This window comes from Mustela lutreola, chromosome 10 (genome assembly GCF_030435805.1).
Source record: "Mustela lutreola isolate mMusLut2 chromosome 10, mMusLut2.pri, whole genome shotgun sequence".
Lineage (NCBI taxonomy): Eukaryota > Metazoa > Chordata > Mammalia > Carnivora > Mustelidae > Mustela > Mustela lutreola.
This window is the reverse complement of record NC_081299.1, coordinates 8,498,676-8,567,856: the sequence shown is the minus strand read 5'-3', so window position 1 is coordinate 8,567,856 and position 69,181 is coordinate 8,498,676. Positions and strand designations below refer to the sequence as shown.

Below are 69,181 nucleotides of genomic sequence, written 5' to 3'. Positions count from 1 at the left end.
GAGCACAAGCAGGGAGAGGGACAGGCAGAAGGAGAGAGGAAGAAGCAGACTCCCCGCTGAGTACAGAGTCCAATGAGGGTCTCGATCCCAGGACCCCGGGACCATGACCCGAGCTGAAGGCAGTTACTCAGCTCAACTGGCCGAGCCACCCAGGCGCCTCAATGATGTTCTTTTTAAAGGGAAAAGATTAGCGTTAATTTCTTGTTCATGCCAGGTATAATACCTGGCATGAGACCATTGGAATGCCATCTCTTTGGGTAACAAACATTCATTAAGCCAGGAGTAGAAGCGTGTATGTGTTGCCCCAAGTACAATGTCACCACATCCTTGTGGCACAACATGCGTGTCATATGCTAATAAGCTTTGACCCCCTAATAGTCTTAACCATGAGAGTTTACATTGCCCTAGATTGTCACAACTCCAGGTCTAGAGGTGTCTAATCTAAAAGAGATTCCCTCCAGTCAGAAGAATACATTGTCCCCGTCGCAATGATGTTTCCAACATCATTCCAAGCTCTCTGGAGGCACTGATCCATTCTAGGGCAACTATTTTATGCAGATATCTCTGAGACAAAGTACATTTTGTGGGAAGGTCTGGCCCTTACGGTTGGTGTTCTAGTTAAAATTCCATTGGTAGGCATGGTAACCAGGCGCAGCTGAGACAGGGAATACAGGTTTCTGAATGTGAGGAGATCTTGGGACCTAAACTGACAACTGCATGAAGCAGGGGGTTCATGTGTTTAGTGTTTTGTTGTTTTTTTTTTAAGATTTTATTTATTTATTTATTTGACAGTCAGAGATCACAAGTAGGCAGAGAGGCAGGCAGAGAGAGAGGAGGAAGCAGGCTCCCTGCTGAGCAGAGATTCTGATGCGGGGCTTGATCCCAGGACCCTGAGATCATGACCTGAGCAGAAGGCAGAGGCTTAACCCACTGAGCCACCCAGGTGCCCCATCATGTGGTATATACATGCACATAATTCCTGCTTCATAGTCTGGACCTCTGCTCCCTGAATTCCAGAGGAAATTAGGTTAGCAATGATGCCTAATCCTACCAGGATTATAGGCTTTCCAAACCTAATCCTATCCATGGGGAGGGGGATGGTCAGCTGGGCCATTTGTAGGTAGTTGTTCCTAGCTCTGTGCCCTAAATGTTACATTCAGGTTGTATATAGCACAAATTGAGTTGTTCTTTCTGGAAGATTATTTCTACGCTCTGTGGCATGGGTTTGTATACAATCCCCAGAGGGTTAGGTAAAATAGGTTCAAACATATTTGGCCTGAGGAGTTGGTAAAAGCAGGTGTCCCTTGGGGCTCCAGTTCTCATACAGCATGTAGCCTTCCAGCATCTTCTCTTGATAATACGATAATATGGGGGCCTGGACTCCTGGGTAACACAGCACATTCATCAAAGCTGGCTCGGTTGGCTATGTAAATTGGTATGGGCGGATGGGTTCTGGGTATATTCTCAACAGGATGCTGTGCTGACCAGTGTGTTCCCGCCCACTGCACACCCAGTGGTTGCGTCAATAAGAAGAAATATTATTTCCATCTGCATCAGTCTGTGTCGCTAAATTTGCATTAAAACTAATTCCCAATATTTCCCACCATGCTGGTGATTTTCTTTGTATCATTGAGGCTTTATTAACCCAAGGATAGATCTTATTTTTTTTTTAAGATTTTATTTATTTATGACAGAGAGATGGAGAGCACAAGTATGCAGAGCCACAGGCAGAGGGAGAAGCAGGCTCCCCACCGAGCAGGGACCCCGATGTGGGGCTCAATCCCAGGATCCCTGGATCACGACCTGAGCCAAAGGCAGATGCCCCACTGACTGAGACACCCGGGCTCCCCTCAGCGATCCTGTTAAGGGGCAGTTGCCTACTTATGGTATTATTTAAGAGCTTCAATTCGGGTTGCAGATGTCAATGGCTGAATATGAGCTTATCTCTCCTGCTCTAGAGCAACTTACTGGTCCATCAGAGTAATGTCCACATCCTGTAATCCAGCGTTTTAAAGTCTGCATTGTTCCAGACGGATAATTTAGGCATGGGTTTCTCGAATATTCAGTGTAAAAATATCCTTTGCGTGTGCTGCTGTAAGGCTTCGTTGGAAGTGTATGAGAATTCGTTTTAAAAGCATTGGCCTGGGTGGCTCACTGGGTTACAGCCTTTGGCTCAGGTCATGGTCTCAGGGTCCTGGGATCGAGGCCCACATCAGGCTCTCTGCTCAGCAGGGAGCCTGCTTCCTCCTCTCTCTCTGCCTGCCTCTCTGGCTACTTGTGATCTCTGCCTGTCAAATAAATAAATAAAATCTTAAAAAAAAAAAAAAAAAGAATGTGAGTGGCATATTGGTATGAGATGTTATTACTGTCTTCACTGAATGCGGGATCCGAGCATTACTTCCTACAGGAGCGAGTGGAGAGCAGGGGAAGTAAAATGCTACCTGTTACTCATAAAACTCATAAAACTAAATCAGAAAACAATGTCAAGGAAGAAAAAACAGGAAGAAGGTGTAAGAAAAAATAAAGACAAATGAACCATCAAGTGAGGAAAGTGATCTAGAAACAGACAGTGAAGGTGTGATTGAACCAGATACTGATGCCCCTCAAGAAAGGGGAGACGACAATGTAGAGATGACCAAGGGAATGATGGATCAGACGAACGATAAAAACATGGCTGTCATGGACGCCCTAAAGGGTGGTGAGTTACCGAAAACCGCCGACTTGTTCCCACATGGCAACCAGCAGATTCCTCACTTGGCTCTTGTGTATGGCAAGAGAGCCTGTGTCTTCATCAAATTATGGAAGCCAAATGCTGTCACCCGAGACAGGGACAGAGCTACTGAAATGCATCCTGATGCAGCTCAGCCTTACAAGTTGTGGCTGAGTCGTGAAGCATCTGCCTTTGGCTCAGGTCATGATCCCAGGGTTCTGGGATCGAGCCCCACATTGGGCTCCCTGCTCAGCCGGAAGCCTGATTCTCCCTCTCCCTCTGCTGCTCCCCCCAACTTGTGCTGTCTCTCTCTCTTTCTCAAATAAATAAGTAATTAAAAAAAAATCAGGACAATATTGGCAATTATAAGGAACATTTCACCCAGTGGTGGTGTTGGCAGGAAACAAGATCGACACTGCATTTTTGTATCCCATTTGGTGATGTGTGTGTGTATGTGACTTGTCCTACAATGACAAGCGCAAGGTGAGTAGAGGGACGAGAATATATAGCCATTTTCTGATCTGTAATATGGGGCCTCCCCGGTATATCATTTTCCTCCAGTTATTCTTAAAGTATATCCACAGGAGAAAGATCCTGGATTCTCTTAAGCTGCAGCCATCCTTGGGCCACTGTGGTCCAGTAAGAATGTCTGTGCCTGTGAATGACAATATCCCATGATGAAACAGAATGGTCCTAAAGTCACTCCTTTATACGGAAGTCTAGGTCTGCCTACTGTTGCCTGCCTTTTTCCTCTCTCTGGGGAGGGAGGGTTTAACATCTTCTGGGGCCTGTCATTCTGTAATCTGTCTCTGATTTAGCAGAAGGCAAGCTATATCCAGGGCCTGTTGGAAACTCCCTTGTTTTTCTACCATCGTAATTCTGTTTTTAATAATCCATTAAATCTCTCTATTCATCCCAGTGCTGTAGGGTTGTCTCTAGATGGTCATTCCAATGGAAGTCCCATTGATCACGGAGCTTTTTAATTGAGACATCTGTGAAATGAGGTCCCTGATCACTTTCAACTGTTACTGGTGCTCAGGCTCCCCACTGAGCGGAGAGCCCAACATGGGGCTTGATCCCAGGACCCCAGGGTCATGACCTCAGCCAAAGGCAGACGCTTAACTGACTGACCCATGCAGGTGCCTCTAGGTCTGCTTTGATCATCTTCCCCACCAGAGGTGACCATAGTCTCCTGGGTCCTCAGGATGGGGGTCTGGGGTCCCGAGGGTGTTTTGCCCTTTATTTTAAAAAAAAAATTTTAAAGATTTCTTTCTTTCTTTCTTTCTTTGACAGACAGAGATCACAAGAAGGTAGAGAGGCAGGCAGAGAGAGAGAGGAGGAAGCAAGCTTTTCCAAGGAGCAGAGAGTCTGATGTGGGGCTCGATCCCAGGACCCTGATCATGACCTGAGCCCAAGGCAGAGGCTTTAACCCACTGAGCCACCCAGGCACTCTAACCCTAACCCTCTAAACTTAAATTATTCATTGACCCGTCCTTCCTTATCACTCTGCTAGCTAGCTCTTTGCCCCTCTGCCTGTTCTGGTCTAACTGCGAGATGGTTTTTATTGGTAAGATGGGAACCTCCAAAATTAGCACCTGGGACACTAAAGACTTTGCATTTTTAGAAGCCTTCAGATCCATGATTACATCTCCTGGGGTCCTGGCTGTGAGCTTCTTGCTGACTTCTAACTCTGTGGGTTAACACGGGTCTCCTACACAAAGTATGGTGTCAGGCCTCTTGTTCCTCTTTAGCACCCTTTGTTCGCATTTAGCTAGTGGCCACATCTTCCTTCTTCGTAACCTAGCAGCTTGTATACATAATTTCTTAACCATGCAGAGTTCTACTTGCTATGTACATCTCGGAAATTCAGATTTTTCCACGATTTTTGTTCATGTCTTTCTGCCAAGTCATAGATTAATTTGGCCAGTAGAGGCTTGTATCTTTGCAATGTTCCCAAATGGTTTAATTTTTCTTTTTTTAAAGATTTTATGTATTCATTTGACAGAGAGAAATCACAAGTAGATGGAGAGGCAGGCAGAGAGAGAGCGAGGGAAGCAGGCTCCCTGCTGAGCAGAGAGCCCGATGCGGGACTCGATCCCAGGACCCTGAGATCACGACCTGAGCCGAAGGCAGTGCCCAACCCACTGAGCCACCCAGGCGCCCCTGGTTTAATTTTTCTTAGCCTTCCAAGTGCCTTGGAAGCGTCCCATGGTCTCGACTTTGGCTAGTTCCACATCATGCCTGGCATGCCAAGGGGTGAGCCCCGATGGGCCTCCGCTGCTGACCACTCCCCGCACAGAGCCCATCATCTCGGCTGCCCCTGTCCACCCCTGAGGATTTCATCCTCAGTGGGATGCCTGCAAAGTCTGTTTATTCCTCTGTTTATTTATTTTATTCCTCTGTTTACTGCTTTCAGTTCTGCTACGGTCAAGTCAAGCAAGATTCTAGCATTCTTTTCAGATTCTTCTCGATTTTCCAACACACGATGAGTCAACGACATTCTTCTCGATTTTCCAACACACGATGAGTCAACGACATGGAATCCTGCTGGCCACGCCAGCCGTCCTGAGCACGCGGAGAAGGCGTGCACGCGAGTGGTATCTTTCCACAATGCCGGCTTTATTCCATAGTAAAGCAGGTCCAGGATTCCAAACTCAATGACATTTTACCTGCTGATTAGCTTGGCTTCTTACAGGGCACAAGAGCAGAACACGAGACAAGCCACACAACAAACAGGAGGACAGAGGGCTCAGGAAGGTGATGGACTAGCCGTGAAGTCCGTCTGCGGGCGTCCGGTTGAGATGAGACCTCGGTCCAGCCCGGGGCACGGCTCAGCACTCACTGCTTCTTATGTTCAACTGAGAAGCATCTCAGTTCTGTTTGGAGATCCGTCGGCAGGAGCCTCGGGGACAGCTGCGTTTTTGAAGCGATCAGACAGAGAGGGGTCGTGTCTGCAAAGTCTGACCGTTTGCTACGAACATCCTCCCCTTTTTAAAGGCGCTTAATTGATCTCAGGCCCCTGCAGACCTGGTCTCCTTCTGCTGGTCAGTTCTGGGGCGTCCTCAGCTAGTACGGGTCTCGCGAGATCTCGGAGCTGCAGACCCCTTCACTGCCCGCGTCATTGCTTGACACGGACCCCCCTTGGCATGAGGGACTCCATCTTGCTCCGTCCAGGCCACCTAAGCAGATCATGACAGGGTGGACATGGTGGTCAGAGAGGGCTTCCCTGAGGAGGTGACAGACAGGCTCAGAACTGTGGGGAGAAAGCACAGGAACCCACAGAGAGCGGGGCTGCTGGGAAGACCTCGGCGAGGGCAGTTAGGGGGAACTTCCAGTGGCCCCATGGGGCCCACGTGTTGCTGAGGGCGAGGAGAGCCAGCTCCAGATGAGGACAGAGGTGGGCAGGACCCTGGGCTGCTTAGTCAGCACCCAGAAAGAAGGAGGCTTGGCCCTCCAGCAGCCCAATCAGACCGAGAAATGTAGATAGGTAATAAATAACCACCGCTGAGTCATCTCAGGCCCTGATTTGTGAGCCTGCTTTGCAGCTCTCCTCAGCCTGCATCCTTCCCAGGAGGGGCCCCAGATTTCAAAATGACCAGGTCAGGCAGAACTCAGCACCCCCTGGGGCCCCTGTGTGGGAGCTCAGCCCTGCAAGGGCCCAGGAGCCAAGGTTGCTGCTTCTTGCAGCAGCTGCGTCCCTATCCCCTTCTCCGGACTCAGCAAAATGAAGAGCATATAGAAAACCTCTTTCACGTGACCCGTGCTGCAAATTTAAAACAAAAACTATAACAAAACAACAACACCACCACCAAAAACAATAAAATGCAATGTTGGAGGTAGCCAGGTGTTGCTGAAAAAAAAGAAGAGTTGTTTGGGAAAGCCAAACAAAGCTGGTTTCAAACCGCTCCGCTGTCCCTGCCACCACCGAGCCAGCTGGAGGGAGCTGGTTAACCTCCCCCGACTGGCTTCCCCACTTCAGAGGGCCCTGCAAAGATGAAAAGGAACTGATGAGTCTTCCATAGCGCTGGACCCACAGGAAGCTCTAGAATATTCATTGGCCAGCTACTACGAAGATGGGGATCTATTCTAAACATGCAAATGTGTGACCTTCCAGGACAGAGAAGGCCCCGGTCTCCCTGCAGGCTCCCAGTCTCCAGGGTTCCAGGAGGAAGCCGTTACCCAGAGAGCCAGTTACCCAGAGAGCCAAAGGACCCCCACGGAAGCACGATTCCCGGAGGGCAGGGAGTTTTGCCCCATTGGTTCAATGCTTCCCCTCCCCCCCACCCCCCACTGCCAGGACTTGGCCCTGTAAGTATTTGTTGGTTTAATGAAGACAGCCCCCCTGGGTGAGTAATAATGTCGTACAGTCCGGATTGGCAGCCTTCCACTGAGTCCGCTGCTAAAGACAAGGAGCCCAGAGTGCTTTTAGAAATTTCTTAGTCCTCTCCGCGGGGCGGGCAGCCAGGGCCACGTGTCTGAACAGATGCCCTTGCTGAGCATTCAGTAGTCGCCTCACAGTTTAGGAGACCGCCCCCACCCCCGCCATCTCCTAAGACTCAGCCTTTGTCCTACAGTAACATTATTTTTATGATTTCCCAGCAGTGGAAGCCGCATTGAGGCTGAGGGTAAACGAACGTGTTCCCTGACCCACAGGGAGGCAGGCTCGGTCCCACAGCTGGAGGTGGTGCAAATAGACGGTGCAGGACAACAGCTGACCTTGGATGTGCGCGGAAGGCAGGAAGAGTGACCTCCCCACCAGACCCACTCCCATGCATAGAGCGGGGACTGTGCGCCTGCCAGCCACCACGGGAGCCCCACTATTAGCTCGCTGCTGCTGTTGTAAGAGACCACCATGGACCGGGGGTGCTTCAGACCACACACCTGTTTCTCCCAGTCCTGGAGGCTGGAAGCCCAAGGCCCCTGTGTCAGCAAGGTTGGCTTCTCCCAAGGTTGCAGACCCCTCTCCTCTCTCCTCGGCTTGCAGACAGCTGCCTCCTCAGGGTGGCCGCACGACTGCGTTCGTGCACGAGGGGTGCACACCCTCATGTCCGCTTCCTCTTCGGCCCACTACTGGATCGGGGCTCTAAGGACCCGATTTAACCTTACTTCCCTAGAGGCTCTGTCTTCGCATTCGGTCATCTTGGGGGTTAGGGCCTCAAGTCTGGGCTTTGGGGGAACACAGGTCCGTCTGTAACTGTCCTCACCCATGTGGGCTCGTTCATTCTTCCCCATGTCCCCGGGGGTGGGTAGCATTACAACAGCCAACGTATGGCTATGAGATCGAGTTGAGAGGCGAACTGTGCAAGAAGGGAAAAAAGAAAGCACTTTTCTGCTATTCCAGAGATGAACAACCCTCCTCTGCGGCCCCTGCCCGCCGGGTCCACCTAATCTGGAAAGGAAGACGGGAGTCCGAGGATTTGGGGTCGGAAGAGTCTCAAAGCAGGAAGGGGCTGTTTTCTCCCACGGATCATTCTAAGACTTTCCACCTAGCACCTCTGAGTTAAGGAGGGCACAGAGTGCCTGCCCCCGAGCCACTGCTGGCAATGGCAGGAGTGCACTTGAGTCCTGCCTGAAGGAAGGGGGTGGAGAACCCCAAGCCCGGTGCCTGGGGGAGGGGCGGCACAGCTGGGGCAAACAGGTGTGGCACCCCCTGGGGGAAAGCTGTGCGATCAGCTGGTGACCCCAAGGCCCTGAAGGGGCCCTAGCTACCACACTGGGATCCCCTGTGCCCCAACACTTCTCAAACTGCTCACAGGAACCCCCAGCTGAGGACGTTGCATGACACCCTTAGGGTCTGTCGACAAGCTGGGGCCCCGCGGTGAGCTCACTTCTCGCCCTCACACGTCCTTCCCCTACCCCCCCACCCCCCCCACCTTCCACTTTGCAAACAGGCTGGACACCTCAGAGAAGCAAAAGCTAAGCCTGGAGGTGTGGGGCCAGAGCTACAGTCTGTGGCGCAGTCAAAACCACAAGAGAGAGACACTGAGAAAAAATCCTTCCCAGTCAGAATGAAAAGTGAGACCGAGAGAAATTGAGTGAGAAGCTTGGCTTCCATGAAAGCAACGCAACCTAGTGGGTTGTTAAATGACTAAGTGTTGGGGCCACAGTGACAATGACAGGGCCTTCTGCAGCACGTGTGTGTGTGTGTGTGTGTGTGTGTACACGCGTGTGCACACACGCACGCAGGCACGCACATGGGAGGATGCTGAGTGTGTGGGGGGAGTGGGAGGGCATGTGTGCCCCGGGGTGGGGGTGGCAGTCAGCCAGGGCTGCCCTCACCAAGCATCACACACCACGTGGCTTACACAGCAGAAGTGTGTTGTCTCAGAGTCCCGGAGGCTGGAAGTCCCAGATGGAGGAGGGGGTGGCTCCCTCCGTGGTCCTGTCCTTGGCATGGAGGTGGCCATCTTGCCGTGTCCTCACACGGCCTGGCCTCCGAGTGGGTGCCTCTCGGAGTCCAAATTTCCCTTTTTTAGAAGTACACCAGTCATGCCAGATGGTAAAGAACTTCATCACCTTTTCAGAGACCTTATCTCGTGATTCAGTTACCTTCTGAGGTGCTGGGATCCCAGCCCCAACATACGAATGGTGGGGGGGTGGGGGAGCGCCACACTCGGCCCATAACACTGAGGATTTTGCTTTCCCACGAAAATCAATTCCTGAAGCTAAGAACCGAACTGTGGACGGGAGCTTGCCTGTGAGCAGCTGTCACATGGGCTCGCCCAGTGCGGGGCCGGCCTCACTCACCCCGGACTTCTCGTGAATTGTGTTAATCTTCCGGGGCAGCCATGGTCACCACAGACGGGGTGACCTGAAGCAACTGAGATGGGTTCTCTCATGGTTCTGGAGGCCAGAAGTCCAAAATCGAGGTGTCGGGAGGGTTGGTTCCTTCCAGAGGCTCTGAAGGAGACTGTTCCAGGCCCCTGTCCCAGCTCCTAGGAGCCACCAGCATTCCTGGGGTCCTCAGCTTGTAGACGGGTTACTCCAGTCTCCCCCTCCGTCGTCACATCCCCCCGCCATGTGTCTGTGTGCCTTCTTGTCTCTCACAAGGACGCCTGCTCCTGGAGTTAAGGCCCTCCCTCATCCAGGATGATCTCATCTCGAGAGCCTTACCTCCATTCCATCTGCCAAGGCCATATTCTGAGGTTCTGGGAAGATAAATGTCTTTGGGGCCACCATCAAACCCACTCTGTGGACCCAGGGGTGCTTCTGGCTCTTCCTAATGCTGGTGGCCACCATGTCCTCCAAGGGTATTGACAAGCCCAGGCCGACAGGGATAAGCAGCTGCCAAGGACCACTGACCAGAAAGCCCCAGCCAAGCAAGGCGAGAAGATCCGATGAGCCCACCTAGCCCTGGTCAAGAGACATGCGGAGATGAAGGCCAACAAGGTGGCCCGGGCAGGGGCGGCTTCCAGAGCTTGGGGGGCGGGGGGGCAGGGAGGGCGTGGGTCCAGGCAGGGAGATGGGGGAAAGGTCTGGACAACAGTTCTCGAAGGAGAGAGGCTATGGCTGAAGGAGATGGACGGAGGTCACTGCACGCCTTTGGCCACTCTCTTCTTATGCTGTGTCACCCAGTCCCACACTCTAAATTCTGACCCAGGGATTCCTGGAAGGGTCTGAATGGTTTCCAGGGCTTGGGTCAGCCCAGCCTTGTTGTTCTCAGCCGCCTGGCCGGCTCTCCCAGGCACGCCGGCCGATGGGGACCCGCTCGGTAGGGCTAGGGGGCCAGGCAGGGCCCTTTTTATCAACCATTTACTAAGAAATTACCCAGGATTTCCCCCTCCCCTCCCTCATTCCTGTGTTTGGGGCCTGGGGGGAGGGGGCCGACTCCCCAGAGACAGGCCCCCCGACCCTGCAGGACACGTACTGGCCCTGCTTTCAGTCCCAGTGTCTGACATGGAGTCCGCTCTAAGCTCGGGCTGCCACACTGCTCATCTCATAAACTTAGCATCTCATTCAGTCCTCAAAAAACGCCTTCCTTGGGCAGGCAGCATTAGAACACCCACCCTACAGATGAGGAAGCTGGGGCTCCGGGGCCCACGGACTTGCTCTGAACCCCAGGCCCATGGCTCCAGGCCCAGTGCTCTGTCCACTTGGCTAGCATGGACCCCACCAATCTGGGATGGTGTCCCCTCGAGCTGCTGCTCCCTCTCCCAGCAGACTCTGGCTAGGGGGACTGGGAAGGCTGCTGGAATTTGTTGGGAGTGGGAAGGATGGCTCTCCGTCTGGGCTGGGGTTTTCACATTCGCACAGCCCTGAGGCCATATCCCCTGCATACCACATCTGAGATCTGGGAAATTCTCAGAGCCTCTCCCCTGGCCTTCTTACCCAGCTGAGATCCCATGGGCCCCCTGGCTGGCTTGGAGCTGGGGCCTACAGCACCAGATCCCCCAGCAGGTGCCCTGCCAGAAGCCAGAGAGGGCTGCTGGGGGCTTCTGGGGATGGAGACAGAGGCCCACTTCCAGCCAGACAAAGAGGGCCCGAAAACAAGTACCCTGTGGTCAGGGCTGAGCCCAGTGCCACGACAGGGGATATCCCCGAAGGCCACCTAAGCCACCATCGGGCACCTAGTCAGGAAGGCCCAACCTCACTGCACGGCCACAGCACCGTCCCGCGGAGGCTGGCTTCCCCTCATGACTTCCTGCGCAGCTTCACCAGCCGCCTCACATGCCCGAGACGCTGGCCGTGGGGAAGGCCCCGGTCACCCGCAGTCCTGTGGCCGACTCCACCGCCCGTCCTCCTCGCTGTGGGCAGGGCCCAACGACAGGACTGCTCTGCCCCCTGCTCTCGGCAACGGCCCCCCGGAGCAGCCGGGGGAGCAAGGCTTTAACCCCATTTACTCCGTACTCCATTGCTCCATTGAAGGGGGCAAGGAAGCGGGAATTCAGAGAGGGCACCACACCCCATTCCAGACGGCGCTGATCTTATGACGGGAGGGGGCGGGGGGCTTGAACAGCCGGTGACAACTGTCGCGTCTTACCAGTTAGGCCCCTGTCAGGTCAGCCTCCCCACCCCACCGCTGGCCCTGTCACCCTTGACAGAGGGTAGGCCGAGCTGGAGTTATGTGACATGCCCAACGTCATGGTCAGAAAGCCGCCAAACAGCACGGGGTGGGGGAGGTGGTCTGAACCCCGATCTCTGACTTGGGATGCCCAGTAGAAATTTTCATTGTACCAAAATGTTGTCAATTCCCAGAACATCAGAATGTTGAGTTCAAACAGCACATGGGGAGCTAATTCTGGAAAATCCAGCTTTTTGCTATCTTCTGGGCCACACGCGGTCCACCTCCATGAGGACAGAGGGGTAGGAGTAGGGCGGCTGCTCAGGCCCTCCAGGGAGTCACCCTCCGGGATGGCAACTGGGAAAGGCTTCTGTTCTTTGGGAAGTTGGAGGGGTCCCCTGGGAGGCCAGCTAGCATTCATTCCTCCATGTGTTCCCCATCTGCACACCAGGGACTGGGGCCCACAGCTGCTGACAGGTGCAGAAAGTTTCTGGGAGGGAAGGGTCACTCCCCACATGTCCTCCCAGGAGGCCAGAACCCCCCTGGTTTGCCAGAGACGCATGACAACACGACCCACTGAAAACCAGTGACAGTTCTCATTCAAACCGGCAGAGCCAACGTCCTGGGACGCGCTCTCTTTGGGTCCCAGTGGCCTCTGCCTCCCCAAGACCTAGGGGCTCATCCATTCAGTCACTCCCCCGCCATCTGACATATGCCTCGTGCTGCTCTCGGCTACAGCTGAGCACGAGTCCGGGCCCAGCTCCTGCCCCCAAGCGTCTCACTGTTGAGAGTGAGGGGGCTCTGGTGGGTAAGCAGAGGGGGCCTCAAGACACTAGCGGTCGTACCCTGTTCTGTGGGACAGGGAAGGCCTCTGAGCTCCGGATGTGGAAGCTGAGGCTTGGGTGGGAAGAGTGTGGGGCAGAGGGAGCGGCGTGGATCAAGCCTGGAGGCCAAGGTTGGCCAGTGGCTTGAAGACTCAGAAAAAAACCTGGGCTGAAAGATTGCTCTGGGGGTGGGAGGCAAGGGGTGGGGTGGGGGGCAGTGGTCGGCACTCACCACCCCGACACGTTACAGTGTCAGCTTCTCCTGCATGGGGACTCTGGGGGGGGGGGGGCAGGACCCTGCTGTCACTGTCGCCTGGTTCACTGCTCACTCTGCGGAGCCCCAAACAGTGCCCGGCACACAGCAGGACCTCAACGTGGCGACCGAGTGAGTGTGTGTGTGAATGAACGGCCCCCGTGGGTCTGTGTATCTACGCAGTGATACAGGCAACAGAGGTCAGACTCCCCATTTTGTTGTTTCTAGGTTTATTTAAATAATCTCGATCCCCAACATGGGGCTCGAACTCACCACCCCCCAGATGAAGAGTCATGCACTCCACCAACTGAGCCCCCCTTTCTTAAGTGACTGACGCACATTAGTTTGGGAAGAAGTCGGCAATCTTGCTTTTTTCCTTTGGAATTTATGCCACATACTTGGACGGGGAACAAAGAAAAAGAAAGTTATTCATCTGCAGGAGAGGGGAGAAACATGCACGGCCCATCAGTGTGTGCACCCAAACACGAGGCTCCTTCGGCTCCGGGAAATTAAAGCCTCAACGCAGGTGGGAAACCAGGCAGGAGGAAAACACCAAACCCTGACTACGGGAGAGCCACTACTTTTGAGAAAATGAAACAAAACAACCCAACTAAGGAAAAAAGACCCTTCCACTCTCACAAAACTACATGCCAGCAGGAGAGAGAGACACAGAGCAAGGAAGCTCATGATCAGGGACTTAACCTGTAGGGCCGAGATGGACAAGAGTGGGGAAGAGAAGCGTGTGACGGGGGGGGCAAAGGGGCACCTGAGGGGCACAGCAGTTGAAATGTGGAAGGTTAAGGGACAGGAAGAGATCTGGGCGATCCTACGGAAGGGGCTGCAGGCTGAGTGGAGTGGGCCAGGAGACACGAAACACTGTCCAGGGGTGGCTCAGTCGGTTAAGCGTCTGCCTTCAGCTCAGGTGGTGATCTCAGGGTCCTGGGATCCAGTCCCCTGTCTGGCTCCCTCCTCAGCGGGGAGCCTGTTTCTCCCTCTACCTCTGGGCTCCCTCCCTGTCTCTCAAATAAGTAAATAAAATCTTTAAAAAAGAATAAAATGAAACAATTTTTTAATTTAAAAAATAGACATTGTTGTGTCTCATTCATTCTAAGTAGCAAATCCTTTCACATTTTAACATCTCTGAGAGTAGCACAATCTCACAGGCTGGGCGGCAGAGCTTAGACCCACTTTTCCCGGTGGCGGACAAAGTAAGGGCGAGTCTGACTGTCAATGGGGTCACGGTGTTGGGAGACCATGGGTGTGGTTTCTCGTACAGAGGAGTGACTGGAAGTAAACTGGTGAAACCTACATTTTCAAAAGAATTGTGTTTCCAGAGAAACCACCTACCCTGAGGCTTTCATGGACCCAACAGGCAGTCAGGACTTTGATGGGAAACATCTGTCTCGGTCCAACTGTGGCTTTTTGGGTCAGCTGAACTTCTAAGCTGATCTCAGCTGTAAATTTGTAACTTTTGTTTGGCTGAAGGTTTCCAGATTCTCTTTTCCCTCTGGCCAGAGAATTTCTAACAAAACCACTGACTCCCACAGGCCCTATGACTTAAAATGACATGTGAACAACATAAAAAAAAAAAACCAACAACAAACAAAAAAACCCCAAACAACCCGATTTAAAAATGAACAGAGCACTTGAATGTACGTTTCTCCAAAGAAGACATACAGATGGCCCATAAGCCCAGAAACAAAGTTCCCCATCACTCATCATCAGGGAAATACAAACCAAAACCACAATGAGATACCAATTCACACCCATTCGAATGGCTAGCATCAAAAAAGCAGAAAATAGGGGCGCCTGGGTGGTTCAGTGTTTGAAAGCCTCTGCTTTCGGCTCAGGTCATGATCCCAGGGTCCTGGGATCCAGCCCCGCATCGGGCTCTCTGCTCAGAGGGGAGCCTGCTTCCCTTCTTCTCTCTGCCTGCCTCTTTGGCTACTTGTGATCTCAGTCTGTCAAATAAATTTAAAAAAAAAAAAAAAAAAAAGCAGAAAATGAGCAGGGATGTGTACGCGGACAAACTGGAACCCACAGAAGGCCCTGAGAGTTGGCGGGTCCGTCAGTTCCTGCAGCAGAACCTCCCCCGCCCTGACTAGAACGTGAGCCACGCGCAGCAGGCAGACCACGCTTCCCGGGTGTCCCAGCTCCCGTGGAGGCCACAACCCTCGCGTTCCAGCCCTCTGAGCTGAGAAACCTCAAAAAAAAACCACGTGCCTCCTCTGGGCTCCGGCCTCCCACTTATGCCATTTTTATCCTACAAAAGCAGGAATTGCATCATGTTCTACCTATGAGGAGGAAAACAGATACTGGCTGGTAACCCAGAAGGAGATATCCGGACCCTCTGCCAACCCGGCCTCCAGCCTGGCTCTTGGCTTCCATGTCTGTGCCTGCGGTGGCTCTCATCACCCGTGGCTCCCAGGCTGGGCTAGAGAGGGCAGGGGAGGAGCCACTGGCCCAGGGCCTTCAAGAGAGGCTCTCAGCAATGGCCCCCAGCTTTAGGGACAAGGAAGAATGGGAGAACTCAGTCACTGGCAGCTGTCCACAGCTTGTCTTATCCAGGGGAGCAGCCTGAGACCCTGAGCCCCGGACCCCCACCTGGGGGGCCACCCACTCGGAGCTGGGAGCCGCACAAAGAGCCGCGGCCTGGGCCGTGGAACCACCCAGCGCGGTGCAGGTTGTCTCGCGGGTCTGTCCCAGGTGAAGGGGAGAGGCTGCTGCCAGGGCACTTCCTGGCCACAGAGGGCATCAGCAGGACAGACCCAGCGCACAAGGCCGTCTGGAGCTCCACAGACGACTGAGCTTTATTTATAGACATGCCGCAGAATCTTCTTCCCGTCACTTCCCGACCCTGGAGACCCCACCTCTGTCCCCAGGAAGGAGAAAGGCCTGGGCCCATCCACCTGCCCAACTAGGAGGGGGGGGGGACCCAAGTCCACCTCCAGCTGAGGCCAGGCAGGGCTCCCTTGTCGTGGGTGCTCCAGCAGAGGAGAGGGGTCCCAGGTGACAGTAGGGGCTCTGTCCTCCTCCTCCAAGTGGCCAGTCCTCAGGGCTTCAGCCAGGGGGCGCGCGGCTGGGCTTCTGACCAGATTGGGGTGAATGGCGGGACCCTGGCTGGCAGGGCCTGGATGGTAAATGGGGAGGTGTCAGAGGGAACCAGGTGAGAGATCCCCCTCGGTTCCCACCTCCTCCCCTTCCGGATCAGAGAGTCAGGTCACCTTCCTGCGTGGGGTGCGGGAGCTGGCAGGGAGCAGGACAGCCTAGAAGGGTGCCGTGGGCTGGGGTGACAGGCCCCTTCCAAGAGATGCTTCTGGGCTCTGCAGTCCCTGCCCCAAGCTGCCCCCCCAAGGCCTGCTCCAAGGCATCTGTCCCTCCTGAGGCACCCTGGACCGTACCAGGTGGGAAGTACTGGCAGCTGACAGCTTCTGGTGCTGGGCCTCGGAGAAGACACAGGACCAGAGGTCCAGGCTCTTGGGGGCTGAGCTCTTCTCAGACTTCGGAGGGACAATGTCCCAGCCCAGCAGGCAGTGCTGTGGAGAGCGAGGGGTTAAGGCGCCCGACCTGTGGCAGGGCTACCTTCTGATGAGGTGCACCCCAGGGAGGCGGCTGTGTCCCCCCCAAACAGTCATGACGTGCCCCAGAGACTGAGGCTCCCCCAGGGCAGGCCTGTGTCCACCCACTGGGTTATCCCAGGCCTTCCTTTCACTACGGACCCAGGCCCTGGGCCCCTGGCCTGAGCCAGAAGGAGGGAAGCCCCTGGATGCTGACAGAGCTCTTCCTGTGTGCCAGACTCTGCCCCACGCCCCTGACATGTACTGATTCACTGAGGTGCCCTACTCATCCCAATCTGAGGACCGTACGCTGTACCCATTTTACAGATGAGCAGACCGACTCTCCTCAGCATCCCTTCTCCTCCCTTAATCCCAGCTCCCCCAGCCTCAACTGAGAGTGGGGTCCCCACGGACGCCCCCCCCTACCCGGGTGACACAAAGAACGCTTCCATGGGAGGCACTAGGAAACACAAGGACCTGGGTTCAAATCCCCACTCTTCCACCTGCTGACCCAACACCTGTCACCTCCCTCGGCCTCAGTCTCCTCATCTGTACAGTGGGATGGCAACAGGGCCCGCAGTCTTGGGGACTGGGAGCGCTCCACGAGCTCATCCTCCTAACAATGCACACAGCACCCCAGAGCTCAATCCGTGAGGTTCGTGTGCGCAATGCGAGCAGCGGGCAGACGCTTCTGGAAGTGTTGGGGTGGCGGGGGCGAGGAAAAGGGAGCGAGCACAGTCACAGGTGACGGAAGGAGCCCAGCCTGAACTCTGGAGACCCACGTGCTCGCTCTCCTGGTGCCCAGCCTCACTCTCTGGGCCCCAGGATCCCCCTGGGGGCCTGGGCTCTGAGCCCAACTCCAACCCCGCCCCGCAGGGCAGCTTACCCGGGGCAGGGCCAGCGTGTCGGAGGCATCAAAGCTCTTCCGCCGGTGGATGCGGTACCGGTGCGGGGGGTCCAGGATGGACAGCGGGATGCTCACCCTGCAGGGGGGCAGCAAACTGGCTGCTAGGGGGTCCACTTTGCCCTCCCGCAGGCCGGGCAGGCCTCAGGCTCGGCTCTTCTCCACCTGCCCCGAGGTGTCCGACATGCTCGGGCCACTCACCTGACCTGCGCCGGCGCCGCCAGAGTGTCAGGACGCTTCTGGTCCCGAGGGGTCCGGCACAGGCGGCAGGGGGTGCCGGGATCAGAAGGCACCAGAAACAGCCGCCGGTTGACGCGATAGCAGTACACGCCTGCGGGGCCGTGAGAAGGAGCATCTCTTCTCAGCTGGGCCCCCAGATCCCTGCATGCCCCCGCCGCTGCCTCCAACACACAGGCCCGCCAACACCCCACCAAGGCCACATGCACAGGCACGCACAGGTGCACACATACAGAACACGAACACGCACGTGCACCCCAGCAGGACACACACTTGGATCCTGCACACGAGCGCAAACAGGAACCGTGGCTTCATACAGTCACAGTCACAGACACACGTGCTTATGCCTAAACGGGTCATCACACGTGGGACACACACACAGGTGTTCACGTGACCAGCCCTTGCCTGTGACGTACACACGCATGCGCACCACATGCTGCAGATGTGAACCCAAAGCAGAGACTCAGGTGCTCGTGTGATGCAGCCAGCGCCCCCACCCCCCAGAGCGCGGGCAGCAGAAGTGGGGGCGCACGGGAAAGCAGGTGGCTGGGGAGGGGTGATGGGGGGGCGGGGAGGGACACAGGGCCGGCCCTCATCCCCAAAAGGCCTGGCCTCTGCTCCCCCCACCCCACTCCCCAGCCCCCATCTAAGGCTTGCCCCATCCTGTCTGGACCTCAGGCCCCCCTCCGAGTCCCCTCCACCCCAGCTGCTCTCGCAGGCGCCAGAGACCTCACCGGCCAGGCTGCGGGGTGCCTGCCGGGAGCTTCGACTCACATTCATGGTCCTCCTCCACGCCGCTGCTCTCCCGCGGGCCGAGGAACTGGGGGCTGTGAGGGGAGAGGGGTGAGCAGGCTGGGCGATGGGGGTCCCCCAGCCGCCCTGCTCACCCCTCGGCACCCCTGCTCACTCGGGGTCACTGTTAATGCACAACTCCTTGTTGGCTTCCCGGAAATCCTGTAGCTTCGAGAAGAAGGCCTCGGGCTTGCTGGTGATGGGTGAAGTGTTGTCCAGAGACCCTGGAGCGGGCAAAGCACCGGGAGCTGCTGTGTGGCCACCGGCCGAGACTCAGGGGGCTCTTGGCACAGCCCTCTAGTCTGCACTATCCCTACTCTGTCTCGTAGAGACCTGGAGGGGACGCGCCACTCCCTGTGACTTCCGCTCCTGTCTCCGTGCGTGTCTACCCTCACGCACTATCATCCGTGCAAAAAATATTAAAACAAAAAATAATTACAGAGCCCCTCCTAGGGGACGCAGTTTTACGTGCCATGGGGAGAGGAGGGAACTAGACAAAGCCCTGCCCTCAGGAGCCTTACAAAAACAGTGGCAAGGGGGGTGCCTGGGGAGAGCTGTTGGTTGGGGGTCTGCCTTTGGTTCAGTCATGATCCTGGGGTCCTCGGATCGAGTCCCGCATCAGGCTCCCTGCTCAGTGGGGAGTCTGCTTCTCCCTCTCCCTCTGCCCATCTCCCCACTAATTATACTTTCTTTCTCAAATAAATAAAATCTTTAAATAAAATAAAGAGAGAAATATTTCATCGGGGTAGAAAATAACAGGTTGCAGCTTTACTGATGAGCAGATGTAAAACTTCGTGAAGCGGCTCAGGGCGGTGGTTCAGCCTTCTCATCTGTCCACGGGGACAGGGGACAACAGCTGCCCCGGCCTAATCAGATCATTGAGAAGAGCAGAGGAGTTAACAGGAGCAAAGCCGAGGGAAGCTCATGGAACACCACAGATAACAGGCCCGAAACAGGCGCCCCATAAAACCTATGCTCTTCACCCTTCCCAGAGCTCGCATGCTGGTGGGACCGACCAAGGAGGAAGCAAATCCTCTGGGAATCCAGAGGGGATGGGGCAGAGCACACAAATGCAGGGACAGGCCCGAGATGGGAGCGTTCATTCCCTCGGGAAGGAGAGTGAGCACAGGGACAGGGCAGGCAGGAGGCGGGTGGCTCCACTTTCCAGAAGCAGGAAGCAAGGCAGTGAGCTGATAGGCCAGGAAATCCTGGAGACAGGGCCTGCGTCCCCACCATCCCTGGGTCCCAGCAACCCCACGGAGTACCTGCCTCCAGAAGTAACTCAGCCTCTCTGTGCCTCAGTTCCCCCTTTGTGAAATGGGGAGCCAAACAGCAGAACCTCTTATGGCCATTCACTCACGCATTCGACAAGGGTTGCGTGAGGGCCTACTGTGCGCCACATGCCTCTAAGCCCGGGCTCAGGAGATTCAGCAAGAAGATGGCTGTGGCCCTGCTTGAGTGAAGCTTATGTTCTACTGGAAAACTCAGCTAAGAAATAAGGAAACAGGACGATTCCTGAGAACAAATGATATGAATATACAAATGACTGATGCCACAGGCAGGGATGTTGGGGGTGGGTTCGAATCCCCACTCTCAGGTTCAGAAGCCCCTGAGCTGGGCCCTCAATGATGAAAAGCAACCAGGGAAGTGCATTCAGGCAGTGGGAATGGCAAGTGCAGACTGCAAGTGCAAAGGCCCTGAGGCAGTCATGGACGGCACAGAGGCCTATGAGGCTGGAGCAAAGAGCCAAAGGCTGAGAGTCAGAGATCATGTCACATGGCTAACTGAAGCCAGGTCTTACCTCATAAGTCTAGAGAGTAAGTAAGTCTAGATAGATTTTGGATTTTATTAAAGTGCTAATTACTCGGATTCCCATGTTTAGAAATTCATTCTGGCTACCATATCAAAAATGGATAGTTAGGGGCGTGGACAAAGTCAGAGGGAGACCAGTCAGGCCACTGAGGCTGCTGGGGGCGGGGGTGTGGGGCGATAAGCAGTTCGATGGAAAAAGAGATGATATGCACACAGAGTTTTGCAGGGCCCTGGCATCAATACACACTAAATATCGTGGCAGCTCAGACTCCTTCATTCAGCACCGGCAGGGCTCGGGCAGGCACAGGGGGGTGGGCATACCTGCAATCCAGTCGTAGCCTAAGTACGGCCTGAGGCGCCAGCTCTTGTCAGGCAGTGCAGCCTCCTCACTGAAGGTCACTCTTGACTGAGCAGGGAGACAAAGAGGGGCAAGGGCTAGGCAGGCAGGCCCGGCCCAGGAGGAGGCCCCACCTTGTGGGAAGGAAAGGGGCCAGGTCTTAACTTACACCCTGACATGGGCCCCAGGGCTCAGCCAGGGGCCTGGGAGTTGGAAGATAAGAGTTTGGCCCCCAAGCCCCCCTCTACGGGTCACTCTGAACAAGCTTAGCCTCTGAGCCTTGGTCTTCCCATCTGTATAATGGGCTTATCACCTTCTTCCCAAAGTGCTGAGAAACAACAACCAACCACCACTTTTTAAGTGCTTCCGTGGAGCCAGCCATGACTCAAGGTATCTCCGGGAAGCCTCCCACCCTGAAGGGAGCCTGCCAATGAGTACTTTGTGAGACAGGGAGACTGAAGTTCAAGGAAATGCTGTTCTCCCATGTTACCTTGGACAGCCTGCTTTGCTGATCCAGGGTGGAGCTCTGGGCCTGGGACTCCTGAGGCCCGGGACTGTCCAGCTCTGCTGAAACCTCTGGGTCATCTGAGTTTGAGATGGCCAGCAAGGGTGCCGAGTAGGGCCTCAGAGAGCCCAGGGATGCCTGGTGTCCGTACTTGGCAGATGGCAGAGAGATCACTCCAGAGCTGGTCCTATCAGACCAGGACGTATCACAGGGATCACTCTCTTGGGTGTCCTGTAGGCTGGAGGGTCTGAAGGCCATTAAAGACGTCTCCTGGGACGATGGTGTCTGGGAGTCATAGCTGCTGGTGGAGTCCTGGGCTGACTGGAACAGGGAGGACCGGTCACCCAGGGAGCAGCCCAGCCACACACTCAGCTGACCTGCTCTAGGCACAAAGGCCTGGATCATCAATCTTCATCCCCACTCTGGCCTCTGCAGTGTCCCAGGCCAGTCCCTTCTTGGCTGGGCCTCAGTTTTCTCCAAACTGGATGCATTGCACAGGAGGCCTGGGACCTGCCTGGTTGGGCAGCCACTTCCACGCCTGCCTTGCGAGTTCTCAAGGTGGGTGCTCACCTTCGAGGCCGCCTTGGCCACTGACCGCCGCACGGCATCCTGCCCGGCCCACAGCTGCTTCAGGAGCGCCAAGTTGAGCTGCCGGAGCTGCACCAAGTCCTTGGTCTCCACCATCCCAGGTGTACGGCGTGGCGTCCCCCTGGGCTGCAGTGTACCCTCGGGCTGGGTTCCAAGCCCAGCTCTTCTACCTAAAGCGAAGACAGCACGACACGAGCCAAGGAGACTGGGTTCGAATCCCCACTCTCCTACTTCCGCAGCTGTGCAGCCTCAAGCAAGTTATTTAATCACTCTGTGCCTCAGTTTCCTCATCTGCCAGATGACAACAGACCTCCTGAGATTACGCAGGGATTAAACGAGGTAACGCATGTTAAGCCTTAGTTCGGTGCCTGGTACACAGTGAGCATTCGATAAATGTCTATTATTAAACAGGCCAGAGTGTGTTTACTTACATGCCCCAAAGGGAACGATCCCCCTTTAGCAACCTTAACTATGACATCAGTTTAATTTGTAGAAAACAGTGAGGGCACCTCTACAAATGTAAGTATTCTAATTTGGGAATCCGACACAGATCAGGCTTCTGAAGGGAAGCGTCCCTCGGTCCTGCCCGCCCTTCCATCTTCCCTTCTTTCTACAAATGAAGAAACCAAAGTTCAGAGGAATTAACCAACCTGCCCCACGTGACACCGCTAGTAAGTGACAAAGCCTGGATTTGAACCCGAATCTGGCTCCAGGACTCAGGGTCACTCCAGCCTCTCCCTTGAAGCAGAGAGGTACCTGGGTCGCCACCTCCTCCTCCTCCTCTCTCAGCCTTTTGCCCCCAGGGACCCAGGCTGGAAGCCACACCGATGCCTCTAGAAGGAATTTCTGCAGGCTGGGGGGAGGGGGCTTCCTAATCCCCTCGGGGGTCCAGGTCCAGGCTCCCCCCAGAAACTCAGTCTCCCTCACTGCGCACCAGGCCGGTTCTAACACCGGGTCCGGCCAGACCCTGCTCTCAGAGAGCCGGCCCGGCCCCCCGCCCGCCCCAGCCACGCCGGTCAGCTGTGGACCGCCCACACCGGGAGCAGAGGCCGAGCGAGGCCAGGCTCCGGGGACAGTGCTCCCTCCCCACTCCCCCGGGCACAGACGACCCTGGGAGGGCGGGGAGGGTGCGGACGAGGGAGGCAAACAGCCTGACCCGCACCACCGGGAGCCCCGGCCCCGCCCTCACCCGAGCGAAAGACCCGGGGTCACAGCCTCTTTCTCAAAAGAAAAACGGGGGCGACAAAACTGCCGGCGGGTTCAGCCTCCTCCTTCCTTCCCATCGCGGCCACCGGATCCTCCGCGGGGGGCGCTCGGGACGGGGGGGCTCCCCCCGAGTCCTTCCTCCCCCCGCCAGCCGCGCCGCTCCCGCACTCACCGCCCGGAACCCTGGAAGCCCGCCGCCCGCCGCAGCTTTTGCAGCCAGGAGTTCCGCCCGGCCCACCCCTCGCTTCGCCGGCTGGGGGCGGGGCCCGATGCGGCCTCCCTGATTGGTCAGATTGCGGGCGGAGCGGGACGCTTCAGCGAGCGTTACTCCGCGTTCAGAAGCTGCAGTTTCAATGTTGGGGCGGGACCAACAGCGGGACTCAACAACTGATTGGTCAACGTTCGAGACTGCGTCCTGGTCGTCGATTATAGAAATGGGGGGGGGCGTGCCCCAGAGAGCGAACTCCGATTGGTCAGGACGGGGCCGCCGGCCACGCCGGATTGGGCGGCGGCAGTTTCAGAGTCTGGACCTGAAGCCGCTCGCAAATGGCCGAGCCCGGCCGCGCGAGGCGGGGCGGGAGTGGGTGGTCGGTGGCTGGAGACCCGTTCTTCCCCACTTTCTTCCCAGGATTTGTCGTGCCTACTTTGTACCCAGAGGCACAGTGCCAGGCACAGGGAGGCAGAGAAGAAGGGCGAGGGAGGGAGAGGAGTGGGATAAGCACCTGGAATCCATGCCAGCCCCATTTTACGGAGAAAACCCCAAACGAGGTGGTACCAGATGAACTGACTTGACCAGAACGTTTTAAAACCAGTGCAATTCAGCAAATTAGCAGGTAGGGGAAAAAGGATAGTAGTGACGGAGGACGGAAGGAAGGGACTAAAGCAAAGTGGTGGGGGGACCAGGAGGGACGATTCTGGGCGCTGGACACGCTCTGAAGCGGGGTTGTGGTGCAGGCTGCACAACTTTGTAAACTCGCTAAAATGGTTTGCTTGTACACTTAAAATGAGTGAATTTAAGGGTGTGTAAATGACACCTCAATAAAGCTGTGCTGTTGTTGTTAAGTTCATACCCACTGCACGAGCCATTCTACTCCTAGTCATTTATCCAAGCGGGAGAAAATTGTCCCTACAAAGATTTGCATAGGAATGCTCACAGCAGCTGTTTCCAAACACAGGTCAACAGGTGTCTGCCGAATCAGGGCATATGCACACAACGGCTGCTATCCTGCCATGGCCATGAACGAACTATTGATACGCACAGTACAGATGCATCTCAAGATAATTATGTTGCCTGGGAAAGAAAGGGTACGCACCGTATCTTCCATCCGTATAGAACTTTAGAAAATGTGAACAGATGTATAGTGATAGATCAGTGGTTGCCAGGAGCAGGGATGGAAGGAGGAATGACAAGGGGGCATGACGGAGCCTTGGGGGTGATGGGTGTGTCCATTGTCTTGGTTGTGGTGATGGCCTCACGGTGCATACATATGTCTAAACTTAATGTACACTTTAAACATTCAGTTTATTGTGTATAAATTATATCTCAATAAGGGACGCCTGGCTGGCTCCGTCGGTAGAACATGCGACTCTTGATCTCGGGGTGGTGGGTTCAGGTCCTATGTTGGGCATAGAGCTTACTTTAAAACAAATAGATTAATTAATTAATTAAATCTCAATAAAGGTGTTAAAAGATGTGAAGCAGGACGCCTGTGTGGCTCAGTTGGTTAAACATTTGCCTTTGGCTCAGGTCGTGATCCCAGAGCTCTGGGATCAGTGGTGTATCAGGCCCCCCACAGAGCAGGAAGCCTGCTTCTTCCTCTCCCTCTGCCTGCTGCTCCCCCTGCTTGTGCTCATGCTCTCTCTCACTCCGTCAAATAAATATATAAATAAATAAATCTTAAAAAAAAAAAAAAGATGTGAAGCAAGTAAAAGAAACAAATAAGAAGTTGGTCTCGTTGGGCACAGTGTGTTTGCACTAGCTGGAACAGAGAGCTGTCACTCCTGTGTCACCACCAACCCCTCTTGGGAGTGGCCCTGAGGACAAAGATGAAGGCCAGTCCTCCCATTGGACACAGCTGTGCACTGCACACTTGGTCATTCATGCATAAAGAGGGATGAACGGCCGGAGGGAAAGGCACACACCACCACCCTGGGTGGTGGCTGGTGATCTGGTTGGTGCCCAGGAGTTTCAGGGAGAAAGTTTGGAAGATGGGGTCCCAGGAGAACTGGGGAGGCGGTAGGAAGATAAGCCAGTGAGCACCAATGGGAGGGGCACAACAGATGAAATCCATGTCTCGCGTTTCAAATCCACCCAACAGAGATGTCCAGGGCAGGGGAGACAGTCAACAAACAGGTGGAATGGGAGACGTGCTGGTAGACATCAGCCAGCCTCCCTGGTGTGGGTGCAGAGGGCCCAAGGACAGACACGGTGGCCATGATGACAGGAGTGAAGGGGCCTGGGCTCCTCTCCTGAAGGCCCCAGGAGGTCCCGAATGCCTGGTCTGCCAAAGCAAAACATCTCCAGCCAGCCATTGGTAGCAGGTGGATTGCATCCGGCTTCTGTCTGCCCTGGAGTGGGGCAATTTGTACTTACTGAGATTGATGCTAATCCACGTACCGTCCAGCCTATAGGGGGCTCACCCCGACCACTATCTTAGGGCTTTGGATTCCCCGATGTAGTGACGTGATATACACACATGGGCTCACACTAAGGGACCTGTTTTTGGTAAAATGTGGAACAATGTGCTTGTGACCAAAGGATCCACTGATCTTTTCAGGAATGCCAACACCCACGTGGCATTGCCTGGAAGGACCAAGCTCAGGGACCATACCTCACAGCTCTGCTCTCTGAGCAGCTGAGATAGGCCACCGTGTCCCCTGCGACTAGAATATTCGGGGACAGGAAGCAGAGGGTGTAAATAGAGGCCCTTCCCTCCAGCACTCCAGTGACCCACTTCTGGACTTTGTGTTTCCTGTGCCCGGAGGCAGGAAGCTTCTGCCGAGGGACACGATACAGTCCCATCGAACTTGAAGATGTGGCCATCCCCCGGTGGCTATGCCTGTCCTGCTGGTGGACCAGGGGACAGAGTCGCCGTGCTGCTGGGGAGAGATTCTGATCCCCGTGAGGAACCAGGGCTGCTGCTATGCAGTGGGACAGAGGACTGTTGGGAACACCCTCGAGTGTCTGTTCCTTGGTGTCTCTACACCCACTACACCCACTGGTACCCACAAGCGGCAGTCATGACAATCATGGCCCAAGCAGGACCAGACAGCCAAGGGCTCGGGTCCCCTGGGATGAAGTCTGGATCACCACACCAGGAACCGGCACAGCTGCAGCATAGGCTGGGACAAGGGCAATCCAGAATGGGGCTGGATGATGGACCGGCTGGACCAGGAGGGCCTGTAGCTTTGGTCACTAGTCCCCCGAGGCAGAGACCTTAGGGCTCGTACCGCCTCGTAGGGCTCTGTCAGGTCAGACTGAGACCTCCCCTCCCGGGGAAGAAGGGAAGGAAGGCAAATGCAGCTCTGGGTGATCTGGGGGGTAGAATTTTCTACATAAACCCTCTCCTCCGCCTCAGACCCTCTTGGCCTCACTTGCCTGTTGCTCCAGCTCTGCTGGGACTGAGTGATGCGGGGCAAGCACGACCGGCCCCACCGGCCCCCAGCCCACGCCCGTGCCCCTCACCTCCGCCACCCCCCCCCACCACTGACCCCAGTTTGGTGCCCCAGCATTCATATATGCAACGCAGAAATACTCAGTGTCCCAAGGGGCAAATCTTCAATCAGTGGGAAGAGACAAATAGTGGATAAATTCTTCCCCCCACCTCCGTCCCCACCCAGGAAAGGTACGAGATTCACCTGCAGGGCTTCTCAAGGTCACCGTCTGTTCATCTGCAGGCCCCTCCAACTGCGGCCAACTCTAATGCGTCCTTCTGCCAGCTCTCCCTCCTTCCGACTTCTCTCCCTCTCCCCCCTCCCCCCGCCGGCTCCCCCCTGGGGTAGTTCCGCAGAAATAAAATGAGGGTGCGTGAGCCCTCTCCTTGAGGCTCCACTTTCCGGAGAACCCTGGCCAAGGCGCCATCCATGTGCTGACTCCCAAAGGCATATCTCCAGGCCAGACTCTGCCTGAGCTCCAAGTTCTCGTGTCCAACTACAGAAGATGGGCCTTACAGGTAACAAGTCCAAAAATGGAGTCCTGGTTTCCCCCAAACGTGCTCCACTGAAGCTGTCCCCCTCCTACCATGTGCCCAGGACCCCGAGTCACCATGACTCACCCAGTCCGTCAGCACAGCCCATCATTTCTAGCTTTATATATTTTTTAAAGATATGTCTATTTATGAGAGAGAGAGAGAACCCCAAGCAGACTCCGCCCAACGCAGGACTTGATTCCATGACCCCAAGACCATGACCTGAGCCAAAACCAAGAATCAGATGTTCAGCCAACCTAGTCATCCAGGGACTCCCATGTGATCTTTAAAAGGACTCCAGAGAGCGCCTGGGTGGCTCAGTTGTTCAGTGTCTGTCTCCGGCTCTGGTCATGATCCCAGCGCCCTGGGATGGGGCCCCACATGGGGCTCCCTGCTCAGCAGGAAGCTTGCTTCTCCCTCTTCCACTCCCCTTGCTTGTGTTCCCTCTCTCGCTGTGTGTCTCTCTCTCTGTCAAATAAACAAATAATATCTTAAAAATAAATACATAAATAAAAGGACTCTAGAACCTGACTGCTTTTCACCACCTCCATGACAGTCACCCGGCCCCAGGCACCACCCTCTCCTTGGAACACGGGTCACATTGTGACTGGTCCCCCTGCTTCCATCCTTACTCTGTTGTCTTCACAGCAGCCTGCGACCCCATAAATAGGGGGGTGCCTGGGTGGCTTAGTGGGTTAGGCCTCTGCCTTCAGCTCAGGTCAAGATCTCAGGATCCTGGGATCCAGCCCAGGATGGAGCCCCGCATCGGGTTCTCTGCTCAGCAGGGAGCCTGCTCCCCCTACCCTGCCTGCCTCTCTACTTGTGATCTCTGTCAAATAAATAAATAAAATCTTAAAAAAAAAAAAAATGAAAGGCAGCTTATGGGACTTCTCTGCTCAAAGCTCTCCAATTGCACCTACCGCACTCAGAGTAAAGCCAAAGTCCTTACCTGTGAGATGCCCATCTGCCTCCAGGTCCCTTTCATACCTTGTCTCCTACTCCTCTTCCCCTCCCTCACTCTATTCTAGCCACATCAGGGTCATTATGTTCCCTAAAGATAATGGGCATGCTCCTACCTCAGGGCCTTTGCACCTGCCAGTCCCTCCATCTAGAATGCACTGCCCCAGGTGTCTACAGGATTTCATTCGCACTGTCATCCTTCAAATGTTGTCTTCTCAGAAGGCCTACCCCAACCACACTGTTGTAACGCCCTCCCCAAACTTTCCCAGCCTCATTTCCCCCCACAGTCCTTATCTGCCGATATACTATGACTTTTACTCAACTGGGTTTTTTTAAAAATGATTTTTATTTATTTGACAGAGAGACAGAAAGTACACAAGCACAGGGAGAGGCAGAAGCAGGCTCCCCGCTGAGCAGGGAGCCCGATGTGGGACCAGATCCCAGGACCCAGGATCATGACCCGAGTCGAAGGCAGACCTGAGCAGAAGGCAGAGGCTTAAGCGACTGAGCCACCCAGGCGCCCTATTCAACTGGTTTTGCCTGTAGTCCAGCTCTCCCCGCTAGCATACCAGCTCTGGAAAAAGACAGACGCTTTTATCCACATGACTCAATGCTGTGTCTCTAAGCTAGGCACCATGCTCATCAGCACACAGTAGGCACTCAAATGTTTTGATGAATTCATGAACTCCCTCATCTGCACAGAGACAAACAGATCACCGAATGTCTGAGATTTGGGTTCATGCATATAAATGTCCGGCACGTGCTCAGCTCTCCTTTAACATAGGCTGTTCTAATCTCAAGCCTGATGACTCAGAGCCAGAAATCCGTGTCCTGGAGCACAGGGTGAATTCAGCTGACGTCTGTGAAGAGGGCTCAGACTTGGAAGAGGGGCACATTCTGGCCACTTTGTGATTTTACTTTGTGATTAAACAGGGACACTATTACTGGAAAACCAAAAATCCCACCTCTTGGATTCCCCAGAACTCTCAGTGGGTGGGTGAGGTAGGCTGAGCAACCACAGGCATCTGGTCTCCACGGGGCACAGAGAACTAGGCGGTGCTAAGTGAGGAACAGGGTGTGGAACACCTTTTTCCAAACATGGCAGGAGCAGCTGGTGAACAACTTAGTGGGTTGTGAACAGCAGCGGAAGAGAAAATCCCTGTGCATCACAGGAAAAGGGCATTGCCTTTAGATCTTCGGCTTTACCTATATATACACACGTGTGTGCTGGTTCGTCATGTATTTCTAATTGTGGGTAAAGAAGAAAAACAGAAAGACACACAGACAGAAAGAGAGAGAGCGAGAAAGACAGAGAGAGAGGGGGCGCCTGGGTGGCTCAGTGGGTTAAAGCCTCTGCCTTAGGCTTAGGTCATGGTCTTAGGGTCCTGGGATCGAACCTTGTTATCGAGCTCTCTGCTCAGCAGGGAGCCTTCTCCCCCACTCTCCCGCCTGCCTCTTTGCCTCCCTGTGATCTCTGTCAAATAAATTAAAAAAACAAAACAAAACAAAAAAAAAACCTTTATAAAAAAAAGAAAGAGAGAGAGAGAGCTGAAGGAAGGAAGGAAGGTTGGAAGGTAGGTAGGTTTGAAAGCCACTGGGCTTTGGGAAATTAAGACTTGGGCTCCAATCCAGGACCCATCAGCCCTGAAGCTGTTGACATTTGAACATCTGAAAGCCACTAGCCCCATGCCTACTCTTAGGGCGTTTCCAGTACCATTTCATTCTGGGCCCCAAGCCTGGAGGGCTGACAGTATGTGGACTGTGTTATTAGGACAGACCTCATTAACTCAGCAAGGATTAATGCTGAGTTCTGATTCTGGGCCAGGCACTGAACTAAATGCTTGACATTATCAATAAGCAAAACAGACAAAAAGCTCAAGCCTTGCAAAGCTCGTGTTCTAGCAGGCGGACATATCAAACAAACCCTATTACGTGAGGAGGATGGCTAGTGGGAAAACGTGCCTATCCCATAGGCTGCAGGGCGAGGTCCTCAGAAACGCCAGCAAACAGGGAAGGAAAGAAGGATTGTACGCAGGGTGGTCTGGGTAGACCCAGACAATGAGGGAACATCTCAGGAGGCTTGGCAGTGAGAGGGCTAGCTGTGAATGTCTAGAGGAAAAAGAGGGTCAGCCAGGGCCAAGACCTAAGGAGGTTATGTGCTTAGCACTTTCAAACAGCAAGGAGCCAGTGTGGCCAAAGCAGAGGGCCCCAGGGAGTAAGGGGTACTGTAGACCTGAAAGGGCCACCGCCAGGATCTGGGCCCATTCTGGGTGGGACAGGAGCCAGGGCAGAGGAGTAGCATGAACTGAGTTCTAGTTCAAATCTATGGCAAGGTCACTCTGGCTGCTCGCTGCCTTGAAACAAGCACCTGAAGGCAAGGGTCGGAGGGACACGTTGTGTGGCAGTGCCCAGGGCTGGAGTGGGGGCTGTGATGGGCCGGGGAAAGTGGTCAGGGTCCAGAGGCATTCTGAAGGTGGAAGCAAGTGCCCCTGGAGTCCAGGATGACACCCCAAGTTCGTGGCCTAGGTTTAGGGAAGGATGAGGCTGCCATCGAGCGCGGTGAGAGGAGTGGGGGAGGCAGAGCCCGGGGCACAGGTGTCGGGGGCCAGGGAGGCTGACGAGTCACTGCCGAGGGCCATTCAAAAAGCAGAAAGCTCACAGCCAAGTTCTCAGAAAGCAAACTAGGGTGGGCCAGTCTGAGTCATTACTTTTTAAGTGAAAAATCAATGGCTTGGAGTTACAGCGAAATCTGTAAAGACATCACTCTAGATTTCCTGGTTCTTAAAGATCGGTTACGCCTTTTGTTCTCAGAGTATGAGTCCTTCCAAGAGCAAGAGGAACCCATAGGCAAATCACAATTGGAACTTCCCCTGAACAAAGTTAAGGTCATTTCAAAATACAGCCTGCCGCCGTGGTTTGCCTAAGAACAGTAAATGAGGCCCTGCAGTATTTCCAACTAGGTTTTATTTTAGTGCCAGTATTATCAGCAGTGATACAGGAGTAATTCAGGCAAGTAGATCACCTTAAGTACATCAGAGAAAACACTCACTGTGTCAAGCACGTCTCACACTCTAGCAAATGAACGTAAAACCGGAGAACAAAGTTAGCAGCATCAAATTAAAGTGCTTTTTGCCACACTTCTGTCCGAGCCTTTCCCTCAGTGGGATATATTTAATTTCACTTACTGTAGAAGAAACTCAAAATTCATTCATTGCCCAGGGGCTACATTCAAAAAAATTCATGTTTAGTTATTAAATAATTTCTTTTTCCCCAAAAAGCACAAAATTCATTGGAATTGTGTGACAATGATTTCTCCTGACACGCTGTGAAGTGACCATGTAGGCCTGGCAAAAAGCTCGAACATCCTCCTGCCGTGGGGCGATCCCGGCAAGGTCCCCCACTTGGTTCCACACAGCAGCTGCACTACGGGTCTGAACGAGCGGGCACCGGACAGGATACCACCTGTGTGGCCATCTACTGGGGAGCAGAGGCCACCAGCTCATTTCCCGGAACCTCGGTGGTGGCGGGGCGGGGGTGGGGGGGGATTTCAAGAGGACAAGCCCCAGCTCTTTCTGGGAGAGAGAACCTGCTGGTTTCTAGGAAGTTCTCCGACCTGAACTGTGAAGGCTGTTTGCCCCAGTTAACACCCTGGAGACAGGAACCTGCCCCCACTTCAACCAGTAACAATCCCAAACTCAACAGGGAACATTTCTCAAAGTCAACACGAGGTCAAGTGAGGGTCAGCAAGAGGCTGTGGGGAGCAGGGAGGGCGGGAAGACCGGAGGAGGGCGGCTGGGTGTCCCACACCGTCTCTCAGGCAGCAGCAGCCTTCCTGGCACAGGAGACTTAGTCCAGAGGTCCGGAGGTCAAGGGCAGCCTGAGCCAAGGTAGGGGGGTGGGGGCAGGAGCCTTTCTTAAGGAGCCTAACAGGGACACAAACGAGCTAACAGGGTGGGCTCTCGGACCCCGCGAGGGCTCTGTTCTCCGTGGAGGCCACATTCTCCAGCCATCCTGGATCGGGCCCACCCGCCTCCCTCTGCCTTCTTTCCTTCAACTACATCCTTGAACGCTCTGGACCAAACCATCTCTGACCAACGGAAAAACCAGACTACACGGGCTAAGGACCAAAACCAGAACAAGGGACGCCATGAAGAGGAGGAAGGCCAAGGCCCTCCCTCATCGGGGACGCGGCTACCTGCTCTCCCCACGCGGCCCCTGCCCTCAGCTACTCTGACTCCAATGGCTTCTACAACACCTTCCCCCTCCCAGCACGAGGAGGCTCCAAGACCAACCGAGGCGAGCCCCGCCCCCAAGACAAGTCTGAAATGCTCTGCGGAAGGAGCGAGGCCCAAAAGCTGAAGGGCCAAACTGACACACACAGGCAACAGCCCTTCTGGGACGGACTCGGCCTTTCTGGAACTTGTTCCAGCGCAACCTGGGAAGAAAACCCAACCCTCCCTCAGGCGGCCTTTCTCCACAGGGGTGCTGGAGCGCGCTGCAGGCGGGTGTGCGCGGGTCAGTGTTGGTGCTGGCCGGAGAAGGGGGTCTGCCTGGTACCCCCAAAAGCTTCAACCAGGCATTCCGTGGGGCAGGCAGATCCCAGGACCTCGTCACGCACTCAAGTGAGTCTCAGTCCAGGGCTCCTGACAAAGCAAAGACTCGACTCCTTGGTGTCATGCTGTCCACATCGTCATTAAAGTTTCCTTTAGGGGCACAAGCCAGATCTTCCTGCAACAGCAGGCAAAGGGTGGGGGGGAAGAACTAGCGATCAGGGGCTCAAAATGGCATGAGACGGAGGTGCTTTCCCTCTCACAGTGGCGGCCACGGGCAGGAGCTGCGCGTGGCCCTGCTGGGAGGCCCACACACTGGCGGCACCGCCCTTGTCCACACGGGCTCCGGCTCGCGGCGGCCCACTAGCCCACTATCTGCTGGGCTGCAGGTACTGGTGCGTGAACATGTTGAGCTCGCTGTCCAACCAACCGGCTTTGTTCCTGTGGAGAAATGGTTACTTTGTAGCCCTCGGAGCTGATCACAGCAGAGAGCAAGACAGGCCACCACGCATGTTCTTCTAAGGACGCCTGAGCAAGACAGGCCGCGCGTGTTCTTCTCAGGACGCCTGAGCAAGACAGGCCGTGCGTGTTCTTCTCAGGACGCCTGCCGTCTAACCTTGTTTACTCCTCCAGGCACCCCCCACTGCACAGATAAGGGAAAGAGGCCCAGAGAGGTCCCGTAACTTCCTATAGTCAACTGTCGTGCCAGAGCCGAAGTCGGGCTTTTCTGACCCTCCAGCCCTATGCTGGCTTCACCTGCCCACAAGCAAGTCCCCAAACTGTCCGGAACTTGGTTTTCCTGCCCATCGGCAAGGGGTTGGGTTGCTGGATAAGCAGCCCTTACGGGTTCCCCCGTCCCTGTTGATGACAAGGGGCAGAAACACGCTCTACCACACACGCCCCCCATGAGAGGTCCCACATGTCCCCAGAGAAGGCCTGAGCCAGGCTGGTGGGCGGGGAGGGCCCATCTGCACTGTCAGGGAGGGAAAGTCCACTAGTCGCTGAGGGGACCAGCGCTGACGTCAGCAGCAGGGGCAGGAAGCACAGGGTCCCCGCGTGCTGATGTTATCTTGGGCCAAGCGGGCCGAGGACCTTTGCACAGCGCTTTTAGGTGCAGCTCTGTGGCTCTGTCATGAAATCCTGCCCTGTTCTACAGATGAAAACAGTAAGACCAAAGAAAGCTCTGTGACCTGCCCTAAAGTGAGTGCCTGGGCACGAACCCAGGCTTCCTGCTCCTTTGAGCCATCCTCTCCAGCAAAGCACGGACTGAAGCTCTGACTCTCAACAGGGACCCCACAAGGATGGTGTGCCAACGCGGGCCCTGCCAGAGCTGGGTACCCAGCTCTCCTGGCGGTAAAGAGGTTGACCTGCCCGTCCCTGGGCTCAAAGAGAAATGGAATAAAGCATGTGGCAGGTCTAGCCCAGAGGCCCAGCACACAGTAGACAATGAAAGATCATCAATGTGCAGAGCCACAGCCTGCTGGGGCACGTGTGCCTGGAGTTGTCTACTCCTGGCCTGACCGCTTCCCATGGAATCCTAGGCAAGTAACTTCTGGAGGCCCCAATTTTCCCTTTTAGAAAAAGGAAATGGGTCGTACAAGCTTGGAGAGATGCCCAGAGCTCAAGTGCCAGCCACGGGCTGCTACAAAGACACATACATCTCGGTTCCTCCACTGCCACCCCAGGCCCGACTGCACGTGTCTGGAGGCCGGTGGCCCTCCGTCTCGCTGGCCCTCCAGCGGCGTGCCATCTAACCTCTCCCACGCAAGTGAGGTCCATGTCCACACCCAAGACAGAGCCGCGCGGAGGCCCCCACAGCACCCGGGCCGCACGCTGGAGCACCTCTGGCTGCCCAGGCTGACCTCACCTGAGCAGTTTTGCTTTGCTCTGAAGTGAGTCAAGAACCTCAATCTTCTTATTCATGGCAGCGATTTCCTGCTCCAGGTTCTCCCGGGTGACATCGACTTGCTGGCAGAGATGAGCAAAGGTCCCAGACAGCTCCCTAAAGGAGAGAGACTCTGGATCAACCAGGCCACGTGGCTGTTTTGCCGAATGCCATGCCTGGCTAAGTCCCACCGAGTGTGGGGCAAGCAGGTAGCCCGTACGTCAGCCACTGACAATTCTGCTCTGCGCCACCCCCCTGTGGCTCCCTGCCCCCAGCCGACATCTTGTCACAGCCACCACCCACACAGCATCGCCACAGGGAGAGAGCCAGCAGCACCCTGCCTTGGGCACGACCGGCCAGGATTCAGATCCCAGCTCTGCTGCTAATCACCCAGCGGCAGGGGAAAAGGGATGACTCTTCCAGTCTGTTTCCCCCCAAAAAAATGTCGATGCAAACAACGTCTATGTCAAAGGATTCCCGGAGAAAATGAGAAATTAGGTGCCAAGTGCCGAGCAAGGGGCCTGCCACGGAGCAGCGTTCGGCAGGCCGCACTCCCATCCGCCCGCCCCACAAGCAATCCAGTCCCAGCTGCCCAAAGCTATGCCAGGAAGACAGGCCTGCGACTTCGCATGTCAAAGCTCTGCCTGTAAACCAAGCCCTCCAAGGCGACCTGTAATAAATGCTACAAGTAGTGTCCCTTGCTTTCCCATCTCCTCCTTTCTTGGGGGAACAGAGGCCTATGTGGACCCAACCCAGGACACAGGCGTCCCTAGCAAGACCCCTCTCCCCGTCCCTGGTCTCAAAGCTGACACTGCACAGCTGAAGGCCAGTGGCAGAGGATGCTTGGGACCCAGTTGTATCCAGGCCCGGTCCAAAGGGAAGCTACAGGGCGTCCTGAGCCACAGGAGCCAGCACCGGCCCTGGGGCAACAGGGCCACTCACTGTTGGACTTGGTGGCTGCAGTTGGAGCCAGTGTAGCTGATGACAAGCTGCAGCTTCTCGCTGGCGTACTCCACAAACTGACGCTTGAAGGCCCTCTCCTTGGCCTTGGTGGTCCACGTCAGGCGCTCGTAGACATACAGGAGGCCATAGAGTCCAAAGGAGAGGGCGATGAGCCGCCAGCCCACCGCCTTCCACACCTGCAGAGGCACAGTGATGAGCGGACACAGACCCTCTGGGTCTCACTGCCCATCCTCTCGGCTGTGACCACCAGGACTTGCCCAAGGGTCCCAGTTCAGAAACGAGAGGAACTTCGTGTTGACCACATAACGTAACTCATGCAAAGAAGACAGGGGGCAGGGAAGGTGGCCTTAGGACTAGAAGCATAGACACGGACACTCGGAATTCTTAAAGATGAATGTAGGCATGCTCTAAAGTGACATTCCATTCCAATGGCACTGAGAAGTAGGAGTCTGCATTTTGTTCCTCGGTGGGTGGCTTCTGTTGGCCTGGTCTGTAATATTTCAGTTCAAGGCAGTGTTGTTATAGTCAAAGAGCAAAGGACGTGAAGCCAGACAGCAAGGCTTCGGTGCTGCCTGCCTGCCTGCCTGAAACTTGGGCAAGTTTCTTTCTGCCCATTCTTCCCAAAAGGGCCATAATGGCCTCCACCCAACTCACAGGGTTGTTTGGATAAAAGGGGTTATTTAAGGTAAGGGTCATATGACCATCAGGTATCAGCATCTGAGCTGACCCCCTGCCAGGTCATCCTCTAGGCACACAGCACAGAACACACCACCTACAGAGAGGGCAGGCAACGGGGCCTCAGATCCGCCCCCCCCCCCCCCCCCGCCCTCTAAGCCGGAACAACTCCTGGCAGCTCTGTCACTGTCACATCTGCCACCACTGTATAGTGCAAAAGACCATGACGGGAGAGCAACGCCACATGTTAGGAAAAGTCAACGTATTACCAATGGTGGCTGCAGAGTGTCTTGGGTCAGGACGTGGGGAGCACGCCGGTTATTAAGAAGGCAGCCTGTGAGCTCAGGCCTCAGGGCAGAAAGGGAAGGGCAAGAAAACCAGGAGACACCTTTGCAGGATTTGCTCTCGCTTTCCTCACCTACAAGGGAAAAGCTCCTGGCCGCACCCCCCATCTAGAACCGAGCTGAGCCCATTTCTCAGGTCTCTTCTCTACCCAGCGTGTAGTGCAGGCTCCACTGGGGACAAACAGGGCCTTGAGATCAGAGTTTCAATCCTAAATCTGTCTTTGGCAGATGTTCCTCCACTGTAACGTGGGACTGACGATGTCTAAACCTCACGTTAGCGCACGGAGACTTTACAAAGTCAACAAATACGCACTGGGGCTTAGGCTCAGGCTGTGCACAGTTCCCCATGAGACCACTGTGAATAGTCACTGGTGGCCATGAAACCACTGCTGTGCCCGCTGTGACACATGGGGCCAAGGCAGGGACCCCCTCCCCCACCGGGACTATGCCCCCCAGGCCCCGCCCTCCCACCCCTAGCCTTCCCCGGGCAGGGCTTGTCACTGACCACGCCTCCAACAACGAGAATGCCCATGGAGGTCCTGGATGTCAAGGAGGCCAGGCCGGTGACCATGGAAACCATGAGCTCTTCTTGGGTGAGGGAGCCCTGCGGCAGGGGGGGCATGCTGGGATTGGCTGGCGTCAGAGGGACCGGGCGCTGCACCTGAAAAGAGATGACCAGAGGGTGAAGGGTGTGGCCAGCCTCTCATTCAACAGAAAAAAACAAACAAACAAACAAAAAAACCAAACCAAAAAACCAACAAACTTTGCATTCAGCCAGGAAGCATTTAGGCTCTAAGGGGAGGATTAGGAAACCCCACAAAATGAGAGCCCTGGCCTTCCCACCACGTGTGGGATGTGCCCCAGGAACAGGACACACGTAATTCAAGTGCTATGGACAGGAGTGGTTTAAAATCTGACTTGTGGAATGGTGCCATGTGGGCACGTTTAAATCTTCTATATTCAACAGTATACTTATTTTAATATATATTAAAGACAAAATTCAGCTAACCTGTTAAATTTCATTAACTTTGGATACTTAGGGAAAGACTCGACTGATGTGTGGCAAAAACCGGGACCCATGGTGTGCTGTGTGGCCGCCGAGGCGCCCTGGCTGCTACCGCGGGACAGCCCCGTCCGAGCGGTCCCTGTGTCTGCAGGAAGGGTGAGGCGGGGCACTGCTTGCCTGGTCGTTGTAGCCCATCAGGGCCCTGCGGCTGTTCTTGGGGCCCAGGAACCTGTTCACCAGCATGGTCCACCCGAGAGAGAAGTGGAACTCGATGTCCTCCTGAAAGTCTGCACACAGCTTGTCACAGTTCAGGTCGTAGCTGAGGGAGAAGCATTGCCGAGGGACGAGCACGTCTATCTGACTCCGCACAGACGGAGGCAGGAGGGGTTTTAAACCATCTGTCAGGAGCAGAAACGAGGAGAAAGCCCATCAGCTCGTCAGCCCTGTGCCACACCAGTGCCCAGCCTCGCGATGGAAGCCGTGCCAGCCCTGCCGGGGACGTGGACAACTGTGCAGGAGCGGGCCTGGGGCGCTGCAAGGGCCTCCTCAGAGAGGCAGGCGAGCGCTCTCCAGGGTTCCATGCACCGAGGCTGTACACCTGCTGACATCTATGCCGTGTGTGCATCTCAGGACAGGCCAGACCCTCTGGGACAGTCCCGTGGGGTCACCCGAGAAGGCTCCCAGAGTCTGTGTGTGGATGAAGGCACAAGACACCCCGAGAATCGGAGGGTCCAGAACGGACTCATCAGCACAGCTGACAGAAAAGGGAAGGCCGTCGTCTCCACGCACGGGCCTCCAGGGCAGACCTGCGGGCAGCACGGGGCCCCCGAGGCACTGACCTATCATGTCCTGCCGCGTGGCCTGCAGGGAGCTGCTGACGGCCGCGGAGCAGCGGTCGGACATGTTCCGGCCCAGTCCCTCCTCGATGTGGCGGTGCAGTTCCTGTGTGCGGATGGGAGAGGTTAAGGGAAGCAGAAGCAGCACAGAATCAGGAGCTCCTTCTGGGGACCAACCTGAGGCTGGTGAGCTCGCCCCCCGCAACACGGGCTGAAGCCGGGGTCCTGCCCACCCCCCACCCCGGCTGAAGGGCCCGGACACAGACCATCAGGGCCCGAATCACCGTCCTGCGTGGCCGCTCCACCCCGCGGCCAGAAGGGGCAGAGGTGAGTGCAGAACCCGTGCCGCTTGACCACTCACGTTCTTGTAGACCTTGAGGACCACCGGGGAAGGATGGAAATCCATCTGGTACTCGTCCACCAGCACGGAGAGGCGCCTGATCTCCTCCGCCATCGCGGTGGACACCTGCGGGACAACGGGGCACGCCATCGGTGAGGGCGAGCACCTGCCGCGTCAGGAGAGCCCAAGCGACGCTCGCAGACCACACGAGCGCCCCCGCGAGCCGGCAGTCTCCTCCGCTCTCGCCGCAGGAAGGCTCGGAGGCAGAAGGGATGTTGCAGATGGGCGAGCAAGCGCTTGTCTGAGATGTGGAGGGGAGGCCCGGAGGACAGGGGCTGGCCCAGGGTCACAGAGCGGACAAAGGAGCCCCAAGTGTGTTGGGGGGGTACCGTGCGCTCAGGACAGAGCCACAGCCTCCTCTGCAAGGCTGAGAAACCCTCATGGGAAGGACGTGCGCCCTTTCACCTTCCCAGCCCTCCGGATGCGACCCGGGAGTCCAGAGCTCCCCGAGTGCTTCCTCCCCGAACCTCACCTGCCTCTCCACCTCCTCCGTGATCTGCTTAATCCGCAGCTTGTAGTCCTGCGCCAGGAGCTCCAGCTGCTTGTCAATAAACCTCAGGCGCTCCTGCCGCTCCTCGCGCATTTCCAGGCAGTAAACCCTGCGAGAGCGCACGCTGGGGTCAAGAGCGGGTCCCGTCCAAGCCAGCAGAGGAGCAAGGGGACCGGGGAAGCCTGCGTGCGCCCCGACAGTTTCCTGTGCATGCCCCGAGACATGCTCTCCGCCTTCCCAGGTGCCAGCCACGTACTCTTGGGTCTCCCGCCTCAGAAGGGGGCGGCCGGGGCAGGGAGCGCACTTCCAGGGGGCTCAGACCAAGTTCTGCCCGTTCACAGAGGCAAACAGCTCAGCCTCATTAGTCATCGGGGCAACGAAATTACAAAGAGGTTCTACTCTAGGCAGGCAAAAGCCTGACAAAAGGCAGCAAGTTTGAAGTGCTGGCGAGGCGTGGGGGGAGCTGAGTCCTGGCAACACGCTGCGGCACTGGGAGCGCATGTTTCCGAGAGCAACAAAGGGAAACGGTGAAACTGAAAAGGCGCACAGCCCGAGACGAACGGTTCCGCCTCCAGGAGCTCATCCCAGACAGACTCTTCCAAATGTGCACAAGGGGCCACGTAAACTCATGTCCGCTGCGGAAGGGTTTGCAGCAGGGAAACAACGGGATCTAAAAACCAACCCACAGGAGGGACTCCTGGCCGACTCAAGTCAGTGGGGCACCCGACGCTCGATCTCAGGACATTCGAGCCCCACACCAGGTACAAAGGTCACTCCATAAATAAAAACTTAAAACATCTGTGGGAAAATGAGGTATACTCCCCAGGGAATACTCTATGGCAGTTCATGGTCCCAAACTCCAACTCCATGTTATCGGCAGTGTAAGGGGCACAACCAGTGCTGGGCAGAAACACGCGGCGCACTAAGGCAGACGGTCCCAATACGACATCTCTGCTTTTTAAAGCACACACAAAGCGGGGCAACTGGGTGGCTCAGTGGGTTAAAGCCTCTGCCTTCGGCTCAGGTCATGATCCCAGGGTTCTGGGATCGAGCCCCGCATTGGACTCTCTGCTTGGCAGGGAGCCTGCTTCTTCCTCTCTGCCTGCCTCTCTGCCTACTTCTGATCTCTCTCAGAAGTAAATAAATAAATTAAATAAAATCCTTTAAATAAATAAATAAATTTTAAATGAATAAATAAAATCTTTTATTTTAAAAGATTTTTTAGGGCGCCTGGGTGGCTCAGTGGGTTAAGCCGCTGCCTTCGGCTCAGGTCATGATCTCAGGGTCCTGGGATCGAGTCCCACATCGGGCTCTCTGCTCAGCAGGGAGCCTGCTTCCTTCTCTCACTCTCTCTCTGCTTGCCTCTCTGCCTACTTGTGATCTCTGTCAAATAAATAAAATCTTAAAAAAAAAATCTTTTAAATAAATAAAATCTTTTAAATAAATAAAATCTTTAAAAAGAAAGAAAGAAAGAACACACGAAGCAACATTACATACTCTTCCGGATCTGTGTGAAAGTACTTTTAAATGGCTACAGCTACACATCCAATTCAAGGCTGTGGTTGCCTCTGAGGAATGGGCAGATGACAGCAGCACAGGGGCTAAAGAATCAAACGGTATTTAATGGTTTTGTTTTTTGTTTTTTTTTTTAAGACTTTATTTATTTGACAGGAGAGAGAGACAGCGAGAGAGGGAGGGGGTAATGGGAGAGGGAGAAGCAGGCTCCCCGCTGAGCAGGAAGCCCAATAAAGGACTCGATCCCAGGACCCTCGGACCACAACCCGAGCCAAAGGCAGATGCCTAACCATCTGAGCCACTCAGATGCCACCTAGTTTCTTTTTTTTAATTCAACTTTAAGATAACATAAAGCAAACACTGAAGGAAACAATATGACAATATGTTTTTGTATTATTCTCTCAACTTTCCCAGATGTAAATTTCTAGCAAAAAAAAAAGCCTTTTAAAAAAATGTCTCCTGGGTGGGACGCCTGGGTGGCTCAGTCGGTTGGCTGAGTGTCTGACTCTAGGTACCAGCGCAGGTCCTGGTGTCTGGGTCCCGAGACTGAGCCTCGAGCCGGGCCCAGCAATCAGCCCGAAGTCTGCTTGAGGTTCCTTCTTTCTCTTCCTCTGCCCACCCCCCAAATCTTCCTCTCTAAAATAAATAAATATAAAAAAAGAAAGAAGAAAGAAAGAAGAAAAGTATCCTGGGGGGAGAGTGGCACCTAGCTGGTTCAGTTGATGAAACATGCTAACACATGTCCTGCTTCAAGCTCTAAGAAATGCTGCAGTGCTCAGTGTGGTGCTAGGCCCAGGCCTCCAACACGGGCCTGTGGGGCAGCGTTTCAGGGGACCACCATACACACCAGAGAGGACACCAGACACCCAACGGACATCCTCAGTAGGCGACTCCGCGCAGGTCTGACTGGGCCTGGTGGCAGCCCAGAGACTCGGCTCTGCCGGTAGGCACACGGGGGAGGGGGAGGTGATCACCTCCCGGCACTGCCCACCGCGGGCACGCGGTCTTGGGTTCTTACCGCTGCTCCTGTGCCGCAATGTGCAGGGAATCCATGATGAGACGCACGGCCTCTGCGATCTGCTTTGCCCGAACTGTGTGCTGCTCAAATTTGGTCTTCACCGCGGACTGGGAGATGCACTCCTGGAACAGACAAGAGGTGGTGAGAGGGGCACCAGCCACAGGGCCAGGCTCTGGCATTCACTGCCAGGGACATGGCTGGTGGGTGCTGGGGGACCACAGAATAACGAGATACTGGAATCAAAGGGCTCACCTCAAATCTCCTTTCAAAATTCTGAAACTCGAACATCCTCACTTGAAAGCCTTCTGCAAGAGCGCCCCCTAGGAAAAGTTCACCGCATGAGTCAGGATGTGACTGCAGGGCAGAGAAAACCCTGAAATCCCCCAAAGCCAATCCGACCAGGCACTGCGTTTCCGGCACTGGCAGACGGGCGCCTGGGTGGCTCAGTGGGTTAAAGCCTCTGTCTTCGGCTCAGGTCATGCTGGGATGAAGCCCTGCACTGAGCTCCCTGCTCAGTGGGGAGTCAGCTTGTTCCTCCCTGTTTCCCCTTGCTCATCCTCTCCCTCTCAAGTAAATAAATACAATTTAAAACAATAATAATAAAAAACGAGATAAAAATAGAATACCAGCAGAGAAGCAAAGAGCTTCTTACTCATGGCTCTTCTTACCACCTCATGCTCAGAACTACCTTCTACTGACTGACGTAGCACAAACCAACTGTCTCAAACATCAGGGAAAAGGAAGAAGGAAACCTGTTCCCTTGTCACCTCCTTCAGGCATGCCCTGGGCCTTCTGGATCCTGGCGTTGAGCACCTCCTTGGCAGACACAAAGAAGATACGGTCTCCAGCCTGGCCTCGATCCACCACGCCCAGCTCGTCCACCAGGAAGCTGGTGCAACGCTCCATGTGCTGCCGCCGCACCTGAAGCCCAAGCAGATGGGTGTAACCAGGTGGGGTGCCGGGGGGCCCTTCCTGAGGGAGTCCACAGCCCCCAACTGCCTCTCCTCTAAAGAACAGGTAATACATTCACGTGGTTCAGTACCCCAAAGGTACACACACATACACATACTCTCTAGAGTCTTCCACCATCACCGTTCTCTAGGCACCAAGCTCCCCAAAACCAACACGATGGGGGTCTCTTGGGGTACAGGCTGCCACAGCTACTTTATGCACATACAAGCAGAAGTGCTTAAACACGTGGGATGCTTGGGTAGCTCAGTGAGTTAAGCATCCAACTCTGGATTTCAGCCCAGGTCATGATCTCAGAGTCGTGGGATCAAGCCCCGCATGGGGCTCTGCATTCATCTTGGAGTCTGCTCGGGATTTTCCCTCTCCCTCTGCCCCTACCCCCCAACTCATGATCTAAATTAAAAAAATAATAATAATAATTAAAATTAAAAATAAAAAAGTGGGGCGCCTGAATGGCTTGCTTGGGTAAGCATCTGTATTCAGCTCAGGTCATGACCCCGGGGTCCTGGGATGGAGCCCCGCATTGGGCTCCCTGCTCTGCAGGAAGCCTGCTTCTCCCTCTGCCATTCCCCTGCTTGTGTTCCTTCTCTCGCTGTGTTTCTTCCTGTCAAATAAATAAAAAAAATCTTAAAGAAAAAAAAAAAAAAGCTTAAATATGCTCCAAACTGCCCCTTGTTAGACCAGCACAGCGTCTTCACTTTGGTGCCGGAGAAGGAAAGGAACAGAGGAGCCAGGTAAGACTCTAAACCTGGGCTCTGTCCTGTCAAGCCGAGACCTCCCAGGGCCTCACGTACAGGATGAGTGACTGGAAAACCCCTCCTGGCTCTGAACTCCTAGGGTTTTCCTGCCCGGTGCTTTCCTCAGTGTGAGCAGACCTGCTCCTTCCAACAACTCCGTGACAGCTGCCTCACCGGCGAGGGGCTTCCCAGTCACCCTGCTGGGCACCGGCCAGCCGGCTGTGTGCTTCGCCTCCCTTGTGGCCAATCTGCTACTCCTTTCTCTGGCCTTTCCTGTCTTGCAGGACAAGCAAAGACCTGTGAACCATCAGTGAGGATCAACTCTTACCCCCTCCCCCTTCAGGCTTCTCTCTGGGATGTCTTCTGAAAGCTGAGCCTGCTCTACATGATTAATTCTTTATGAACTGAAGTGAGCACCCGCCTCCAACAAGGGCACAGCGGAGGCGGCGGGGACGCTTTCCGGACCTGGACGGCCGCCTTCGGAAGAGCAGGGGGAGTGGGGGCGAGGGCGTGGGGAAGTGGGGGCGAGCTCTCGGAGCCCTCGGAGGAACACGTGGGAAATCTCTGCTGCAGGACCCTGTCATGGGCCTGCTGTGGCCCAGGTGCCCACGAAGAGGTCCTGAGTAGACACACAGGATGGCGTCCCCCACGCTGACGGGACAAACAGCCACTAACCTCTTCCATGTACTCGGGCTCCGAGGCAGACGCGTCCCAGCGGTTGTTCAGGATGAAGATGTTCGGGCGGGACAGGCGCTCGCTCACCTTGTGGAAGAACTGCTTCTCCTGACGGAGGAGAAACCCCGGTCAGAGGAGGGGCTGTGCCAGCCAAGGACCTGTCAGCCGCGTGCCCCGCTTCCCGCTCAGCTGGGTTCCCGGGGCGCAGGAAGAGGCGGGAGAAGAGGGGTTACCGTCTGCATCAGGGTAGACTCTGAGTTGGCCACGAGCACAAACACGTCAGCGTCCAGGCAAAACTTGTCAATCCAGCTGTCCAGCTCTGTGGTGACATCGATGCCAGGGCTAGAGGTGACAGGGGCAAACTATGGTCAGGCACACAGACTGGGGCCCTATTCTTCCTGCTTTGCACAGACCCCAGGCAGCCAGGCAAAGGAGGAGGAAGTTGCAGATCTGAGAGAAATCGGGCCCGGCCTTTAGTCGGAGGCATATCTACTTTTCATTTCATACTCTCCTCGACTGTCTGAAAACATGTGTTTTGTTCCGTCCCTGCTCACTTTTACTAAAAAAATGATTTGTAATTTCACTTTAAAGTAACAAGTAAGATAAAATTTTATTTGCATATGACTCCCGAAAGCACTGAAGTACTGTATATCTTTCCCAGGATAGTTATAACCTATCCCCGAAGCATTGCTTCAAGAGACATAAAAATACCATAGGGACTCCACCACGACCAGCGCCCACCCCTCATGCATGCACCAACGTTGGGTCGAGGCTGAGACCCTCCTTCACTTTTGGGTGTTCCCCCCATCCCCCTTTACAGACCATCACTGGGACCTCTCCAGGGCACTGCCACCAACAGATACAGTAACCAAACCCTGCGAGACCCAGGAGGCAGGAGGACTGGGCTGGGCCGGTGTGAAAGGCCGCCCACTTAAGCAGAGCCATGACAGGGTCCCCAGGGGACCCTGGTCTGGACGAGGCAGAACCAGAAACCTGGGGACTGGCCAGTTTGGACCACCGAGGGAGGCTCTTCCCCCTCACCTGTCCATCAGCACGAGGTCATCCTTCAGGAGCGGACACTTCGAGTTGGGCCACATCACACTCACCAGGCTGCCAGCGTGCAGCTGCTCGTCCTGGTGAAGGGCATGGGCCAGCTGGTTCACAGTCTGACGGGGGAGGAGGGAAAGAAAGAGAGGTCAGGGCTGAGGACGAGTCCCCAGGCAGGACGCTGCCCGTGCTGCTTGGCACGCCCGGCCCGGCGCCCCAACACTGCGGCCTGCCTGCTCCCCCATCTCCTTTCATTTCGCACAGAAAAGCCAAGAGCTGGGAGCTGCCAGCAAGAAACCACTACTCCTCACTCCCCTTCTAAGCTTCTTTCTTGGATGTTGTCCTAAAGCTGCGCTTATTCTGCACTGATGAGTTCTTTATGAACCAAAAGTAGCGCCTGGCCCCAAAGAGGAACGCAAACAGCTCTCAGAAAAATAAACACAGACAAGCCGCTGGTTCCAAATCACAGAGCCAGAGCGGGAATCGCTCTCTGGCCGCCGCTCAGGAAACGAGGCCCAGGCACCCTTTGCGGCAGAGAGAGGCCGTCGGGCCTGCCCGGCTTTCCACAGGAACGGGAGCCTCCTGACCCCCCCAGCCTTCCTGAAGCTCTGGCACCTCCTCAACGGCTCAGATCCAACGGGGCTTCCCCTCTCCCTCCGCAGGGGCTGCTGTCCCCTCCAGGTGCTGGTGGTCCGCTCACTAGGGACACTCTGGCTGGTCCAAGCGCTGAGCCGCCAGCAAGTCCAGGGCCGAAGGCCGCGCCCGCACGCGCCAGCTGGCGTGGTCCCCGCCACAGCCCCTCACCTTGACGCTGCGCTTCTCCTCCGAGCCCTCTGTGAGGAGGAAGGCCTCGTGACCGTCTGTGCCCTCGACCCGCAGGAAGCAGTTGGTGGTGTGGCCGATCCCAGAGGGCAGGACTTTGTCCCAGAGCATGGCATTGATCACCGTGCTCTTGCCGTTGCTCGTCCTATGAGGGGACACCAGGTGTCAGGGATGCTCCCCAAACCGGCATTTCGGCTCCTGCGGTGAGGCTGCCAGCCAGGAAGCCCAAGTCTCCTTCTCTGTGGGGCATGAGTACCCACACAGGCGGAGCAGGCACTCTGTGTTTATGAGGATGGATGGACAGACGCCTCTGGCCTGTGCCGTGGCGTGCTCCCGGTCCATCACTGCACGCCTACCCACAAGCAGAAGCTTAACCAGTCCTTGTGGATCCACAGCCCGCAGCATTACCACGGAACTCTGTCTCCCTCCGAGGGATTAACCCCCCCTGCTTCTACTGGAAACCAGGGGCTCACCCCCGGGGCGGCCTTCCTCAGTCTAAGTGACGTCAGCTGAATGACCCCCACGCCCATGGCTTTCCACAAAAGGCCCATGTGCTGCTCTTCTCCCGTCATGCGCCCCCTAAGGCGAGAAGCACCCCACTTCAGTCCCCCAGATAACCGGCACCACCAGGGAGACGGCTGGAGTCTTCTCGTCCAGCACAGCCTTTTTCTACATTCTGGTGATGAGAGGGCCACATCTCTGAGATGAGGATAAAGAAGTGACAGCCCCCAGGAGTGTAGGGCCACAGACTGAGGCTGAAGCCACCTTAACCTTCATAATTAGCATGGTGACCTTTAATAGAGGTTCCTAAGTGCATGTGACTGATTCACTAACCCTCGTGTATCTATAAACCTTACATTCCTTTCTAGAAGGCAAACAGAAAGCCCCGACACGTCACAGAACAGGAATTAGACCTCTTGCACAACCTTTGAGCACAGAAAGCCATAAACAGGCACAACCGTATCTACCCAGAATCAGGAAACATTAGCAGCCCCTACACCTTCGTACTGATGAACGACCCCCATCCCTTTAAAATCCTCTTGGCCAGGGGAACCTGGGGGGCTTAGTCAGCTAAGGTCGGACTCTTGGTTTCAGCTCAGGACGCGCATCAAGCCCCGGGTCAGGCTCCGTACAGGTGTGGTGCCTACTTCGCTCTCTGTCCCTCCTGCTACCCTCTCTCCCTCGTGGGTCCTTAGGGGTAGGACTCAAAGCAGAACACCTTCTCCTCAGATGACCGCTGTGTGTATAGCATCCAACCTGTCCAGGTGCCTTTTCCCTTATTAGATTTTAACCTTTTTAAAGGTACTGTGATAAAATAAGGAATGTATTTGATTTGTTTTCTATCCCCAGTTCTTGGCACGGAGCTCCTAAAATCCTTGGAATTTCCTAAGTGATGGAAGTGTCTTTGGTCATTCACAGGAGCCCCTTTGGAGCAGCTTGTCTACGCTGAGAGGGGACCCAGGGTGGGATCCCCAGATAGTCTCAAAATGGGCGGGTCACCAGAAAGACCAAAAGAAGAGAGGGCTGGACTTTCAGTCCCACCCACCTGCTTCAAGGAAAAGGGGCTGTGATTCGACTCCATAAAAAATCTTGGACAAGGTGGTTTGATGAGCATCAGGGTTGATGAAGCATCCGCACCCCTGGAGGGCGTCATTCTGGACCCCACCTGTGTACCTCTTCATCGGGCTGTTGTTCTGTATCTTTTATACCAAACCGGGAAACCTAAGTCCATGTGACCCCAGCTTTCTGAGTCACTCTAGCACATTAATCAAAGTTGAGGAGGAGTCACGGGAAGGTCTGTTCTATCGCCAGGAGGGCAGAAGCCCAGGTTTCCCAACAGCATCTGAAATGAGGCCTGTCTTGTGAGACCAGGCCCTTAACCTACGAAATGTGATGCGTCCTCCGGGTAGACCGTGTCAGAGGTGAGTTCCACCTGCGGAATACCCAGGGTCTGCTGAGAACTGCAGAACTGCTTGGGGTATGGGAAACGCTCCAGACCTCTAGCATCTACCAGACCTCCAAGTAACGAGACCTGACAGCTAAAACTCTAAGATCCTTGTAAGAAAACAGAGGAAAGCCTCATGACATTGGATTTGGCAAATTCTTGTATATGACAACAAAAGTAGAGGCACAAAAGCATAAATAAATACAGGGACTACATCGAAATGAAACACTTCTGTGTATCAAAGGACACACTCAACAGAGTAAAAAGGCAACCCAAGGAATGGGAGAAAATATTTACAAATCACATACCTAGTAAGAGATTAATCTCTGGAATACCCACAAAAATACAACTCAACAAAAACCCCACAAACATCCCAATCGAAAATGGGCAAAGGACTTGAACAGACATTTCCCCAAAGAAGATACACAAATGGCCAACGAACACAAGAGAAAATGCTCCACATCACTAATTAATAGGGAAAGGCAAACCAAAGCCCAGTGAGATCCTACCTACACCTGTCGGGATGCCTAGCATCAAAGAAAGAAGACAGGTGGAGAGAGGATATGGAGAAACTATAACCCATGGGCACGCCTGGTAGGGATGAGAAATGGTGCGATCGCTAGGGACAACAATACAGTGGCTCCTTGGAAAGTTAGAAGTAGAATTACCACGATCTGGGAATTCTACTTCTGTGCCTACACGCAGAACTGGAAGGAAGGTTCATACAGGCATTTGTACACCCGTGTTCACGTAGCATGATTCAAACAGCTAAAAAGTAAAAGCAACCCCAGTGTCCATTATGGATGAATGGACAAGCAAGACATGGCCTATACACTCAATGGAGTATTATTTCGTATTATTCAGCCTTACAAAGGAAGGACGTCTGGAGATGTGACACAACAGAGATGAACCTTGAGGACATGATCCTAAGTGGAAGAAGTCAGTTACAAAAGAACAAAATACGGTATGATTCCACTCACTGGAGGTCCCTAAAGAGTCAAATTCACAGACAGAAAGCAGGATGGTGGTTACCAGAGGCCGGGGCTGGGGAGGAGAACAGGAGTTAGTGTTTAATGGGGACAGAGTTCAGTTCTGCAGGACAAAGACGTTCTAGAGATAGATGGTGGTGATGGTCCCACAACAACATGAACGCACTAAACACTACAGGACTGTAGTATACACTTAACAGTGATCACGATCATGAACTTTCTGATATGTGTATTTTACCACAGTTAACAACTGAAAAAGGACGGGGAGGGGGGCCATGGGTTCTGAGGCACACCGGCTGCTCCCCACCTGAGGTGCTCAGACGGTGAGATCGCACGAATGCCCCCCTCCCTCCTGGCCAGGAAGAAGGGGGGAGGGCTTCACAGACTCACCGGCCAAAAAAAGCCACTTTCATGTGCCGCCGGGCCAGCACTTCGCTGATGCCCCTCACTTTGGACAGGTAGCCTTTGACATCCAGAACCTGTTCTTCTGTCGTAACTGGGTCCAGTTCTGCGTTCCTGTGAGTGTCTGGAGGTGGAGATTGAAAATGAGTCACTGCAGGTCACGGCAGCTGTTGCGGGCAGAGTCCACCACCATGGCTCTCTGCCATCGCCTGCAGGATCCTATCGTGGCACTGTGACCCAGCAGTTCGGGACAAAGCTTGGAAGCAAGGCTGTCTAGGTTCCAGTGCAAGGCAAGTGCTGCTCCTCCCATCTTCCCAGCTCTGTGACCTCAGGCAAATGAACCCTCCAGAGCGTCCATCTCCTGACTCTTAAAATGAACAGCAGCAGTGCCTACCTCTACGACTATTGCAAGGATTAAATAAACAAAATAAAGAGATTTTGCCTGGGAGGCTCGGTCAGTTAAGCATCTGCCTTTGGCTCAGGTCATGATCCCAGGGTCCTGGGACCGAGCCCTGCCTCGAGCTCCCTGCTCAGTGGGAAGCCTGCTTCTCCCCCTCCCTCTGACCCTTCCTCCCTTCTCGTGTGCATGTGTTCTCTCTCTCTTGCTCTATCTCAAATGGATATTTTATTTAAAAAATAAATTTAAAAAAATAGAAAAGAAACAGTCAGTGGACTGACAAATCTTTAGAGTCCAGTCCCAAGGCAGTCACCATACTGCCCCCTCCAAGCCAGGTCCCAAACCCATCTCAGAAGCACTCCGGCTCTCTCCTCCAGCCCACCAGGAGAAGAGGCCTCAAAGTCGGACAACAAAAGGTATCTAAACACCCACTCCTAACGGCAGCACATAAACACCTTCACGTGTCCATCCACAGCACCACCTAAGGAAGCGGCTCAGAGCATCAGCTACAGTCAGCCTGGGCTCTGGGAGGAGTGGCCTGCCCGCCCCATCTCGGCACCCCCAGTGCCAGGTGCACCCGAGCTACTGCCGAGTGAACAGGTAACGAGCTGGAATAATTTCAACTGCCAATCTCAGAACTTTAGAATTCAGGTTTTTAAATTAACAAAACGCAGAGACTGCCTTCTCCTGCATCAAGAACCCCGCTGGGGGCAGGGCAGAGCGAGGCCATTCTCAGTCTTCGTTTGCTCAGGCTGCTCTACCGAACACGACAGACACGGTGGCTCATTCAAATGGGAATGCTCTGCTCCCAGTTCTGCGGCTGCAAGTCTCAGATCAGGGTGCTAGCCTAGGGGGTGAGGGTCCTCTCTCGGGCCATAGACTTCTCACTGTATCCTCATGTGGCAGAAGGGGGCCAGGGAGCTCTGTGGGGGTCTCTTTTATAAGGGCACTAATCTCATTCACGAGTGCTCCCCCTCACGCCCTAATCACCTCCCGAAGGCCCCACCTCCTAACCCCAGCACACTAGGTCTTAGGATTCCAACATGGGAATTTGCGGACACACGAACATTCAGACCAGAGTACTGGAAATACTTCCTTTTTATAAAGGGAGCCTTAAGCAGTGGCCTGTCACGTAAACCAACCAAGCCGAAGCCAACCTTCTCTAATGGAAAGCAGAGGGTGACCTGTGTCCCTAGGGCATTTCCACTGAACATCAAGAGTTTTGCAGACCAGAATTTAAAAAGCCCTGGTCTCGCTTGGGCACCTCTTTCACAAACAAGGAAACCAAGGGCAGGGAAGGCTCAGCTACTGGGTCTTTGCTGACAATCTCAGACACAGGAGCCAACATGTGCCTTCTAGAATGGTAGCCTGAGAAAGCCCGAGGGGTTGGCAATCGACTGAGTGGGGCCCTGGGAACCCTTCCCCCTCTGCTGATCGAGCAGGGACTAGAGGCTGGACTCAAATTAGTAACTAGTGGAAAAGGTGCCAGTGACGCAAGTTTCCTATCCATAATCCCATTGACTATAAATATCAGAGAAGGAACACCCCGGCCAGGGACAGCCAATACCCACACAGGGCCTGGTATAAACGGGCCAAAGAAAACACCTGGCCTCAAGAGTCAGAGACACAAGGTAGAGCCCTGCTGTGTCACTGAAAGACACTGAGCAATCCTCAAAACCTCAATCTGCTTGTCTTCTACATGGCGGTAAGATGTACCAACCTTTCATGAGTCAGTGACACAGAATACGCAGAATTCCTAAATGACAGGTCCCTTGTTTTCGTGGCCCCATCTCCCATGGCCCTGTCTGGACATGAGCTCCCCAGTGGCCAGGCTCTACCTCCCAATCCCCAAATCCTCCCACCTAAACATGGAAGCTGACAGAGGAGTGAGCCCCGCCAAGCAGGTTGCCTGTCTCACCTTCGAGGAAGGTGGCGCTCTCCTGGATGTAGGCCCCCAGTTGCTCAAAAATGCCATTGATCTTCTTCTTGGCAGTGACAAAGTGCTTGAGGGGGGAAGCATTCACCTCAGCCATGTGTCTCTTGTCCTTCTTGACTGTGACAATGGAGTTGCACCGAGAGAAAAGTAGGGACATCGCGCTGCAAGAAAAGACAAGGAAAGTAACCCACGAACGCCCAGCTTGGATGTTCTGCTAGGGCCATGGCAGGGCACGGTGCGGGGTCTGGGGCTAGCTCTGGGTGCCATCAAGAGCCCAGGCCCTCCAGGACTAGCTCAGGGATGGCAAGATAAGAGTCAGTGTCCACAAGAGAACAAAGTGACCGCTGAGGACATGTGGGCAGTTTCCCTGTGACATGGTGTGGGCACTCAGCTGGGGCCAGGGCCCTGAGCAAAGGCCTTGGGTGATCACACCTGGGTTGGGGGATCCTCACCGGGGGGCAGGCCCTGCCTGTCCCACCTCAGAGAGTCAGGCAGAAATCACGAAGCCCTCCTCTCAGCCTCAGGCAGAAAAGTGTGACAGAAATCTCACTTCTTTCCTACACATCACCCACTTGAGAAAAAGCACTGAATATTCAAAGTGGTAAAAGCAAAGTGATGCTCAAGGTCCATGACCCCCACCACAGCCGTTCCCCCCCCCCGCCCCCCGCCAGCCAACCTGCTGTCCAAGTCACAGGGCCCCAATTCCTAACTGGTTGTTTTGTTTTGATTTTTGGTGATGGTCAGGAGTGGACAAAGGTGAGGCTCAAGTGACAGAGGTTTATGTCTACTATTTACTTAGAAACACTGATTGGTCTTTTTCATTATAAATATGTACACACTGCAGAAAATGTGGAAACTGAAGGAAAAATCCATAACCCCACCATTCTGTGATAAGCACTGTTTCTCAGGAGCCTGGTTTCTGCAGCTCTCTCGCTCTCGATCATACACACCTTTTTATAGCCTTTATTTTTTCAAGTAGCAATAATCTGTGAGGGGCTGTGAGGCTTAACTCAAAGTCCTAGAGATCTTTGGTCAAAGCCCAAAGAGGCAGACGGACTGGAGACAAGGGCACCTGGATGTGGCTGTGCCTACTCCTGAGTCCCACCGTGCACAGAGCTGCTTCCCCAGCACAGCCCTCGGATCCTGGATGTCAAAGGACAAAGGCCCCTCTAAGGGTAAGGGGGAGTGTGCGCAGCTTCGTGTGCCTGGTCCTCTGGCTCCAACACCCAGCAGATTCGTGTAGGCCTCTCCCTTCCCACGCCCTCAGCACGGCAGCCTCAGCTTTCCACCCGCCCAAGCTGGCAATCAGCACTCACTGCCTCTCGGAAATGAGGAGAAACTTCCCAAGGGTGCCAAAGAGTATACACAAGTCCCGGAGAAGCAGAAAGAACATCTAGAGAAAGTGCAAAACACCTAAAAACTGACTCTTAGGATCTAATCATCCCCAAGAGCGGGCAGACAGACAGACACACAGGGACAAATCGACCCACATGTTTTACCTCAACTTACAAATTAAATTACTCTGTTACTGACTTCTAGGAAGACAGGAGAGACAGGTAACTGTATGTCCATTTCTACCTCCCTCCTCAGTAAGCCACAACTGTGAGATTTTCCTAGTGCAGAGGTAGTGTGTCGAGGACTTCTGGGGCTAAAGAACTCTGAGAAAGGGAATTGGGAAGAAAACACTACTGGCTCCCCCAAAGCATTAGAGTGCACTGAAATCAGGCTTTGTGTGGCCCAGCAGGTAAGACTCTCTGGAGAAATGGAGGATGACAAAAAGTGGAACACATCGAAAGGAGAAGAGAAGGGATCCAGGATGGGGCGTGACACATCCGTAGATGAGATTCTGGAAAAAGACAGACCTGGGTTCAAATCACACTCTTTCTGGGCCGCATAAACCTGGGCAGGTTACTTAACCTCAGAGCCTTGAATTCTTTATGTGTTTGACAAGTGTGACGCCACACAGACTGAGAAGACTCAAGAGGACCCAGTACAAACTTTAAGGTAGTTGTATCTGTTATAAAGCAGAGACAGAAACTCTACCGGCAAGATTGCATGACTCTCCCCTAGAACACCCAGCCTTCGGGGAAGGGCAGAGACAACACCAACACACCCAGGGCTCCCCCACCACTGCCATGGGGACTCCAGAAAACAGGTCTGTTCAGGGCTGAGTTTTAGCAGCGCCCAGCTCTAGAAGTTGACCTGCTTGAGGCAGAAAGTTCCCTGAGATCAGGGGGAGCCTAGAAGCATATGCTTTTGATTTCTGGTTCATTGTCTAGAAGCCCAAAGGACACGAAACCAAAAGTGTTAGTGTTCTGTAAGTGTTAAGATTCAAAGGCAGGCACATTACACAAAGCTTAGTGGTTCAAAGTTGTCCAAAAGTCCAAAGCAGTCCAGAAGCTGACCTGCTTTCACCATTCTCTGGCCTGCAGCCACATGCCCCAATCCTTTCTCATGGATCCTACGTCCGACCCATCTAAACTGTCTGATTTCGGGGCGCCTGGGTGGCTCAGTGGGTTAAGCCGCTGCCTTCGGCTCAGGTCATGATCCCAGGGTCCTGGGATCGAGCCCCGCATCGGGCTCTCTGCTCAGCTGGGAGCCTGCTTCCTCCTCTCTCTCTGCCTACCTCTCTGCCTGCTTGTGATTTCTCTCTGTCAAATAAATAAATAAAAAAACCTTGAAAAAAAAAAAATAAATAAACTGTCTGATTTCTCCGGCTCAATGGGCTTCCAGAAAGACAGTCTGATTGGGTCGTGACCTATTTCCATTTTTTTCTTCCTCCTCTACGACTCTGAGAAACATGGATGTACTAGTGAACGTCCCTCAACAGGTCCGCCCTCTGACCCTCCCACCCATCGTGTTTCTTAAAGAGCAGCTTTTGGCACATCACCTGTTTCTTAGTGTTTGGAGCTCAGGGAATCAAGACAGTTGAACAAACTTTTCATATTCCAGAATCTGATCCTTCAAAGAGGGAGCTGGACATACATATGTGCACCAATGAACCAAAGTTGCAGAATACACGCACACAAGCCAAGATAGAGCCCCCACTATCTTGGGGCTTTGCCTGCTGGCTTCCGACCCTTACAGGGTGGTAGGAAGCAGCTGGGTTCCTGTGCCTCCTCTGGGAAGCCCAGATAGTCCCTACTTCACTGCAGGGCCCACGGCAAGCTTGTGGGGCCAGTCCCCCAGGCACAGCTGGGTTAGAGTAGCTCTAGTATCAGCTGGACGTTACGTGGCATGCCTCAAGCTGTTGTGATAGCTACGAAGTGCTCTTCAAGTCAGGGTTTTGGATAGTTTACTGAAGCATTTCCCAAAATGAGGTCCACAGAAAGGTACTACACCCCGTGCTCCATGTAAAGAGGGTTCCATAGTGAAAAAGTTTATAAAACACTATATGCCACAGTCTGCCTCCAACAGAGTACACGACCAAAGCAAAGACTTTGGAAAGGAAGGCCTGTTATAAAGACACTAGCTTAACTGTATTTAATGCAGCATTTCACTAATGTATCTAAAGAAATTCTTCTTCTACATAACAGCATTTAAAATCCTGAGGAACACACTTTGGGGAAAGCCTCCTTCATCCTGGTACTGTCCCTCTTCCACCCCAAAAATTGCTAGGGGCACAGCATTAACAGGTATTAACTTAAGACCAGAACCAAATCCAATTCTCAACTGAAAAAAAAAAAAAGGCTCGGCCTCAACCTAGGCTATTAGTTGAGGAGTATTAGGCATCTTGCATGTGCAAACAGCGCTAGCAAAATTCACTGCACAGTGTGTTTGGATCCCAAGCACAGTCCCTGAATCCACACCACCTCCTTACCCAGTTTTATGCACAGCAACTCCTAGCAGGGAAAATAAAATAGGTCCACGGATCGTCTGCTGGCACAACTGGAACAGAGGAGAAGCTGAGAAATTGAAACAAAAGAGTATACAGGGTAAAGGGAGCAGAGGAGACTCTCAGAAGAGCTGTGATAAGGAGCCAGTCTCTGCTGAGCAGAGAGGGGGAGGGAGGAGCCAGCATAGCAGAGAACAAGGGAGAGAGATAGAGACTAATTCTTCAGGGAACCCAAAGATTCTAGACACTTTCTGAACTATCAACCTTTAAACAGGCTCTCTCCGCCACCAATGAAATCGTCCATGGAAGTAGAAAGGACATACAGTTGTGGGTTTTTGGTTTTGGTTTTTTTTTTTTTCAACACAGATTGGAAAACTCCAGCTCTGTACAAAGATGACCCGATCCAAGACACGTGCCACTGGATGGCCAGCAGAGCACACCCCTTTCCATTCAACCCAGATCCAGGATGCCAAATATCACGGCCACCACTTACTTTTTGGATGGTGAGAGACCTTCACAGGCTGGGCATTATGTACATGGCTGGAGTCAGACGAAAAGAATCTGAGTTCTCCTCTGTCCTGTCTCTCAGATTAAGGTTGGCTACTGATTGTGTTGACTCCACCAATTCCAACTTATTGGAAAGGAAAAGGAACATGTCAACAAGCAGCAAATTTAAAAAAAAAAAAAAAAAAGGTGCACAAAACACGTTCAATCAGTTTTAAAGCCAAACAAACTCATCCCTGAGGGAAGCTTAGTCATTGCCCACAATAGGATGGTATGTGAGGGAAGTGCCCAGGAGAAAAACACAACACACAGGTGGGGACAATCCTGGGTGTGCACAAACATGTGGTCAGCCGCGTGCTGGTGAGACGCAGGAGCTTGCTAAGGGCACGTCCAGAGTGGTATGAGGAGAGGAGGTAGCAGAACAGGGCAAAGACTGGGCTAATGGCCTGTGGAACTCAAAACTAGAGATGGGAGAGTGGGGGTGAAGAAGAGAAGCAGAACTTATTGAAAGGCTTTGTGTGCTAGAGGCTGTAAAATCTCTCACTTAATCTTCAATTCTATGGGGGCCAACAGAAGCTTGGAATATTTAAAAGATGTACAGACTGCTGGTTAAGTGGCGGAGCTGGAAACTGGGATACCACTTTCCTTTGACGCCAAAGCACACTTGTTTTTAACTTCGCGGAACTGCCTTACTCCACCCTTGCAGGTGGGAAGGGTGATAATCAGAGGCCTTTCTGGGAGGAGAAAGAGAGAAATGAAAGGAACAGGGCAACGAAGGATTACAAAGGAAGGGTAGCTTTGTCTTCATGTATCCAAACAGCTCGTTATTGGGCATCTGTGTGTGCCTCCTGTGTGCTGCTAGGCGCTAAAGTTAGGGATGGGTCAAACAGTACCTGCCCTCAAGGCGCTTACTTTCACGTGAGAAGTCAAACAAGAACCCGGTGACAGCACGGGAGTGCAGTAAGTGCCCAAAGTGGGAGAGGACAGGATGCTAGGGTGGTGAACCTGGGCACTTACGTGCTGAGTAAATGCTGGCATATACAGAGGACTGGATACGAAATGGCCAAAGGGCTGGGGTGGAAAGTGGCGAGGAAGGAGAGAGGGACGAGGAACCTCAGGGAACCCCACCCCGACTCCCGACACCCGCGTCCCGCCCCCTGCTCTCAGGGCCGCGGAGGGCCCCGCAGCGAGGCCGGGGCGTGGGACGCCCGCCTGCCCGGACCCCGAGCCCCCGGGGTTTCGGCGTCCCACCGGTCCCCGCCGGGCTGCTCAGGACTCGCAGGGCTGGGCCGGGCTAGTCCCCACCCCTCCGGCGCGCTCCCCTCTCACCTTCACCTTCCCGGCCTCGCGGCGGCCATCATGCCCCCCACGTCACCAGAGGGCGCCACCCCGAGAGAGGCGGGGGGACGCTCACGTCACCAGCCGCCGCACGCTCGCCGCCCCGGCCCGGGTCAGTCGGTGGACTCTGAGCTCAGGCGGTTAGACCCTATCAGTCCTTACAGGTCAGCGGGACTGCCGGCTCAGCGCTCGGAGAGGCGTCTCAAGCAGGCTCGTTCACCGCCAGGGCGTCCCAAGCCCATGACTTAGGCCTGGAGACTCCCGCTGCATCATGGGGGCTGTAGTTCCGCCGGGCGCCCGTCAGGGCGGGGTGGGCGGGGCCTCGAGCTGTCTAGGGGATCGCGAAAACAAGGGCGTGGATCCGAGGTTCCCGCTTTCTCGTTTATTGCCCGGGAGCCTGACCCCAAGGCCCCTGCCAGCTCTGTAATCCCAGCCTGCGCTCTGTAATTTTCCAGGAGAAATCTTAAGAGGAAGACAGGAAGCAAACTTGGGCCTGCTGCCCTTCAGTTGACTTTGAGGAAGCAAGAACAGCCACAGTCACCGAACAGGCAGGGTACCTAACGTACATCATTTTATTTAACCCTCACGGCAGTTCGTGGAGGCTCAGCGGATAGACTTCCCCAGCTCACATATGGCAGATCACTGGGCCTCATTATGTGCCAGGCACTAGGACACAACAGTAAAGAGGTCGCCTGGTGGCCTCAGCACAGCAGGGAAGGCGTGAAGCCAGTGCTTGCCAATAAGACAGCTACCAGCCGCGTGTGGCAATGGAGCCCCTGAAAGGTGACCACTGCCAATTGAGATGTGCTGCATGCAGACTTAGTACGAAAAAAGGTGGCCGGGAGGGGGGGGCACCTGGCGCAGTCTGCGGAAGAGTATGGGACCATTGATCCTAGGGGTCATGCGTTTGAGGCCCACATTGGGTGTATAGATTACCCAAATAAATAAATAAGCCTAAAAAATGCAAACGATTTCATCCATATATATTTTTTAATATTTTATTTATTTATTTGACAGACAGAGATCAAGGTAGGTAGAGAGTCAGGCAGAGAGAGAGGAGGAAGCAGGCTCTCCGCTGGAGCAGAGAGCCCGATGCCCGGCTTGATCCCAGAAGCCTGGGATCATGACCTGAGCTGAAGGCAGAGGCCCCAACCCACTGAGCCACCCAGGTGCCCCTCATCCATATTTTCATATTGATTATGTGTTAAGGTAAAAATATTTGGGATACATCGAGTTAAAATCTATTACTAAAATTAAGTTCACCTGTTTCTTTTCCACTATTTAGAATATGGCTACTAAAACATCTAAAAATGCATAAAAGTGGCTCACTGTGATATTGTGGTTTACAATAAATATGAGGAGCGCCTGGGTGGCTCAATGGGTTAAGCCTCTGCCTTTGTCTCAGGGTCCTGGGACCAAGCCCCATATGGGGAAAATCTCTGCTCATCAGGGAGCCTTCTTCCCCCTGTCTCTCTGCCTGCCTCTCTGCCTACTTGTGATCTCTCTCTGTCAAATAAATAAATAAAATATTTTTTAAAATGTTTAAAGAAAATGATAGTTGATTTTGTCTGTCTCATGAAGTTTCCATGTGTAATTGTTGGGAAGAAGTAGGTTGAATAGATAAAAAGATTTAGAGGTAAATTGTTGTGTGTGGGTTTTTTTTTTTTTTTTTTTTTTTTAAGATTTTATTTTTAAGTAGTCTCTAAAGTAAATGCAAGGCTTGGACTCACAACCCTGAGATCAAGAGTCGCTCGCTCCACCAGCTGAGCCAGCCGGGTTCCCCTGTAAGTAAACTTCTAAAGAGCTTCCAAAATCTTTGGTAACTTAAAACTTTGAAATTTTGCTTGCTTAAATAAGAAATTGGGTCCAATTCACTGGCTCTCTAAGTCTTTTCCAAATGAGATTCTGGTGTAACAGCTCAAAATTGCTGGCGCCTTAGTTTCCACTTGAAATTAAGGTTTCTAACCTTTAAGGATATAATTAAGACTACTGAAAATAGTGAGGGAAACAACTCTGTGTGCATGGAAAGATGCCCGTTTTGTTAAGAAAAGAATGAGGAATGAGAATACATTTTTTTTTTTAAGGGAAAAGAAAGTAATTTTGTCCTAAAATGAGACTGGTTGTTTACTCTTTTTTCAACACTTCTTTTAAAAACTTCTATTAAGTAATCTCTATCTCTAACATGGGGCTCAAATTCATGACCCTGAGATCAAGAGTCAGATCCTCTACCAATTGAGCCAGCCAGGCCCCTCCTTGGTTTACTCTTTTTTTTTTTTTTTAAGATTTACTTATTTGAGAGAGAGAAGGAGCACAAGCAGGGAGCGGGGCAAAGGGGAAGGAGAATCCCAAGCGGACTCCACGCTGCGTGCGGAGCCCAACATGGGACTCCATCTCATGACCCTAAGATCATGACCTGAGCCGAAACCAAGAGTCATCAGGTGCTTAACCATCCGCACCACCCACGTGCCCCTTGGTTTACTCTTGATTAGAAATTGTAAAGAAAGTTTTTTTTTTTTTTTCTTTATCTGCCCAGAAACAAAACAAAGCAGTTTCTACGTTTTGTCTTTATCGGGCCTTTGATTAGTTTAGGAAACTGAATCTTGGGGCACCTGGGTGGCTCAGTCATTAAGCATCATGACCTTTGGCTCAGGTCATGATCCCAGGTCGTGGGATGGAGCCCGGCATTGGGCTCCCTGCTCGGCAAGAAGCCTGCTTCTCCCTTTCCCACTCCCCCTGCTTGTGTTCCCTCTCTCGCTGTCTCTCTCTCTGTGTCAAATAAATAAATTCTTAAAAATAAAAAAAATAAAAGAAAAAGAAAACAGAATCTTCTCAATATTAAAAGAGCTAAGGTTTCTCAAAAAGTTAAAAATAGAACTACCCTACAACCTAGCAGTCCTATTACTGGGTATTTACCCAAAGGGTACAAAAAATACCGATTCAAAGGGGTACCCACACCCTGATGTTTATAGCAACATTATCAACAACAGCCAAATTATGGAAAGACCCCAGATGTCCATCAACTGACGAATGGATAAAGAAGATGTGGTGTATATGGGGTGCCTGGGTGGCTCAGTGGGTTAAAGCCTCTGCCTTCAGCTCAGGTCATGATCTCAGGATCCTGGGATCGAGGCTCTCTGCTCAGCGGGAGCCTGCTTCCTCCTCTCTCTCTGCTTGCCTCTCTGCCTACTTGTGATCTCTGTCTGTCAAATAAATTAAAAAAAAGAAAAGAAGATGTGGTGTATATATATATGATGGAATATTACTCAGCCATCAAAAAATGAAATCTTGACATTTGCAACGATGTGGGTGTACTAGAGTATATGTTAAGCAAAATAAGTCAGTCAGAGAAAGACAAATACCATATGATCTCACTCATGTGGAATTTAAGAAAGAAAACAGATAAACATATGAGCGGAGAAAAGAGACAGGGACACAAACCATAAGAGACTCAACTATAGGAAACAAACTGAGGGTTAGTGGAGGGGAGGCAGGTGAGGGATGGGGTAACTGGGTGATGGGTACTTTTTCAAAAAGATTTTATTTATTTGACAGAGAGAGACACAGCGAGAGAGAGAACACAGCAGGGAAAGTGGGAGAGGGAGAAGCAGGCTTCCCGCTGAGCAGGGAGCCCGATGTGGGGCTAGATCTCAGGACCCCAGGATCATAACCTGACCTGAAGGCAGACGCTTAACGACTGAGCCACCCAGGTGCCCCAGGGTGATGGGTATTAAGCAGGCACTTGTTGTGATGAGCACTGGCTGTTATATCTAAGTAATGAATCACTGAATTCTGAAACCAATTTTACCATATATGTTAACTAACTAGAATTTAAATAAAAACTTAAAATAAAAATAAATAAAAGAGCTAAGTTTTGCTCACAACTATGTAACCCATAGAATCTCTTACTGCCATCTTGGTTAAATAGGTAATTCAGTGTTAAGGTTTGTAGTGATCTCTAGTCCTATTCTGCGTGTGCTTTAAAAACTTCGGAGGTTGCTTTTTGTTTGTTTTTTTAACAAGCATCCCTCAAATTCAAATTCTTTTTTTTTTTTTAAGATTTTATTTATTTGACAGAGAGAGATCACAAGTAGGCAGAGAGGCAGGCAGGCAGAGAGGGGGGAAGCAGGCTCCCTGCTGAGCAGAGAGCCTGATGTGGGGCTCAATCCGAGGACCCTGAGATCATGACCTGAGCCGCAGACAGATGCTTAACCAACTAAGCCACCCAGGCGCCTCGCCCCATGGCCATTTTTGAGTCTTTTGTCACTTAGTTATTGTTCTGCTGCTTTTATAAATGTATTTCACTTTCAAGGAGATTCATGAAAGGGACTTTAGATGAATGCAACTTTCTGATACCCTTCAGATCATAAAACTAAGTGGGGTAAGAATTTTCAGAACTAGTGGAAAAACTGCATTCAAACAAGAATAACACGGGACTAAATGAATTGAGGAAAATGATTATAGCTGTTATGACTCTTGTTTGAAACCCTGCTGGTTCTCTAACTTTTGCCTCTTCCAGATTTAAGGAAACATTTTGCTCTTAACATACCCATGACTTCCAGAAGTTTGGTAAAATATCCTTTTGCAAACAAATGGAAACGCTTATCTTCTTCTGCCTACCTGATCCCTCTAGAATTTGGAAACTCTCATTGAGTAGTCTTACTCTGATGGCAATTATAATTATTTACATAAGTTCAAGAAGAATCTGTTCTCTTTGTAAAAGGACACCATTGGAAACATTGGTTATATTACCAAGATTTTGAACGGAAGGTCATATTTGAGAGAGACATGCATAGACTCAGATATGACCAGACAGCTTTTTTCTTTTTTTTTTTTAAGATTTTATTTTATTTTTTAAGATTTTATTGGGGCGCCTGTGTGGCTCAGTCCGTTAAGCATTGGCCTTTGGCTCAGGTCATGATCTCTACACATGAGGGGATCAAAGGCCCAACCCTGAGATGAAGAGTCACACGCTCCAATGACGGAGCTAACCAGGCACCTTTACCCAGAGAGCTTTAAGGAACTAAGGTTGACTTTATGGAACCAAAGAAGACCCTTGGAAAAATCAGCCTGACATCTTGTTTACAGGATTCCCAGAAACCTTACCAGGTGAGATAGGAAAGTTATTTCCTGGCAGGCTCAAGAGCCTTAGGATATTTGGAGGACCTTGAAAAGAGAGAAAATGACCCCAGTCTGCAGGTATTGCCAATAAATCTGGTGGCAAGTGTTTGTTTGGCTCCCTAGCTTCAAGAGGCAGTTAAAAGGTCAATGTGATGGGGCACCTGGGTGGCTCAGTGAGTTAAAGCCTCTGCCTTTAGCTCAGGTTATGATCCCAGGGTCCTGGGATCGAGCCCCACATCGAGCTCTCTGCTCAGCAGGGAGCCTGCTTCCCTGCCTCTGCCTATTTGTGATCTGTCTGTCAAATAAATGAATAAAATTTAAAAAAAAAAGAAGGTCAATCTGAAATTCCTTATGAACAGTTGCAGCAGAGTAGATCTAAAAGGACTTATTTGGCGCTATTCTTGCTGCGTTTCTGTAAATAATGAGGCCAAGTTTGTTAAAACCGGACTTGCGTTGGGGTGCCTGGCTGCCTCAGGATGCTCAGCATGAGACTTTTGTTCTCAGGATTGTAAATTCAAGCCCCATGTTGGGTGTAGAGATTACTTAAAAATAAATCCTAAAAAAAGAACTGGACTTGTTTTACGAATGAATGAGTCTTCATTTGGCCATCTTTGGTGAAAATTGGGGTGATTTTACAGAGAAAATATTTCAGTTACACATATTTATGGATGTTTCTAGATTCTAGTTCTGATTGTTCTTCGAGTGCTTGGTGTTTGGCCTAGGAAACTGGGCTGGATCCTGAATTCTCCCAACCTGGAATATCTGGGTATAATTCACCAAACTAAGGTTTTCAGTGTTCCCCCATTCATGGACCTGGACCAAATCTGCTCTTTTCCCAGAAGCCCTGAAAGCTGAAGCTAGACGCCTGCAGGTAAACTTCCTAGAAACTTCCACAACGGCCCATGTCTACACAGTCTTTGTGCCTGTTGCTATATGGGTCATTCAAAAAGATCACTAGAGGGCACCTGGGTGGCTCAGTGGGTTGGAACCTCTGTCTTCGGCTCAGGTCATGGTCCCAGGGGGTCCTGGGATCGAGTGCCACGTCGGGCTCTCTGCTCAGTGGGGAGCCTGCTTCCCTTCCTCTCTCTCTGTCTGCCTCTCTGCCTGCTTGTGATCTGTTAAATAAATAAATAAAATCTTAAAAAAAAAAAAGATCACTAGACACCTCATGGGAGAGGCTAATCAGAAATGTATGCACTAGAGGGGGTATAACTCAGGGGTAGAGCATTTGACTGCAGAAACGTACTACTGTGTTAAAAATGAGGTACAAAATAAACTCGGACTCTCCCTCTAGCCAAGGTTAAGCAAAGTGAGGGTCTTTGCCTGGGGAGGATTGGCTTACGGGTTTTTTTTTTTTTTTTAAAGATTTTATTTATTTGACAGAGATCACAAGTAGGCAGAGGCAGGCAGAGAGAGAGGAGGAAGCAGGCTCCCCGCTGAGCAGAGAGCCCGATGCAGGACTCGATCCCAGGACCCTGAGATCATGACCTGAGCCGAAGGCAGTGGCTTAAGCCACTGAGCCACCCAGGTGCCCCTGGCTTACGGGTTCTATAGTTACGCCCACCGACTCTGGCACCTGGGGGATTTTATGTTTATTTATTTTTTTAGTTAGAGCGCACACGCATGTGTGCATGAGGGGCGGGGAGGGGCAGAAGGAGAGGGAAAATCCCAAACCCACTGGGAGCTGAGCGAGCGCGGAGCTGAACTCAGTGCTGAGATTCATGAAATTCTAGAACCTAGGTGAGGTTTGGTGGGCTGAGGTCCGGAGCCGATGACCAAGAAAGAATTCTTGAGACATCTTTGGTGCAAAATGGTGGTTTATTAAAGCACGGGGACAGGACCCGTGGGCAGGAAGAGCTGCTGCTGCGGGTTGTGAGGAGTGGTTGGTTATATACACAGGAGTTGGGTAGGTGAGGACAAAGGGGTGTTCAGAAGGGCTATTGGGGCAAAGAATACTATCAGGATATTGAAGGCTTAGTTGCTATCAAGTAAAGACAATTGGAAGTCTGGTGGAATGTTACATTCCTGCTATCAAGCATCCTTGTTAATGAGATTTAGGTTTAGAAGAAATTTATTTACTTTTCCTTCTACCTCCACCTCCTTCGGTTTTTATGGAGGGGAGGGTAACATTAGGCTTGAGGAACTGAGTTCTGTGTCTTTGGAAATTGGGCTATTGATAAGGTAACTTCTTTGTTGTAATCTCAAGGAAATTTGCAAACCAAGGGAGACTCCTGTCTTGCAGGATTGTGATCTCAGCAAGTTAACTATTTATCATTTTATGGCAGTCAGGGGTGCCTGAGGAATGCTACACCTGAGGGGAGCGGATGAAAGGGGGGGTGCAAGGCGCCAGCTCTTGCTTTGTCCTCAGCCAGCCTCCTGCTCCCTCATCAGAGATCATGACTTGAGCCAAAATCAGGAGTTGGAGGAGTTGGAGGCTTAACAGACTGAGCCACCCTTAAACCCCTGCGAGATTTAAATACCTTCTGGTTTTCCTGGGTACTTTCACTGGGTGGATAGAGGCTTTTCTCCATGGAACTAAGGGGGCAGATGAGGTCATCAAGGCATTGCCTGGGGTCATGGTTCCTAGCTTTGCAAAGTGGTAATGGACCTGCATTTGTTCTAAAGAAACCATGGGTGTGGCCCTTGCTGTAGGGATAAAAATGGAAGTTGCCTGCTGCCTGGAAGCCCCAATCATCTAGAAGTTTTAAGGCAAAGGCCCCTTTGGAGCACCTGGGTGGCTCGAGCAGTTGGATTAGTGGCTGCTTTCGGCTCCCAGGGTCCTGGGATCAAGTCCCCATCAGGCTCCTTCTCAGCAAGGGGTCTGCTTCTCCCTCTGTCTGCTGGTTTCCCGTGCTTATGCTCTCTCAGACCAAAAAAAAAAAAAAAAAAAAAAAAAAAAAAAAGAATTTTAAAAGGAAAAGGCCCCTTTGGGGGATCGAGCGCCTAGACATCCCCGGGGAAGGTTGAAAGATAACAACAGAACTTCACATGTACATGTGGAAGAACTTTTCCAGGCTTGTTCCAACCTTAACTCACCCTGAGGCTGAAATTGAATACGCAATAAAGCATATGATTCACCTTGGGACTTCGTGTCTGCCCTGAACGAGTTGTGCATATACGAGCCTCCCTTTATCACACGGAATAAACTGTATTCCTATGAACCGAGTGACTGGGTTTGCTGGAAGCCAGGGGTCAGCTCAAGATCAGTTCAGCCCTATCTGGACAGGACCTGACTTGGGGCTACTAACCACTCACTCTTCTGGGAAGCTGTTAAGATACAGCTCCCTGATTCATCGCTAACAGCTATCATCCTTAACCTTCCTCTGTCTCCCGACGACCAATGTATTTGGTCCCTGCATACTTAACTTGCTCATTGCAACAGTCCACTTAGGTCTCATGTTTCACTGGGGATATGAAAAATTGCAGCCCAAACCTTTCTCTGATCCCCAAACGTATCTAATTGCAGCAGCAGGAGAGTCTCACTCCTTGGATCGTCTGGGTGGCATAGTTGGTTAAGCATCGGATTCTTGGTTTCCGTTCCGGTCATGATCTCAGGATCTTGAAATGGAGCCTTTCGCTTCAGAAGTCTGCTTAAAATTCTCTCTCCTCTGCCCCTCTATACATAAATTTAAAAAGAGATAGAGTTTCACTCCTCTAACTAGGGAGACCATGACGCTCTTTCTCAGCAGGAAGCACCTACGGAAGGCTGACCTTCGCCCCAGACCCTTCAGGCATGAGGAATGAAATATCTCAAGGTGGGTGTTTTATAAGCAGGCCAGGAGATTGCCTAGTCCTACTGGGGACAACAAATAGTAGTTCAAGACTCACTGCACTGATTCCAAGCACTGACCTGATGCACATTCATGGGTTCTCTCTGCAAGATCTAAACCCCTCTGAGCACTCAGATACCAGACCAGAATATTAAAAATGGTTACCCGAGCCAGCCCAGTCCCATGAAATATTCCCAATTGCACCAACCCCTTCACGAATATGTATGCACCCTTACCTTCAAACTCCCCTAAATTTGTTGGGGAGACACTGCTTTGGGAAATATGCCCAGTATTCTCCTTGCTTGGTGCCCAGAAACCCCTTCCTTTTCTTATTCTTCGGCTTGATTGTGTCTTTTAGCTTGCTACCCACAGAGAGACAAAGCCCGTTTTGGGTAACACACTCCCTCAACCTCCTGGGAGGGGAGGGGATGGGAGATTGATTTGATCATAAAAGGCCAATGGTTTAATCAATCAGACCTATGTAATGAAGCCTCCATAAAAATCCCTGAACCACACACAAGGGCAGTAAAGCTTCTGGCTTGGTGAACGTGTAGAAACATGAGGAGTATGGAGGGTCCAGAGACTGTGCAAACTCCTTGTTCCGATCCTATGTACTTTGCCCTACACATCTCTTCTATCTGGCTGTTTCTAAATTGCAATCTTTTTTTTTTTGTTTTTGTTTTTAGATTTTATTTATTTTTCAGGGAGGGAGACAGAAAGAGAGAGAGAGAGAGAGAGAGAGGGCGCACACATCAGGGAAGGGGCTGGCAGAGGGAGAGGCGGGCTCCCCACTGAGCAGGGAGCTCGATGCGGGGGCTGGATCCCAGGACGCTGGGATCATGACCTGAGCTGAAGGCAGCTGCTTAACCAACTGAGCCACCCAGCCTCAGTCCCTAAGCTGCAATCTTTTATAACAAACAGTAATCCAGTAGGTGAAGCATTTTCCTGAAATTCGTGAGCCGCTCTAGCAAGTTAATGGAACACTCGGATGATGTGGGAATTTCCAATGTGTCACTTGCCATGGGTCAGCAGCTTAGCACAGCGTGCGCAGGTGATGTATTTATGCAGAAGAGAGCGGGGGACAGTCTCACCACAAGCAGACCCTCTCCCGTGGCATCCAACATTATCTCCGGGTCGTTCGTGTAGAATGGAGTTCAATTTGTAGGACATCCTGTTGGTGTCTCTGCTGAGAACTGGAGCATTGCTTGGTGGGAAAACCCTCTGCATTTGGCGATCAGAAGTGGAGTATTGTGTGCAATGGAAAGGAAAGAGTTTTCTCCCTGCAGTTGGTTCACATTGTATTTGTACTGGACAGCACTGCTTTAGAAAACGGTAAAATCTTGCCACAAATACTTCAAGAGGCAAATCAGTACGGGCAGACTGACCAGCTAATCAGCTCCCAGTGAAACTGGTCCAAGCGAACAGTCGTGCCCTGAGCGAACTAGCAGCCTCCTGCCCAGAGCCTCAGTCTGCCCTGTGGGGCCGTCCCCAGATGCTGCCTCTGGGTGTGGCCAGGCCTCTGGGATGGAGTACACACGGGGGCCTGCGACCCGCTGCCTTCTTCCTTCCAGCTCCCTGACCTCCCTGAGGGGACTGTCCATTCTCCAAGGACAGGAAATGAATTCCATTTCCTTTCCCTTATTTGGCAGAACCTTGCCCAAGTCAGGTGGAGGCCTGAAGGTTCTCCCTCCTGAACATCTGCCCTGTTCATTTCCTGTCCATTTCCTCCTGCAGGCTCTGGCCTGGGTCCCTGGGTCCCTTGGAGTCCATCCCCCGCCCTCTGGTCTGGAGCTCCAGCCAGCACCCGGGCTTTCTCTCTCAAACAGTTCCAAGCCACGAGGCCCTCGATGACAAGACTCCCCTGAATTGGCTGGTGGTGTTAGTGGGGAGGGGTGCACGGCAGGGTTGGGAAGCAGTTCCATGAGACCTTCCTTTCCTACATGACTGACCTACTTCTGTTTTCACTGACTTTTTCTCAGTGTACAGAAATTAAAGAAAAAGGTAGCCGTTAAAAACAACCTTGAACCCCCCCCCCCACACACACACGTATAAGAACATATCAGCTCAAAAAAGACACCCAAGAGACAGATTAGGCATGGTGGCTTCTGGGGAGAACACTGTAGCCAGGATTGAATGGGAAAGGGATTAAGATTTGCACTACACGAATTCACCCTAGGGCACGTAAAAAAGACCAAACACTTAAAATTATCTTTAGAACATATGTAAAACCCCAGACTGTCTTTTGAAGCTGTAAGGTCCAGCCCTGCCAAGCCTGGGAAAACCGGCTTGTACAAGCTGACCCCCACCACCGCCCACGCCCTGCCAACCTGCATTCTCTGATCTCATCTGTGTCTTGTTGGCTTCAGCCACCGGGGCCAGAGAGTCTCTGCTCCTGGGAACCTCTTCCCCTTCCAAGACCCTGCATAAATAGCATCTGCCCACCAGGCTTCTGTCTTTGCGCTCCTGACATTTGGGGCAGGTTAATTCCTTGGGGGAGGGTCTGTCTTGTGCCCTGTAGGGTGGTTAAGGGCATCCTGGCCTCTACCCATGGGTGACAGCTGCCCCCCTTTCCCGGGTGTCACAACCAAAAATGACTTCAGACATTGCCAAATATCCCCCAGTGAAGGAAATCGCCCTCAACTGAGAAGCACAGTGTCCCAGAAGACCCAGAAGCTTCCCGCTGCTCTCTGTGGTTCTTCCGGCCACTGAGACACTTACCACACTGGGTCACCATGGACCGTGTTGCAATTCAGGTTTCTGGCCCCACTGCTGACTGCAGGGTACCTTGGGGGGAAGGGACCAGGCGTCCAGCGACATCACAGTCAAACCCCTCTCCTTTACCACTTACTTCTGTGACCCTGCTGGGCTTCCCCACGCCTACAGTTCCTCATCTATAAAAACAAAATGACAGGGGTGCCTGGGTGGCTCAGTGCGTTAAGCATCTGCCTTCGGCTCAGGGGCTCAACATCGAGCCCCGTGTTGAGCTTTCTGCTTGGCAGGGAGCCTGCTTCTCCCTCTCCTTCCCACCTGATGGAGAAAGGAGATGTTGGCCCTCATGATTAATGAACACTCCGAAATGTTATCAGCGCTATAGGCAGAGTCTGTCCCAGGCATGCCGGGGGCCACCAGGAGCTCTGTGTTC

The 69,181-nt window shown here is 53.1% G+C and overlaps 2 protein-coding genes across 7 annotated transcripts; both read right to left on the bottom strand.

Moving 5' to 3' along the window:
• Positions 1–13,829: 13,829 nt before the first annotated feature.
• On the bottom strand, positions 13,830–23,033 carry MIIP (migration and invasion inhibitory protein). 3 transcript variants are annotated; one of them, XM_059136150.1, is made up of 11 exons: positions 22,899–23,033; positions 21,503–21,690; positions 20,918–21,253; positions 20,412–20,496; positions 18,394–18,502; positions 18,261–18,313; positions 17,451–17,580; positions 17,232–17,328; positions 16,190–16,324; positions 15,590–15,918; positions 13,830–15,325 (listed from the first exon to the last, which is right to left on the bottom strand). In XM_059136150.1, the coding sequence occupies exons 2-10, from the start codon at positions 21,614–21,616 to the stop codon at positions 15,841–15,843; spliced, it is 1,137 nt and encodes a 378-aa protein (XP_058992133.1). In that variant the 5' UTR covers positions 21,617–21,690; positions 22,899–23,033; the 3' UTR covers positions 13,830–15,325; positions 15,590–15,840. The 3 variants fall into 3 exon arrangements, with proteins under 3 accessions (XP_058992133.1, XP_058992134.1, XP_058992135.1); XM_059136151.1 differs by lacking the exon at positions 22,899–23,033 and adding an exon at positions 22,710–22,886; XM_059136152.1 differs by lacking the exon at positions 22,899–23,033 and adding an exon at positions 21,952–22,118.
• A 7,786-nt stretch (positions 23,034–30,819) lies between these two features.
• MFN2 (mitofusin 2) lies at positions 30,820–57,356 on the bottom strand. Of its 4 annotated transcripts, XM_059136219.1 has the most exons (20): positions 57,143–57,356; positions 55,803–55,940; positions 55,295–55,379; positions 51,457–51,635; positions 49,130–49,265; positions 45,788–45,950; positions 44,978–45,102; positions 44,170–44,278; positions 43,937–44,044; positions 42,308–42,476; positions 41,808–41,875; positions 41,556–41,677; positions 39,005–39,131; positions 38,494–38,598; positions 38,136–38,238; positions 37,474–37,694; positions 36,796–36,951; positions 35,251–35,447; positions 34,291–34,425; positions 30,820–32,864 (listed from the first exon to the last, which is right to left on the bottom strand). In XM_059136219.1, exons 4-20 carry the CDS (start codon positions 51,629–51,631, stop codon positions 32,795–32,797), a joined length of 2,289 nt encoding a protein of 762 aa, XP_058992202.1. In that variant the 5' UTR covers positions 51,632–51,635; positions 55,295–55,379; positions 55,803–55,940; positions 57,143–57,356; the 3' UTR covers positions 30,820–32,794. The 4 variants fall into 4 exon arrangements, with proteins under 4 accessions (XP_058992202.1, XP_058992200.1, XP_058992203.1 ...); XM_059136217.1 differs by lacking the exon at positions 55,295–55,379 and having other exon boundaries at positions 57,143–57,354; XM_059136220.1 differs by lacking the exon at positions 55,295–55,379 and having other exon boundaries at positions 42,323–42,476; positions 57,143–57,350.
• Between the last annotated feature and the right edge of the window lie 11,825 nt (positions 57,357–69,181).

What these genes read in the sequence shown, in the direction of transcription:
- MIIP (XM_059136150.1), bottom strand. Translation starts at nt 21,616, where the DNA reads ATGGTGGAGACCAAGGACTTGGTGCAGCTCCGGCAGCTCAACTTGGCG. An exon ending in TGCATTAACAGTGACCCCGA is followed by an intron (nt 18,314 to 18,393) that starts GTGAGCAGGGGT and finishes CTCCCCTCACAG; the next exon opens with CCCCCAGTTCCTCGGCCCGC. An exon ending in CGTGGAGGAGGACCATGAAT is followed by an intron (nt 17,581 to 18,260) that starts GTGAGTCGAAGC and finishes ACGGCCCCGCAG; the next exon opens with GCGTGTACTGCTATCGCGTC.
- MFN2 (XM_059136219.1), bottom strand. Translation starts at nt 51,631, where the DNA reads ATGTCCCTACTTTTCTCTCGGTGCAACTCCATTGTCACAGTCAAGAAG. An exon ending in CGGAGGAGGTGGAGAGGCAG is followed by an intron (nt 38,599 to 39,004) that starts GTGAGGTTCGGG and finishes GTTGTCCCGCAG; the next exon opens with GTGTCCACCGCGATGGCGGA. An exon ending in TGATGGGCTACAACGACCAG is followed by an intron (nt 36,952 to 37,473) that starts GCAAGCAGTGCC and finishes ATCTCTTTTCAG; the next exon opens with GTGCAGCGCCCGGTCCCTCT.